The 69,008-nt window shown below is 45.1% G+C and overlaps 6 protein-coding genes across 9 annotated transcripts in view; 4 read left to right on the forward strand and 2 right to left on the reverse strand.

Moving 5' to 3' along the window:
• The first annotated feature begins 5,367 nt into the window (after positions 1 to 5,367).
• cox11 (cytochrome c oxidase assembly homolog 11 (yeast)) lies at positions 5,368 to 8,655 on the forward strand. Of its 3 annotated transcripts, none has more exons than XM_005471553.4 (5): positions 5,368 to 5,494; positions 6,533 to 6,864; positions 6,939 to 7,094; positions 7,172 to 7,297; positions 7,586 to 8,655. In XM_005471553.4, the coding sequence occupies exons 2-5, from the start codon at positions 6,562 to 6,564 to the stop codon at positions 7,772 to 7,774; spliced, it is 774 nt and encodes a 257-aa protein (XP_005471610.1). In that variant the 5' UTR covers positions 5,368 to 5,494; positions 6,533 to 6,561; the 3' UTR covers positions 7,775 to 8,655. The 3 variants fall into 3 exon arrangements, with proteins under 3 accessions (XP_005471610.1, XP_003449497.1, XP_025765695.1); XM_003449449.5 differs by having other exon boundaries at positions 5,400 to 5,559; XM_025909910.1 differs by having other exon boundaries at positions 5,412 to 5,598.
• Positions 8,656 to 14,157: 5,502 nt separating this feature from the next.
• Positions 14,158 to 16,386, forward strand: LOC100696281 (stonustoxin subunit beta-like; the record flags this gene model as incomplete). The annotated part of the gene is made up of 2 exons (XM_025909950.1): positions 14,158 to 15,649; positions 15,838 to 16,386. Coding segments are annotated over 2 exons (2,034 nt in total), but the record flags the coding sequence as incomplete, so codon positions are not given.
• An 8,793-nt stretch (positions 16,387 to 25,179) lies between these two features.
• On the forward strand, positions 25,180 to 41,104 carry rab40b (RAB40B, member RAS oncogene family). Its single transcript, XM_003449487.5, has 6 exons — positions 25,180 to 25,724; positions 36,234 to 36,294; positions 38,015 to 38,075; positions 38,782 to 38,859; positions 39,128 to 39,350; positions 39,914 to 41,104. Exons 1-6 carry the CDS (start codon positions 25,583 to 25,585, stop codon positions 40,204 to 40,206), a joined length of 858 nt encoding a protein of 285 aa, XP_003449535.3. The 5' UTR covers positions 25,180 to 25,582; the 3' UTR covers positions 40,207 to 41,104.
• Positions 41,105 to 41,700: 596 nt separating this feature from the next.
• Positions 41,701 to 50,843, forward strand: p4ha1a (prolyl 4-hydroxylase, alpha polypeptide I a). Of its 2 annotated transcripts, none has more exons than XM_005471552.4 (15): positions 41,701 to 41,935; positions 42,752 to 42,835; positions 42,919 to 43,015; positions 43,180 to 43,331; positions 43,451 to 43,588; positions 43,786 to 44,037; positions 44,200 to 44,399; positions 44,472 to 44,648; positions 45,930 to 46,000; positions 47,974 to 48,073; positions 48,157 to 48,210; positions 48,440 to 48,505; positions 48,603 to 48,671; positions 48,833 to 48,929; positions 49,381 to 50,843. In XM_005471552.4, exons 2-15 carry the CDS (start codon positions 42,754 to 42,756, stop codon positions 49,449 to 49,451), a joined length of 1,626 nt encoding a protein of 541 aa, XP_005471609.1. In that variant the 5' UTR covers positions 41,701 to 41,935; positions 42,752 to 42,753; the 3' UTR covers positions 49,452 to 50,843. The 2 variants fall into 2 exon arrangements, with proteins under 2 accessions (XP_005471609.1, XP_005471608.1); XM_005471551.4 differs by lacking the exon at positions 45,930 to 46,000 and adding an exon at positions 47,394 to 47,464 and having other exon boundaries at positions 41,703 to 41,935.
• A 114-nt stretch (positions 50,844 to 50,957) lies between these two features.
• arg1 (arginase 1) lies at positions 50,958 to 56,123 on the reverse strand. Its single transcript, XM_003449488.5, has 8 exons — positions 55,935 to 56,123; positions 55,785 to 55,857; positions 54,040 to 54,214; positions 53,789 to 53,948; positions 53,624 to 53,718; positions 53,277 to 53,381; positions 53,067 to 53,203; positions 50,958 to 51,328 (listed from the first exon to the last, which is right to left on the reverse strand). The coding sequence occupies exons 1-8, from the start codon at positions 56,061 to 56,063 to the stop codon at positions 51,165 to 51,167; spliced, it is 1,038 nt and encodes a 345-aa protein (XP_003449536.1). The 5' UTR covers positions 56,064 to 56,123; the 3' UTR covers positions 50,958 to 51,164.
• Positions 56,124 to 61,692: 5,569 nt separating this feature from the next.
• Positions 61,693 to 69,008, reverse strand: part of heatr1 (HEAT repeat containing 1) — a 15,792-nt gene continuing 8,476 nt past the window's right edge. The window contains 20 exon segments of the mRNA XM_013273967.2: positions 61,693 to 61,871; positions 62,216 to 62,324; positions 62,511 to 62,669; positions 62,778 to 62,935; positions 63,095 to 63,257; positions 63,344 to 63,448; positions 63,522 to 63,656; positions 64,070 to 64,240; positions 64,495 to 64,645; positions 64,729 to 65,024; positions 65,109 to 65,249; positions 65,387 to 65,510; positions 65,587 to 65,639; positions 65,733 to 65,908; positions 66,674 to 66,803; positions 66,898 to 67,122; positions 67,206 to 67,334; positions 67,865 to 67,986; positions 68,068 to 68,186; positions 68,603 to 68,749. Coding sequence (XP_013129421.2) covers positions 61,783 to 61,871; positions 62,216 to 62,324; positions 62,511 to 62,669; positions 62,778 to 62,935; positions 63,095 to 63,257; positions 63,344 to 63,448; positions 63,522 to 63,656; positions 64,070 to 64,240; positions 64,495 to 64,645; positions 64,729 to 65,024; positions 65,109 to 65,249; positions 65,387 to 65,510; positions 65,587 to 65,639; positions 65,733 to 65,908; positions 66,674 to 66,803; positions 66,898 to 67,122; positions 67,206 to 67,334; positions 67,865 to 67,986; positions 68,068 to 68,186; positions 68,603 to 68,749 — 2,902 coding nt within the window. The 3' untranslated portion in view covers positions 61,693 to 61,782.

A 69,008-nucleotide genomic window follows, 5' to 3' on the forward strand; every position in this document is an offset into this window, starting at 1 on the left:
TAGGAGACACACACATTTATATACACTAAATATTTATTTCATTTCTCTTTTTTTGTGTTGCCAATTTATGCACCTGCATGATTTTGTTTAAGCAGCTATTGCACACTTTCTGTAAATCCAATCAACTTCATTTTACTTCTCAAATATCACTGTGTGTGTCTCCTATATGATATATTTAACTGACATTTTTTTATTGTAACAACCAACGATTTGTACAGGAAAATACTGACTTTCAACAAGGTTGCCCAAACTTTTGCATCCCACTGTATTAGTATATTTTGTCATTAGTATAATATGAAATAAATTCATATTATAAATACATGTGTCAAGTCGGGTGCCAATATTTGCTGTGTAGTAGAACAGAGACATTAGTCATTACAAATGTTTATTGGAAAAAATATATAAATCCACTAACAAAAACATTAAACATAAATATATAAAATGTAACTATTTACAGAGAGACAGGAATAAAAAGGACCCAGCTTGGAGTGGAAGAGCCTCAGGGAGAAGGAGGAGAAAAATAACATTGTTTCTGCCCTGGAGAGCTGCTGCCTCATCAGAAAACTACTGATCATTAGGGTCCAATGTTTCCAAATTTAACACAGCTGTGCTGTTTTCAAAAACTAATTTATACATTTGAAATTTCACTAATTCTCTCGTCTGAGGCAGCATGCTCTCCAGAGCAGGAACAAGGCCGAGGAGGAAATGCTCCGTTGGAGACTGGCGTGGCCTCTTCAGGGATTCCAGGATGGCCAGCTCCACCGCCGATGGACCGTCCTGGGACCCGTCCCTCGACCGTCCCTCCTCCTCTGTGGGCCTGTAAAACACAGCACAAAACAACACAAAGAAATGAGAAGGCTGCTACTAGATTTTCATTTTCAAAATTGAAAAAAAAAAAAACAGGATATAAACAGATTGGTTGTAGGTATTTAGTCAAGGTGATCACAAGGTAATCCAAGTGAGTAAAAAGCTATCAGTGCTTGATGTACATACCTGTGGGTGCAGCAGCAGGAGTGGAGGGACTGGGGAGCCAGGAGAAGCAGCAGGGGATGCTCTGCTGCAGAATCAGTTGGCTCTATTAAGACAATATTAAATGTTAACAGGTTGAAAACAATAGTTATAGAGAAATTATATACAGTGGTCCCTCATTTATTGCAGCACATGAACAATAGTCGCAGTTCTCACAAGTTGATTCTCAAAGTGCAAACCTTTGTCGATTTTAAAACGTAAAAGTATTATTATGCCGCGCTTTTTCTCCGTCTGCGGCGCCACTTTTGTGCGCCTTTTTCCCTCCCGGTGCAGGTGTGTATTTCCGAATGAGGGTCATAGTTATGAGTGTTTTTGTGCTGTTTTTTCTATTGGACGTGATGGTTTTCAAAACCAAACATGATAAGTTTGGCAAGCGCAGGAGACACGGCACGGAGGAGATTTGTTAATCAGGCTGCAGAATGCAATGCGCATTGTTGAAAGCTGTACGGTGCAATAAAAAAAATCAGCGAAAAGGCGAGGCAGTGACGGGTGAACAGCGGGACCACTGTATACTGTTTATTAATAAACCAAATATAATCCTATATGACAACACGCATAAATTAACTGCCTACATTAATTCATTGTAAACATACCTTCTGACTGAAACTCCCCTGCTGCCTCTCCGGGCTGTCCCTGGTCCTCGGGGGGAAGTTCTCCACGGTCCGCACCGCTTGTCTCCCGCAGGGTGAGGAAGGGGTCCAGGAACCCCATGACCGCGAAGAACTTCTATCTCTTCCTCGATCCTGCTGCAGACTCCTCTTCTCCTTCTCTGTCCTCTTCTCCTTATTATACGTGTCCCTGAGGCTCTTCCACTTTCTCCTGCAGATGTCCTCTGAATAAACACATCATCTCGTTAGCGGAAAGGTATTTGTACATCAGTGGGAAAATAGCGGGACAGTAAGCGGGCTTGCTAGCTTTTGTGCGGCTTCATCGGGTCAGTCTGAAAATTCAAAAGAAGAATGAATGAACTTACCAGGTTGCCCGATCTCCTCACTTATGTGCCTCCAAGCTCGGTCCTTTTTATTCCTGTCTCGGTAGAAGTAGCAGCTAGCATCATACAGCTGTGGATGATTAGCCACGGCACTGATGAGCTTCTCCTCCATACTGAATGAAGAATGAAGGGCTTTGGCTGGATCTGCCCCTTTGACCTAGGTCAGAGCCACGTCACCAGGCTCCTGATTGGTTGTCGCGGCGCGATTTGACGCTGGAGTTCAGATTTTTCCAACTGAGCGGTTGACGCAATAGTGCGTATGCACAAAATGCAACACAAAAACTGACGCGCGTGGTTTTTTTCGCGAGTCAAACGCGCCAGACGCGGTACACTGACGCGCGTTTCACGCGTTTTGGCGACGCAAATCTGCTTCAGAATTTTCGCGGGACCCGCAATCGTGTGTCATCGCGCTTTTCCATTGACTTTACATGTAAACCTGACGCTCTGGCCGCCTCTATCGCGTTCGGTGTGAACACACCAGGCTAACCTGCCACTTTTCATATCCTCCCTGGTGAATTTGATGTGTCGGTCCACCGAGTTATCCGTGAAATGTGGTACATCCTGAGATTTGATTTTCACCCAGGTGTCATCCACATACCTGAACCAAAGACTTGGTGGTGTTCCAGGGTCTTCCTCTCCTCCATATTGATGTTGGATGCTGGAGGCTTTGCATTGCTGAGACAGGCTGAAACTTTCGTCCGTAGTTGTTCTGCTTCCATGCCTGCAATGTCTCGGCATCACAGCAAAATTCAAGCCTTTAGTAAGGATATTTTTCTCTGTTTGGGTGAGCTGTCTGTCAGACAAATTCTTCACCCATTTGTCCCCATTCTCAGTGTAGCATCCTTCTCCCTTCTGGCCGCTGAGGACACTCTCCGTATTTTGCTGTGGTTTCCGATATACAACAAGTAACTCAAACTTCATTTGTTGCTCTGGGCGCTCCAAGGGGGCTGCACTCTCAGGCGAACATCCTGTGGCGGTGGCGTCCTCAGCACCTCCAGGCTCGGGGGCGGAGCAGGAAGACCCAGCCCATTGTTCCTTCAGTGGTGCTAGTTTCAGTCATTATGCAAATGTATTGTTTATAAGATTGGAAACCTGCAGTCAGCTGAGACTGAAGAAGTCACGTTTCTCCCACTGAAAACGCTACGTCCAGATGAACAGAATCAAACTTTAGGGATTTACTTGCCTGCATGATTGTGCATGCATCAAGACGAAATCATAAAAGCTTTATGTATTTAAGTGTCACTCCGTGTATAGGAGTTATCTTTGAAAGCTGTGTATCATTTTAGTTACAACTCTGTATTTTTATGGCTGTTTTGAGAATAAACTAAACTACTAGGTAAAAACTGATGATGTGTGTTCTACACAGCAATCAGTTCTGAGCCCACCACATTCAAGTGACAAAGAGAGACGCAAGGCTAAGGGTGCAGAGGGATAGTGGATGTAGTGGACCAACCATGTTGAAGATTGAGCTGTAATGCAGAAAAAAAGAAAGGGAAGCAAAACAAATAAATAAAAGGACTAAACAAAGTGTATGGAGCCCCTCTGATGACATGGTCCAAAAAATAAATAAATTGTGGCCACAAAATACTACTTCGTGCCCTCGAAATAGTATAATGTGCCCACGAAATACTTATTTGTGGCCACGAAATACTATTTCGAGGGCACGAAATAGGTATAACGTGCGCACGAAATGCTAATTTGTGGGCACGAATTGGGTATAACGTGGTAACGAATTGCGCATTTGTGGCAACGAAATGGATAACGTGCACACATCATATTGATACAATTCCTGGACAGCTGTGTAGAGACATAAGCATAAGAGTAGGCTAAACCTATATACCATGGACAGAGACAGTATGATTGAGTTTTATTTTAGGCTGGGAATGAGCTACAAATGCATTTTGAAAAGCCTGGCACTGCAAGGAACCATTATTACGAGAGACATTTAAACAGGATATTGAGAGCCCAGTTGCTTTACAGACGTAAGTACGACCTGGACACCGGGATAGATTTTATTGTCAACCAACTGCAAGGGCCTGGGAAGGATCACGGTTATCGGTCAAGTGTTTCGTGCCCACAAATTAGCATTTCGTGCGCACGTTATACCTATTTCGTGCCCCGAAATAGTATTTCGTGGCCACAAATAAGTATTTCGTGGGCACGTTATACCCATTTCATGCCCACGAAGTAGTATTTTGTGGCCATAATTTATTTATTTTTTGGACCATGTCATCAGAGGGGCTCCGTAAAAGTGGACTAATGCAAGAATTCAAAATCTCACTTTGAGGTTCATGTTAAATGTCTTTCCATTGTGAAGGTTTTTCTGTATTGGGAGCATCTGTGTGAATAAAGTCAGCAGTTGAATAAGACACCTGTCAAGTTTGGCATAGAAACTGTTGGGCACGCTCTGTTTGAACACTTAAGGTTGGGGGAAAAGAGCAAAGCTACTTAGTTCAAAATTAATTGAACTATGATTAAGTTATGTTAGGGCTCTTCTCTAGACAGTGATATTTGTTCCTGCTAACAGCGAACAGGGATTAATACAAAGCCACTTTATGCCTGATGTTTCGTTCTTCAGTGAGCCTTCAGTCCCTCACATTTCAAAATCAAACAACTGCACACAAGTGGGCGGAGCTCCATATTTGACAAGAAATGACGTGAAGTCTTTATTAGCAAAAATAACATTTTCTGCAGCTGACAAGTATATTTTACTATTACTCCATTGTCTTTTCTGAGAATTTAAATCATTTCAGCTGTTATATCACACTAAAGACTTTTATGTTTGGAATCACAACCTTACAAGATAAATAAGTAAAATTAAATGATATTTTAAATAACAGGGACTTTAAGTGCCTGTTATTTAAGCCAGAGAGGTGATCAACAGGAAGGGAAATGTTATACTGAGACCTCAGTGTGGTCTCTGGACTGTCCTGCTGGGAAATGGAAATGAGTACAGCGCTTGTGCAGGTCTGTCAGGCTTTAAATATCAGGGGTGATTTGTGACAGAAGGAGAGCAGCAAGAGTGAAAGGGACAGTTTATAGATGGTTGGAGACGGTGGAGGCCAAGCTGAAGATGTTCAGATCTTCATTCCTAATTTGCATATTTTGGCAATTTTCCTTAAAATCACATTTTAAATGTAAAATCTGGTTTATTTCTGTCTAATTTTCTCTTTTGTTCTTTAAAAATATTTATTTATTGGTTAGCTTATTTATATTTTAGGTGCTTATAATGAAAACCAATTAACTACAAACCACTCCTCTTATTCTGGTATTTTTACAGTGAAGTTTGTGTTAAACAACATTTCTCAGTGGATAAATTCAGTCACGTGATCCGTTACCCTGCGGAACTCTGCCGGCGGAACGCTCCGCTTGTTGCTATGGGGCGGTGGGGACTACATTGTGTGCTACACCGAAGTGTTTCCGGAAAACATGTTTGGTAACTGAGCAGAGGTGAATGTCGAAGAAACTCCACAGGTAACTAAACCATGAAGCTCCCACTGAGCTTCTGTAGTTAGTCCACAGTTGGAGTTTAACAGCAGGTGAGTGAACCGCGTGACGTGTGCCGTCAGCCGCTGCAGGTGTGTGTGTGTGTGTCAGGTGTGTTTGTGTGTTTGCTGTCAGATCGCTTTATCTAAAATCAGATTTATTGAGTGCAGATCTGTGAAGCTGATGATCCCCGATAACGTTTCTGCTCTTTGTGTTTAAATCAGCTACAAACCTCTAACTAAGAGTCGTTAAATTCAGACTGGGCTCTGTTTTACGACGCGGACTCACACAGCAAAAGATCAGTGACACGTTTTCATGATTATCGGTGTCCGTGGAAATATTCGGCGAAGGATGCTTTTGAAAGGCTGAATAAAAGCAGGAAGAAAACTGTTTCCCGTGGCGATGATCGGCTGGAAGAGAAGGTCATCGATACTTTCGACTCGGTTACCTTTAAGGAGTTGATGCTTATCAAGTGTCACATTGGCCGACTTGAAGAGTGACGTTTTCTCTCGCCGGATGTGTATTTATTAAATATGTATTTATTTTTACATTTGTAAGACAAGTTTCTTAAAAGTGGACCTTTTGTAAATGTAGTTTGGGGGCTTAACGCAGTTTAGCTCAGTGTACTGCTAACACTTCCACACTAACACAGTGTGTAATGTGCGGAATTAAAGAGTGACTTTTAAGAATGTGGAAAAGCTGTTTGATAAGCTTTTAGCACTTTAAGAACTTTTGTTACCGGGCAAAGTTTCTAAATGTGCACATTTTTGAAGTAGAGTGCAGGTGAATATAAAATACAAGCTCAGTTTACAGACTGTGACGTGCCAACATAAAGTCACCAACTTTCAAATTATTCCGTGACCTCTGAATAGTCGGTGCTGTTTGGCGTGGTGACATAAAATCGTGTAGTTTTTGAATGGAGTTTGGTTCATTGTGGTTTTCACTTGCTGCTTTCACCTGAGGAGTTAACATGTAGAGAGCGTGTGTTCCTGTGTATTCCACACTAACACTCTGATTGTTGTGCAGGTGAGTCTCAGGTGTGACTGACTGCAGCCATGTTGCTGCCTCTGCTGCTGCGGCCGCCCCTCTGCCTTCCTCAGGCCTCGGCGGTATTAACGCGATGCGTCCGGATGCTTCGCTGTGGCGCTCCAAGGGGGCTGCACTCTCAGGCTAAGAACTTCCTGTGGCAGTGGCGTCCTCAGCGCCACCAGGCTCGGGGGCGGAGCAGGAAGACCCAGAGTCAGGAGGAGGAGTGGAGGAACAGGAACAAGACTGCGCTGACCTACATCGCTGCAGCCGGCGTGGGAATGATCGGCCTGGCATACGCCGCAGTGCCGCTGTATCGACTCTACTGCCAGGTGAGCGCGCACACACACACACACACACACACAGCTGCTGAGAGCTCGTGTGAACGCTCAGCTTCTGTCACCAGGCAACAGGGCTCGGCGGCACGGCGGTGGCCGGACACGACACGGAGCAGGTGGCGATGATGACGCCGGTGAAGGAGCGCGTCATCAAGGTGACGTTCAACGCCGACACGCACGCCAGCATGCAGTGGAACTTCAGACCGCAGCAGACGGAGATCTTCGTAAGACTTCACGCTCCATCTTCATCCTTCATCACTTCCTCCTCCTCCTCTTCCTCACGCAAACGCTCTGTCCTCAGGTGGTTCCCGGGGAGACAGCGCTGGCGTTCTACAGAGCCAAGAACCCCACAGACAAACCAATCATCGGCATCTCCACCTACAACGTGGTGCCCTTTGACGCCGGACAGTACTTCAACAAGATCCAGGTAATCAATAATCAGTCACATGATCAATCAATGGCACAACACACTCCACACTGGACAGGTGAGCAGGAGGTTGAGAGGCGGGGCACACCTGGACAGGTGGCCGGTGTGTCGCAGGACAAACACACACACTCTTTGATTCACACCTACATGGATGTGTTTGGACTGTGGGAGAGAGCCCTACACGGAGAAACTCCAAGTCCTCTCAGGACGTAAAGCCGCGGCGTTGGCAGGTGATCCGAGCTGGTCGCTATCACACGTAACATGTGATCTGTGCTCGTGTGTCTGCAGTGTTTCTGCTTCGAGGAGCAGCGCCTGAACCCTCACGAGGAGGTGGACATGCCCGTCTTCTTCTACATCGACCCCGAGTTCGACAACGACCCGCGGATGGCCCGAGTGGACACCATCACGCTGTCCTACACCTTCTTCGAGGCCAAAGAGGGTCAGAAGCTTCCTCTGCCCGGATACAGCTACAGCTGAGCGAAGGCTCCGCCTTTCTCCAAGGAAACGAAGAAAAAAACAGTTCGGATAATCGAGACTCTTGGCTCTGTCTGACGTCGCATTAAAAGTTTACGCTGATCATCAAACGTCCCGACGGAGGAGCTCTGTACGCCGGAGAGTCGAAGCATTTCCAGGAAGTTACAACATGAAAAAGTACAAGAAAAAAATCCACGCTTTCAAAAACAAGAATCACACATGTTGGAGAAAAATTAATTATATATGATAATAAACCAAAATTTTACAAGTGTATAAAATTTAAAAAATCTGTGAAAAATATTAAAAGTTATTAAAAAAATAGAAAAAAACTGAAGCGATCAAAGAAAATTACATTTATGGGAAAAATTAAACAAATTATGAGAAAAAACCTAAACCTGAAACAACAACATGAAACTTACCTTCATGTTTTCATTAACAGATGCACCGTTAATTATTATTATGATTATTTTAATTATTTGTTTTTTACTCTGTTTTCCTGGTTTCTGTCCCACCTCCTGTTGTTCCAAAGTTTCCTTTCAGCTCTTCATCAGTTCTCAAACATTTAGGGAACTTTTATGCCTGGAGGAAAAACACAGCGTGCACCGTGTGGATGTACATGTACACATATACAGGTACGCATTTAAGCCTGTGCCTGTAACGATATAAATATTTAATAAATGTGGTTGGAAATAAAGTCAAATTAAAGAGAGCGTTGTGGTGAACATATGTAGAGTACGTGTTTACTCAGATACTGTTCTGCGTATTCTAACATGTTGTCCTGTTTTTACTTTCATTATTTAAAGATGACTGAGAGTTTCACAGCTGAGTATTCTCGCAGGATGTTTCCTGTCAGTCGAATCAAACAAATAAAAAAATGTATTTCACAGTTTTTATTTTTTCAGAGTCGGACAGTCGTGGACAGTTTGAACACCAGGGGGCAGCAGAGGAAAAGTGACCTAAACTCAGAGGTCTTTTTACTGCTTTGTGTCGGCACAGACTGAACTTACACTTACATTTAACTGCAGAACCAACCAAAGAGTTTATTTTACTTTATGTACGTTCAAAGAAGATGCTCTGACATGTCTAAGCTTTGATATATTTTAGGACCTGATCAAAATCGTCTGGTCCTGATCGTCAGGTTGTTAAATTATGCAAATGCAATCTGAGCTCAACAACAGATGAATTATTTTATCATCTAACATTCATTTAACTAAAAGCCAAACTGCAGCAGCAGCGTGAGTTAAACGGCCTCCACCCAGCAGCTCGTAGAACCTTCAGAGCGTGAAACTGCACGAACAGACAGGTTGTTGAATTTACACTCAAGGGTTTTAAACTGATGCCTGCATGAAGTGAAGTTATTTATTCACCACAAGAACAGACAATTAACAACCTGAGAAAACTAGAACTAAATTAAAGAATTAATAAGAAAACTCTTTTTCTAGTGCAAAGCCTACGTTTGGAGAACTTTGGGAAAAATTCGTTGCTAACCGGTTAAAACTAAACAAAGAAAGAATAACTATTAATTCTATAAACTGAAAGCATTACTCATGATCCACAACAAAGAAGTCTTTTGAAGACTTTAACGAAGCTTTATGTCACAGATTAATCCATCCGATGCCGATAATGAAGAATTTCTCAACTATCTAAATCTACCAAAACTAGAGGACGGACAGGTTGCGGCTCTGGATTCACCTTTTTTTTTTCTTTTCTTTTTTGACAATTTTATTTTGGATTTTCAAAATACAAAGCAAAAACAAACCCAAAAACAAGCAGGCTCAGATGCGTTGCAGAAAAAACAATTAATTCAGACAAACACGCACATCGCAGAACAGCACAGGACAGAATACCAAAAGCTGGAATAGATGAGAGTTTACAAATCTGGGCCCAGTTTAGCCCAGTCTGGCCTTCAAAGTGTTCCAGACATTCAAAAGAGACTCTTTACAGTCTTTGCTGATCTTTTCCATTTGTATTATGGACATCATGTCTGTTACCTTCAACTGAAAGGAAGGAGGAGTGGGGTAGGTAGCCAGGAGCAGCTCTGATGTCGGAGAACATCCAAAAATTACAAGTTCAGGTTGTAGGGGCTTCATATATGCCCTGGAATACCAGTGAAATATTTTAGACCAAAAGCCTGTTGATGAAGGACAAGACCAAAAAGCATGAAACAACGCCTGTCACACATTGGGGCGATAGAGGGATGAATCTTGTGCAGTCAGATTTTAAATTGAATTAATTGGTGTCTACTGTTTATGGAGCCAGAGTGGATTTTAGACAAACACTTACTCCACATAGATTCAGACACCTTCATCCCTGGGTCATTCTCCCAGGAGCATGCGTCACGATGGAATCACCAAATAACTGTACAATTTTTGTGATGTCTGGAATCAGATGGGCTCGTGAGTCTTTCATAGATGCCACGCTCCAATGGGAGAATTGCAAAGTCTTCAGCCTTTGATTGGATGTAATGCCTGACCTGCAGATATCTATAAAAATGTATTTCCCTTTGAGTTGACCAAATGAAGAAAATTTGCTATCAGTATCCTTGTCCTTAATAGACACTAAGCCCTTTTCTCTCCACTCGTGATAACCTTTGTCTTGCCAAGGAGGAATAAAATCATGGTTGAAGCATACTGGTGTCTGTACAGATGTGTCTGGATTACTTTAAATTATGTGTCACCTCTTTTAATATGTGAACCTCACGAAGCCCTACACTAGCACCCACGTTTGTCAGTATGGTAACCGAAATTCACGAGATCACATCTCCAAACATGAACTCTGCCATCGTTAACCTTCTTCTTAAACCAGGCAAAGACCCCACACTGCCATCCAGCTAATGACAATCTCACCCATAAATTTAGAACTTAATTTGCCTTAAATTAATAGAAAGAAATCACTCCATAGTACAGCCTCATCAGACAGGTTTTATCAAGGGCAGACACTCAGCTAATAATGCACAGAGTAATTAATGTAATAGAGTAATTAATGTAATAGATTATTGCTCCATCAACAAATTAGAAACTACAGTTGCCTCCTTAGACGCAGAGAAAGCGTTTGGCTGGGTAAACTGGGAATTTTTATCAGCAGTTCTTCAAATTTGGAAGAATTGAAATTTCAATCTAAAGAGGGGCACCAGAGAGGGCTGCCCCCCCCCCTCCCTTTACTTTTTGTTATTTTTATCAACAAATCTGACCAAATGTAGATATTAAAGGAGTTCAAACTGAAAATTCAGACCATAAAATAAGCCTCTGCCACTGGGGGGAGGGAGAGGGCGTCGATGAGCACTGCTGACCAACAGCCTTGTGCTCGTGTCGCATTTCTCCCCTCAAATTTAATAGCACTCTGGTTTTCACACAGTCATACTCACTTTCCATGTCTGATTCACTCCCGTTGGCTATGGGAGGGCACCTATCCACGCTTCAGAAGGTGGATGGATGTTTCTCTGGGCGTGTGACCAGGCCTGGGTCTGGGAGTCGCTGGACCTTGACCCGTCTGGGACATTGTTACAGAGGGCGGGGCATCCCCCTCCCTGCTGCTGCCCACTGGTTGTCCTTGGGAAAGCGTTCAGAGCATAATTCTACAGCTGTTGGACAGGATAGGTTAAAAAACTGTAACTTTAAATATCCTACATGATTTTTAATTTCATTGAGTGTATCAAACACTATTTTTGCATCAGTAAGTAATGACCACAATATTTCTCATTAATGATGTGAATTTAAAGACTTGAAGCCCCGGGAGTCTGTGTGCAGCAGGCACAGTCCTTGCTATAATGTTCTAAGCCTTTCTTGGATGGATTCTGAGAACCTCAGTTGATGCAATTGAAATTTTTATTAGCTTATTTTTCACGGAGCTACAAACTTGTCTTGACTTTTAAACTGTACAAATAAGTATTTAAGAAACTTACATAAAGTGTGAAAACTATGACATAAAAACATGTTTAATGTTGCTAACCTGACATTTTGACATATTTTAATACTTTTCAAAGCAATGCAAAAGTGTTGAACCAGCTCCCGACCAATCAAGTGTGGACTTTCAAGGAGTTAAAAAACAAAACAAACCCTCTTAGAAAGCACTGCAGTCTTATCAGTATCACTGTCATTTACAATAGTTCAGTCGTGTCTGACTTCAAGGAAATTTGGCAAAACATCTGAGTCAGCAACCAAAAATATGTTTGCATCAGATAACAGGCTGTACACATAGTATGGGGAGCTAAACAACAGAGAAAAAACATTATCTGTGGGTGTACAAATGTTCTTTCTCATGTATCTGATTTGCTATCATCCTCTCACATCATCACGCCCCTAGCATCCAGGACACACCGCACAAGACGCTGCATGCAGACATACTTTGTTATTCAGACATCAGATGGTACTTTTTGGCTCAGTTTCAAGTTTTATTTGAACAAACCAACAAAGTGCTTACATCACATGTTTCCACTTATCTGATTTACGTGGAAGAGCAGCAGTTATTTTCATGAGGCTGCAGTCTGCAAGAGTGAAAGGGTCATAAACTTCAGTAAAGTGCCTCTAACTGCACTGACACCAGAATAATCATTCAAATAATAGTTTTCAAAATTAGAGCTTTTATTTCACTACTGAAAGATCTTTTTAATATGATGATTAAAATGCATAAATACAAAACTACAAAATGCTCCCACATAAATGAGAGTACAGCATTTAGTGTATGGGGTCAAAGGTCATGAACTTCTATGACGTGGCAAAAGATTTTGGTTCAGTTTAACCCAAGTCTCACAGTCCACGTGACCTTGTAGCGGTTGGTGGTTAACATGAAGGACGGAAAAAACAACCAGCACAGACTTCAGCTGTTTTCCAGAGCTCTGAATACATTTATTTTACAGACACAAAGGTTCAGCACTCTCACCAGCATCTTAACATGATTATCCCAGGCCTTCAGGAAGCTGACCTCAAAAGAGAGAGTGGTTAGTGGACCAAAACTTCCTATCAGACACTGCGAGGGGGCGTGCTTCACCTTAGTGAGGGAGATGCTTCCCAGCGCCCTCACAGACCTCTGTTATGATGCTGAGCTGGAAAGTAGCTTTTTATCTGCTTGAAAAATCAATGATTCATATATTTACTTTTATATATTAAAAATGTCTCTTCCTGGACCCGGACAGGAGTTTCTGGAACAGTACTCTAAAAGCAGTCTGATTTTTACACCAGGGGTCCCCAACCTTTTTTGCGCCACGGACCGGTTTATGTCCGACAGTATTTTCACGGACCGGCCTTAAAGGTGTCGTGGATAAATACAATAAAATAAACCCAGTACAAAAAAAAGAAGATAACACATGGGCATCTCCGAAGACATTAGAGCACTTATGCAAATATGTGATGTCTTGATAAATCGAGCAGACATTTGAAGTTTACACAGCAACATTCTGGCATGAAAATATCTTAAAAGTTTATTTTGTGACCCAGAAAGAGTAATATTTCAAACTCCGCCACTCTGTGTTCCTCCGCCACTGCCTCGTTTGAGTTTTGGACGAAATGGATTCTGGGATATTGCATTTCGTCATTTCGATCTGATTGGAGACCAAAACAGCCAATCAGATTTTTTTGCATCCAAGTCTGTGATTGGCTGGTTTTGTGGCACAAATATAACCGCGTACAGAAAGAGTTGAGCGCGCACGGGCAGAAATGTTGAGAGCGCGAGCAACACATTGCGAGCGAGCGCAAATGGAAAAAACTGAGCGAGAGGGGCTGCTATTGTGTGTGTGTATGTGTGTGTGTGTGTGTGTGTGTGTGTGGATAATAGCAAACACTGAAATACATTTTTTGCACGCAGTAATGAATTTTGTTCACTGAAATTTAGCTTTTCTTCGCTCAAAATAAATTTTTCCTCAAAATGCGACACTTGCACCTGCAAATGTTTTTTACGTGTGCTCAGAATAGTGGCACAAAAATAACGCCATAAGCCACCCCCTATTACACCAGTGAACATCCAGGGTTTGGACACTGAAACGGTGGAGGAGTATAAATACCTGGGTGTTCACCTCAATAACAAACTGGACTGGTCCACGAACACAAATGCACTTTACAAAAAGGGTCTAAGTTGTCAGAAACTGGGCACTCCAGCACTTGCGGAGGATGAGGCCCCAGGACCCGAGGCCCCTGAGAACATTACACTTAGACTTTTATGCACCCTATATTTGGTTTTGGTTAACAGTGTTCTTTGAGAGATACTAGTTAAGTCTATTAGGTTAAATGTTGTGCTGAGGCTGTCATTTTCAGGATCTGCATGTTAAAATGATCACTATAATTATTTTATCTGAATTGAAAATCGAATCAGAAAAAAAAGTAGTGGAGTTTTTTGTTCTTCTGAACAATAAAGTTTATAAAACCTTTTTTTCCACTTACACATTGTTATTTTTTATATCTTCTGCAGATTTCACACTGTGGGACAAAGAAAATATTAGAAACAACAGCACTAGGCAGAATCAGACCAGCAGTGCATATCACATTACTGCATCAGACTCCATTGAGTCCAAGTCTTCTCTGCTGGATGTTAGCGCTTCTCTCAAAGCCAGTATCCTGGGGGGGCTGATTGAAGTCGGAGGCTCTGCCAGCTATCTGAATGACAACAAGAAGTTCAAGAACCAGAGCAGAGTGACGCTTCAGTTCAAAGCTACGACTGCATATGAACGACTGACAATGACTCACCTTGAAGCAAAGAACAGGCAACTGCAAGAAATCATTAAGAAAAGCAGCTCAACACACGTAGTCACAGGCATCCTTTATGGGGCAAATGCTTTCTTTGTGTTTGACAGCGAGAAGCTGGAGAGCAGCAGTGTTCAGAACATCGGGGCCGGCATGGAAGCTGCGATTAAGAAGATTCCATCATTTGACTTTGAGGCAAAAGTTGACGTCAAGCTGAGTAAAGAAGAAAAAGCTGTGACTGATAAATTCTCCTGCAAATTCTATGGAGACTTCATTCTCGACAGCAACCCTTCAACATTTGAAGATGCAGTGAAGACCTACTCACAGCTTCCAAAGCTCCTTGGAGGAAATGGAGAGAAAGCAGTTCCTGTCAAAGTGTGGCTGACACCGCTGAAGAAACTGGACCCAACTGCTGAAGAGATGAAGGGAGAGATTTGTGTCGGGTTACTGAGGAAAGCTGAGAATGCTCTAGAAATCATCAAAGAAATGGAAATGAGATGCAATGACTCTCTGGATGAAGACGTGGTTCAGAGTTTTCCACAGATTCACAAAAAGTTTAGCCATTTCCAAAACCTCTGTGAAGATTATGCAAAAAAGCTCAGACAGGCCATGGAGGAGAAAGTTCCTGCCATCCGTGAGGGTAAAGAAGACAAGACTTCACTGGAGAAACTCTTAGACGACCAGGAGAAGTCACCATTCAGTCTGGAGAACTTAGACAAGTGGTTAGATAATACAGAGAGAGAAATCAACGTCATCAGGTCCTGTGTGGAAGCAATGAAGGGGATAAAAATCACTAAAGATGAGTCCGAGTTCGACAGAGCGGTTCTTGCTCAGGATGTAGACGATGTCCTGAGCTTTGTTTTCACCTCTGTGGAAACTGACGACCCCTACCTGGACCAGATGGAAAAGTATCTCCACAGCCATGATTCACATAATAAAAGCTTCACTCCACCAACTAAAGACCACTGGTTCTTCTCAGCTGAAGTGGTAGCCAACCTGAGACAGAAAGCTGAAGAGTTCTGCAGCATGGCCAAAGGCCTGAAGAGCAGCAGCAGGTTTAGTTTCATTGTGGCATCAGAAACAAATAAGAAATACAAAGGAGCAACCATCTACCACTACAGGAAGGGCCGTCGGGTCACTGAAGACTTTTCAAAGCCTGCTGTTCCTCATGTGGAAAACGTTAAAGACAGACAAAAGCTAATGTGGTGTAAGTCCACTTTAATCCACTTGTTTCATCTTTCAGAAATAATATAATTTTTACTCCTAATTAGCATGCTGATTAGAATTATTAAAGGCTTAATGTGCATGCTGACATTATTGTATGTGAGTCTGGTGTTCTAAAGTGGAATGGATAATAATGATTAGTAAGTATGTGACTCTCTTTCTGCCATTTCGACGCCTGTGACCTCACCTTGGACCCAAACACTGCAAACAACTACCTGATTCTGTCTGAGGACAACAAGAAGGCAACGTGTGGAACATGGCAGACATATTCTGACTGTCCTGAGAGATTTGATACGATGACTCAGGTTCTGTGCAGGGAGGGGCTGACTGGGCACCATTACTGGGAAGTGGAGTGGAGTACTGGTTCTAGTAATAACGTTGGTGTAGCTGTTACGTACCAAAGCATTGTAAGGAAGGGGAAGAGTGACGAGGCAGCGCTCGGTTCTAATACCAAATCCTGGTATTTTGGTGTATATGAGCAAGAGCTCAATGCTTGGCATAATGGTAAAGTGTGGAATGGCACTCTTCCCAGTACCGGCTGCAGCAGAGTCGGAGTGTTTCTTGATTGGCCTGCTGGCACTCTGTCTTTCTACAAAGTCTCCCATAACACACTGAATCACTTCTACACCTTCCGCACCACCTTCACAGAGGCTGTGTACCCAGGCCTCTGGATATACAACACATCCAATTATGCTGCCCTACGCCCAGTTTAATTAGAGCAGCAGAGTCAGTGACATTATTCTCAGTTGTCTAAGGAGCTTGGAAAGAAAAGCGTCTGGACTTCTTTAAGTTTCCTTGAAGACGTTTCATCCGAAAAGCTTCTGTCAGGGTTCCTGGGTCGGTGACCCAGTGTTTTCAGTTTTGTCACGTTTAGGTTATGTTGCCACATCAATGTCCTCACTTCCTGTTTTTCCCATGTCAGCTTGTGTCATTAGTCAGATTATGTTCAGCCCTGTACTCACCCGTTTCCAATCATTGTCATCATTCAACCTGTATATTTAAGCTCCTCGGTTTCACCAGTTCTTTGTCGTGTCATTGATGTTAATGTTATGTTGTCGTTTCCACCTGCATTCAGTCAGTCCTTCATTCATTCCTTCATTCAGTCAGTCGTCCAGCCAGCCAGTCCTATCCTGCTTCTGTTCTGTTTGTTCAATTCAATTCAATTCAATTCAATTCAATTTTATTTATATAGCGCCAAATCACAACAAAAGTCGCCTCAAGGCGCTTTATATTGTACAGTAGATAGCACAATAATAAATACAGAGAAAAACCCAACAATCATATGACCCCCTATGAGCAAGCACTTTGGTGACAGTGGGAAGGAAAAACTCCCTTTTAACAGGAAGAAACCTCCGGCAGAACCAGGCTCAGGGAGGGGCGGGGCCATCTGCTGTGATTGGTTGGGGTGAAGGAAGGAAGACAGGATAAAGACATGCTGTGGAAGAGAGACAGAGGTTAATAACAGATATGATTCGATGCAGAGAGGTCTATTAACACATAGTGAGTGAGAAAGGTGACTGGAAAGGAAAAACTCAATGCATCATGGGAATCCCCGGCAGCCTACGTCTATTGCAGCATAACTAAGGGAGGATTCAGGGTCACCTGGTCCAGCCCTAACTATATGCTTTAGCAAAAAGGAAAGTTTGAAGCCTAATCTTGAAAGTAGAGATAGTGTCTGTCTCCTGAATCCAAACTGGAAGCTGGTTCCACAGAAGAGGGGCCTGAAAACTGAAGGCTCTGCCTCCCATTCTACTTTTAAATACTCTAGGAACAACAAGTAGGCCTGCAGTGTGAGAGCGAAGTGCTCTAATAGGGTGATATGGTACTACAAGGTCATTAAGATAAGATGGGGCCTGATTATTTAAGACCTTGTATGTGAGGAGCAGGATTTTGAATTCAATTCTGGATTTAACAGGAAGCCAATGAAGGGAAGCCAAAACAGGAGAAATCTGCTCTCTCTTTCTAGTCCCTGTCAGGACTCTTGCTGCAGCATTTTGGATAAGCTGAAGGCTTTTCAGGGAGTTTTTAGGACATCCTGATAATAATGAATTACAGTCGTCCAGCCTGGAAGTAATGAATACATGAACTAGTTTTTCAGCATCACTCTGAGACAGGATATTTCTAACTTTAGAGATGTTGCGCAAATGGAAGAAAGCAGTCTTACATATTTGTTTAATATGTGCATTGAAGGACATGTCCTGGTCAAAAATGACTCCAAGTTTCCTCACAGCATTACTGGAGGCCAAGGTAATGCCATCCAGAGTAAGAATCTGGTTAGATACCATATTTCTAAGATTTTCAGGGCCGAGTACAATAACCTCAGTTTGATCTGAATTAAGAAGCAGAAAGTTAGCGGCCATCCAGGTCTTTATGTCTTTAAGACATTCCTGCAGTTTAACTAATTGGTGTGTGTTACCTGGCTTCATGGACAGATAGAGCTGCGTGTCATCTGCATAGCAGTGAAAATTTATGCTATGTCTTCTAATGATGCTGCCTAAGGGAAGCATGTATAATGTAAACAGAATTGGTCCTAGCACTGAACCCTGTGGAACACCATAATTGACCTCAGTGTGTGAAGAGGACTCTCCATTTACATGTACAAATTGGAGTCTATTAGATAGATATGATACAAACCACTGCAGTGCAGTACCTGTAATACCTACAGCATGTTCTAATCGCTCTAATAGGATATTATGGTCGACAGTATCAAACGCAGCACTGAGGTCTAGCAGGACAAGCACAGAGATGAGTCCACTGTCAGAGGCCATAAGAAGATCATTTGTAACCTTCACTAAAGCTGTTTCTGTGCTGTGATGAGCCCTGAAACCTGACTGAAACTCTTCAAATAAGCCATTCCTCTGCAGATGATCTGTTAGCTGTTTGACAACTACTCTTTCAAGGATGTTTGATATGAAAGGAAGGTTGGAGATTGGCCTATAATTAGCTAAGACAGCTGGGTCTAGAGATGCTTTTTAAGTAAAGGTTTAACTACAGCCAGCTTGAAGGCCTGTGTTCACTCCGCTGACAATAAACACCAACCTCCACCTACCTACCAGTGAGTCCAGCGTTTGGGTCCGCCTTCTCTCATCCACGACACCAGCCTGACAGCTTCTTTAGTTCTAAGAGCAACTGCTGGAGAGTCCTAAATTTTAAGTCCTGTGGGAGTGTCCCCCCAAGAGGATCTGTTCATCCTCTATCTAATCACATGAGCCAAGGTGTGAAAACAATGAGCCAAGGTTTTGGGTGAACCCATTGTGAAACTTAGCCCCACTCTATCATGTGATTGACTGAGATCAATTTGGGATTTTCCACCAGTTGCTCTTAGAACTGAAGAAGCTTCTCGGATGAAATGTCTTCAATAAAACTTAGCCCAGGTGCTTTTCATTCCAAGCTCCTTAGACTACGATGACCTGGATGACTGAGAACCTTCACAGACATTATTCTTACCATATTCTTACCTATAAGGTGCACCTAAAACCCTTTGATTTTCTCTAAAATCCACAGTGCATCTTATGTATGAATTCTGGTTGTGCTTACTGACCTCGAACCGATTTTATGTGGTACACAGCGCTCAAAAATCTGTCAAAAATGTTTTAGTCTTACTTTGATAAGCTACGAAGCCGCACCGCTTGATGGATTGTGGGACCATTACGGCTACCGTAGTCAGGAGCCTGGCGGAGTAATCTGGGTCCTAAACTCCGTCAGCTTCAGGTCCCAAAGTCAAATGAACACTGCAGCATCACTGAGAGTTAAAAAATGTCTAAATTCTTTCATCTTTAATAAAATGATCAGCGTTGCTGCTTTACCAGCTGTAATAATTAAGTTTAACATCCAGGCATCCATGAAAACAGGATTTATCACATTTAACAGAGTTAGAAGTTAGCAGGAAGTTAGCTCACTAGCTTCCACCTAAACATGATATAGCATGTTCTGACTGAGAGATTTCTGAAACATTCAAACGTACAGCTCTGCTATCACTTCCAACATAAATGAAGACAGAAAACTAAACAGCAGTGAAGTTTGTAGGGTTACTGAAGTTGGGCTAGCTGGTATATAATGATGTGCTACGTGATCGCTAGCGACACAGCTATGTTAGCATAGCATGAACAGTGAAGCTGGAGGATGAACGCTAACTTTTTTCCACTCGATAAAAGTTAACGTGAGGGTTCCCGATGGTTAGGGACAAATGCAATCGCATGGCAGGATGCTGTAAACGGACCAAACTTCAGTCAGGAGAACAACTGAGATAATCCATCCACAATACGAGGTTAGTCATTCATATACTGCAACAACATGGGAATAGAGCAGCTGGAGAGAATTCAGCATTAATGAATCAATGGTACAGAAGTGGAGGAAGCAAGAAGAATGAGTTGAGTAAAGTTTGACTTATCTGACTGTTTTGTTTCGCTTAATGTGCCTTATTGTCCGAAAAATACGGTACTTCTTGATCGCTTGTGAACTTTTTTCCTTTTTAAAAAAAATAAAATAAATCACAGCTACATGATGTATTTGACATGAAATCACTATTAAAGGTTTGTGTAGAGTATATAAGTATAATCTCATTCAAGTGTTATTGACAAAATAAGAGAAATCTTAAGTTTACTCTGAGGCTTCACACTTAATAATTAATAATTATCTTCCATTATTATAGCTTCTGTTAATTAGGGGGACATTGGGTATCAGTGATCTACATAACGCTAGAATCATTTTCTTTTTAAAAATATTCTTGAGGATCAGTTAATCTCTTGAAAGAACGGCTAAAAATGTAGTGATGGTTGTTGGTTGTTGTTCCAGTAAAGCATTTATCATTTTTCTCGCATGTTCCTGTCAACAGCTGTTAATGTGACAAACCTAAAATAATGTCTGTGTGAAATTTACTGTATATGAATATCAAAGTGATGCAACAAACAAATGTCACGGCAGTTTGGTGTGACACTGACACCTGCTGGATGTCATCAATAAAGCTGAATCCTGAGTTGAACACTGTTTGCTGCTTCCTGTTTGTTGGATACCGAAGTCAGGAGTTAAACTTTATTTAAAAATCATAAAGGAGAAAAGATAAATTCAAAGCTTTAAAGTCTGACCTCAAACAGTCCTGACAGGTTGAAAGGATGTTTTCATATTTACAGTAGTCACTAATTTATATCTGCTGTTGCTGTTATTTAGGGTGACCAACCGTCCTCTTTCCCCTGAACATGTCCACTTTTCACGTTCTGTCCGGGGCGTCCGGGGGGATTTTCGAGGTTGATAAAAATGTCCAGGTTTTCCTGTATTCCGACAGAGGACCCATGTGTGTGACGTCATCCCCAAACTGCTGTTTTGTGAGCGCTTGTTCTGCGCTCACAGACGGGACAGACAGCACGCAGCAACGCGCCTAATGATGTTTCATCTTTCAGACGAACTGCAAAAGAAATTTCCCTCGTACCGACCACAGCTGGACTGGCCACCGGTGGGCCGATGGTGATTTTTCGTTTTTACGGACTGATGGTTTTGTTGTTGTTGTTGCTGCTGCTGTAACGGTATAAACAACAAAAGGTGATGGATTGGCCAGATGCTGGCCAATGTGTAAAAAACAGTTGTTTGGTGGTGTCTATGGTGGAGCTTCCACAGAGGCCAGCAGGTGGATGAGGGAAAGGGGAGGCAGGAGGAGGAGAGACCCGAGGCGGCCGCCAGTCCGAGTGTCAGGCAATGTTCCCTCTAATTCACACCAATGTGTGAATGGGTGGATGACTGGATGTGTAAAGCGCTATACAAATACAGACCATTTACCGTTTAATTTTTCATGTGTCTGAGCGAACACACAAACTCCCTGAGCGTCCCTTGGACCACTGTGAGCGACATCAGACGTGTGCACTGTGGTCACGCCAGCATCTAATCCATCCAAGTTACATGGTTTATTAAAATGATCAAATCACAGCATTTACATTTATGTTAGACTACTTTTAATTAACTGCTTTATCCCACTTACAATGAAAATTAAAAAAAATCCTGTTCATGACCTGTGTAGTATGTTAACACTATTGGAAGTAAAAATAACTTGAACTCCAATTTTGAAAACACAACTTTCTTTCTTTTTTCCATAAAGCTCTGACTTGTATTATGAGTCTGTGGTCTGGGAGAGAGTCCTGTAACTCTGTCTGCAAAATACAGTATATAATGACCAATGTTGGGCAATTAATTATATAGTTACTACTTCAAAAAAGTAACTCAGTTTGGCAAACAACAAAGTTTTTTGCAGCTATTTATTTTTTTAAATGCAGCCAAGGCGTTTTTAAATAAACATTTCAAACTATTTACAGAACAATCAGCTGTTCTGCATCAAATCTGATGCCACACAAATTATTTGTGCCACTCCAAAAATTAATTTCTGTCCACTATGAGATAAAGGAGAACAACAGCCTGATACCTGCAGGCCTGACAGCAGGAGATGTATCACTGCTGTAACACCTGTAACATTCAGCAGCCGCCTCATTGTTCTGACACACCAACAAAACTATTGACTACACTACACACTAACTACACACTAACTACACAAGATTTGCACTAAACGTCTCAAATCTCTCACATCTCAGAACACCGCCGTCACTCCTAAAACTTCCCCCTGTTTCTTAACAACTAGATGCCACGTTGCCATATCATTTTTTGATTGGTCAACACGTACTTTTTTGGACGAATAGGAAAGGGTGGGGGTTTTTGGTTTTGTTTTTGCTCACAGGCTTTCGAGCGTTTTCCTTATAAAACGCCGTTTTTGCCGTTTCTTCCCGCAGTAAATATAAACAACGACAGTATTCAGGAAGAAAACCAAACATTGCAGATATTTTTATCATAACTCTGGTTTTACGTGGCCGATCAACACAATTTAAAAACTGGTATAAAGTCCACACTTTGTCCGTCAGTTGTTCCGTCTGTCCTGCTCACATCTCCAATGGTTGGACACGTTGTCATTAATGTGGCTTCACTCCACATCAGCCATGCCGCTTTGCTCGCTAAAACACCGGTGTCGGCACATATTTACTTTAATTTCAATTCAGGTTAGATTTTTTTTTTTGGTGTGCGCAACGCAGATTTTCTCTGTGCAGAGACCGTGCCAACAGTGCGCAATTGCGCACGTGCGCAGCTTAGAGGGAACATTGGTGTCAGGTGAACTGAACTTCAGGTAAGAAGTTATGACCTGCAGTCTATCTGGGTCAGATATAAACCAAGTTTAGGTGGAGTTTATTTTCGTTGTGCTGACTTTTTACAGTCAGTTACAATAACTCGTACTGCGTGCTAGCTAGCATGACGGAGTTTCTACACAGCTGGGTGGGTGCTGTGATGTTACTGATAGTGATATGATATCGGTTTGGATATGTGGTGAGAGGGAAACGTAATGGTGGATAACAGGTGTTATTCTAAAAAACGGACGGAGCAGTGGAGCAGCCAAGGGAATAGAACGATATAAAAACTGTATCACTAAAATATAATTTATTATACAAAAACAGTTAAAAATTTAAAAGCAATTAAAACAACACTGGCCACGGAGAACACACAATAAAAATCAATAAAACATAAACATTAAAGGTCCAGCGGCGTCCGCCACGGCGTAAAAGTCACTAAAAGTCAAAATCCAGCCAATCGGAGCGGGGCAAGGAAAACCCGGCGGGGTCCTCACCCGTCCTGGCAGTCTCTCTGCTCAGAGGTGCTGGAAAGAGAGGGGCAGTGACAGTCACTGTTCTTTCCAGTGGCTCGGTTTATTGCAGTACGATAAGTCGCGAGACTTATCCCGGATGGGCAGAGCTCCTAACTCTGCCCGCCGCTTTTCTGTAGCACGCCAGCACTATGGTCTCGCCGTGGGAGGTAGGGCGCTGTCCCACTGCCAACTAATCCCCCACCATAGCGTCCTCTGGCCTCCAGCTATTCCCGCAGCAGCACAGCTCCCTCTGCCTCTACGCTCACTGGCCGTCGTATGCCCTCGCCACGTACTGCACACCAACCTCCACCAACGCCGTCCTCCTGCGTCTCCGAGCACTCTCTCTAAATCACCACCGGCTGTCACCTCTCAGGTGTGTCAAATTAGTAAACAGGAAAGGGCGGAGTCTCTCCAGGACAAGTTAACAGATATAACCAAAACATGAAATACAAAAAATAAATAAAAACACTCCACATTGAAACACAGCAAAACATGCAAAGCAAAACAACTTCAAAACAAAATCTGTCCTTCTCTGGATGACAGAAACATGCAGATGAAACCAGGAGATGTCCTTACTGAATCATCAGAGTTGAACAGGTGATGGAGAAACAGGTTTACCTTTTAGGTGACATGGATGAGTTGAAGTTATGAACTGTTTCTGAGAGACAAATAACACCAGGATCCTTTTCTACGTAGCTGACAGCTGGTAACTGTGCAGGGGCGGGTCTAGCAAAGCTTTGCCAGGGGGCCAGGTAGGGCATTAACAGGGAAAGGGGGGCACAAGGAAATACTTTTCTTTCTTACTCTCATTTAAAATGTCTCGCTTTTAATAAATAATTATCTGAATCTTACAACCAAAGTTTTTATCTGATGTAAAATGTATAGAAATCATACATATACCAACAAGACTGTACATCACTGTCACAACAGGGTTCATTTTCATTCAAAGGCTTTATGGCTTTTCCTATAATACCTGGTGGGCCGGTCTCTAGTCAAAATGCCCGGGCCGAGTTTTTTGTCCCAGTCCAGCCCTCATACCGACCCAGTACTGGTAATTTTTCTTATGCAGATGAGGCATTATTTCTGTACCATTATTTAATTCCAGAGGTTTTTAAGTTTTTTGGGGGGTTTTTTGCACTTGTTGACTTGTAAAAGCCTATATGACATATTTTATTTCACAATTCATTAACCGCACAGAGAAGGCATCGTTTAAATATGTTAAATATGTTTCTTTAAACAAGTTCTTCATGACTGAGCTAAGTGTCCTCTTTTTTGGAAATCAAAATATGGTCACCCTACTGTTATTGTGCCTCGGCCTCGGGGAAACCAGAGCACAACACAAAAAAGATAACTCCCCCACTCCCTGCTCCCGGGGAAGGACCCACCCTGCCACAGAGTTTGTGGGTTTACTGCAACCAAATATGTCATTCATCTTTGTCAGGTTGGGCAGGGTCAAAACAGCCAAAACAATGTTGTTGAGGTGACTGCTGTTATGAGTTGGTGCTGTATAAATAAAATTGTCACACTTTCAGTCAGTGATTGGTAACTCGAGTATGAGCTGATGGAGGAAAACTTCTTCCTTTGACTGCATTAAGACATTTCCAACAGTCACTGCTTCACAAAACTCAGAGAGATGCAGAAGGACATCATAAAATATCTCCTGTAAATGTAACCTCAGTCTGCTCCGAGTGCTGCACTTGTTGATCTGAACATCGGCCTCATCAAACCCAGAGTGGTGTCTGTCAGAAGGCTCATCTCTAGACTGTTCCTATGTAAAGCATCTCTTCCGCCCAGCCGCTGTCATGCTTTTATTTTCTCAATCCAAACAGGAAATAGTTGCCTTTTCTATTTCTGTTCAGCTTGACGTCACTTAGTGAGCCAATCGCACAGCTTGTCCCACTCGCTGATGGACGTCTCCAACGTCCAATCCTGACTCAAGGTTGCCCTAGCAACTCGGACGATTGCCCAATCAAACCGAGATAAACACCCTCCCTCACATCTTCAGCTGGAGCAGGGAGGGGGGAGGCCAGATATCCATGAGTTGCTCCTCAGTCCGGGAGCAGACCTGGACTTCAACCTGCAGAGGATTTTTACCGTTGTGCGTAAAAGCGCGCCGATGGCACAGCTGGACGCGCTCCGAGCAGCTCCTGAACACGCTCCAGTCTGAGTGCGGGTCCTGGGGGGAGGAGAGGAGGAAGCCTGCTCTCATCTCAGGATGGGACACCACAGCCGTCACCCGTCGCCAGCATGAGCCACAGAAGCAGCCCGACGCGCGCCTACGACTTTCTGCTCAAGTTCCTGCTGGTGGGCGACAGCGACGTGGGGAAAGGCGAGATCCTGGCCAGCCTGCAGGACGGAGCCACCGAGTCCCCGTACGGCTACAACATGGGTGAGTGGGGGAGTGGGTTCACCTGTCTGGTGATATCTGTGGAGGCTGCTGGCACCGAGTCCTCCATCAGGAGTCTGACTTCATGTTCACTCAAACTTTAAGCGCCTCCATCAGAGCTCCAGTTCCCCACAGCAGCCTCTCTGACGTCAAAGCTTCGTGAAAAGATTTTATTCTGAGGTGAAAAATGAAAGTTAGTGATTAAAGTTTACAAGAAAAAGCAGTTTTTGTGAAATAAGTTCACAAGTTTATTCTTAAAACTAAATAAATGTATCTAATTTACTTTAATAAACAGCTGAGTGTATTTTATTATTGAAAGCATTTTAACTGGTTCACAAGTTTTACTCTTTCAAAATAAGAGCCATAGTTGTTAAGATATGCATTGTTCTCTGGTGAGCAGAAACCATCCAACCAACTGATGGTTTGGATCCACTGCGTATAAAAACTGGACATAATCACTGTGATGTCACTCAGCAGTAGTGATTGGCTGGTTTCAGAGCCTGCCCCCTGTGGACGTCAGAGGAACTGCAGTGAAGCTTTGTTCTGGGAAGCATTAGAAGCTCCACACACCGTTTTAGTTTGTAATACTGAAGCCGTGTTGCCATGGTCTGTGCGTGTGTGCGTGTGTGCGTGTGTGTGTGTGTGTGTTAGTAAACGCTGGCAGGCAGCTGCTCATGACTCATGCTCGGCCTGCAGGAGGGCGACAGGACGAGTTGAAGCTCTCCAGCTTGAGGCGCTGACACACGATGTAACACGCTGTGCTCACGAGTCACATGACCACACGCTCAACCTGCTGTCATAAAAACAGATTTCATATTTAAATATGTAACGTCCTGCACACGGCTGTCATCTCTCTGCAGAAAAGTCCAAACTGAGCTTTTAGGACCGTTTCATAGATGATCTGAGATCCACCGTGGTCAGACGTGACGTGCAGCAGCAGCAGGTGATGTTACTCACCTGTTTACAGCAGACTCATGTTTTCATGTTTTATACTTGGACAGAAAACGATTTACCAGCAGAGAACAGTCTGCTGGCTCAGGAGATGAGTGAGTCCTCACACACCAAAAAATCTCCCCTGCACATAAAAAGGCCTGCTGACATCACCAGCCACAGCCTGCAGTGAGGAGGTCAAAGGTCACAGATGACAGGCCAGCGCCATGCTTTGTGGATGCAGAAAAACACCCACGTGGTCTCTGAATCATCCTGGATGAAGGAAGGCTGCACTCTCGTGTCTAATTCTGAAGTGAAAGAAGTAAATTCAAAAAATAGAAAATGTATAAAAACTCTGTAGTAAGTTTGATCCAATTATCCTGTTTTTAAAATATTCTACACAGATACACCGTCAGTAATATTTGTGTCTCCTAACAGTGAAATGACATGTATCTGCTGTCCCAGTGATAATAATCAGCTCAGCCTATGTTCATTAATCACTGTGAGACCAAAGCTCAGATCTAAACACTCAGTTTATACCTGTTTTTTATGGCGTTGGCTTTGTATGATGTCATAGGGAGGATATATCCTTATACGGTCAATCTCAGGCACAGAAGCCCCGCCCACTTGCTATTTAAACCTTCTGTTATGAGAGGCAGCCCGCTGTCTCAGTATGAGATGAAGGATTATTCTGAACTGTGAGTCAAGCAAAGAATTACAATATGGAGCAAAATCGTTACTCAAAAAAGTAATCTATTACACATTACTCATTACTTTGCTTAAAAGTGATGCACTGCGTTACTTAATTATGCTGAAGAAAGTTTTTTTGTTCCATTGCTTTCTCATTACTCCGTAAATTGTCCTGAAACACAGTCCCAACGAGGACACAGGTACGGTCTTTCTTTTATTGTTCAGGTATGAAGAAAAGGCAAAGATGGAAACCAGCACAAAGACACTTTGGAGTGGTCACCATGGTGATTCTGAACAGGCAGGAACAAGCTGCAGGCTGACTGCTCATCAGTTTGTTACCTGTTGATGTTCAGGCTCTGCCTGCTGGGCCGGGGTCTGCGTACACCCAGCTTTACTATCAATCTGGGTTCTTGGCTAGCTACAGTGGCTTGCAAAAGTATTCGGCCCCCTTGAACTTTTCCACATTTTGTCACATTACAGCCACAAACATGAATCAATTTTATTGGAATTCCAGGTGAAAGACCAATACAAAGTGGTGTACACGTGAGAAGTGGAACGAAAATCATACATGATTCCAAACATTTTTTACAAATAAATAACTGCAAAGTGGGGTGTGCATAATTATTCAGCCCCCTTTGGTCTGAGTGCAGTCAGGTGCCCATAGACATTGCCTGATGAGTGCTAATGACTAAATAGAGTGCACCTGTGTGTAATCTAATGTCAGTACAAATACAGCTGCTCTGTGACGGCCTCAGAGGTTGTCTAAGAGAATATTGGGAGCAACAACACCATGAAGTCCAAAGAACACAGCAGACAGCTCAGGGATAAAGTTATTGAGAAATTTAAAGCAGGCTTAGGCTCCAAAAAGATTTCCCAAGCCTTGAACATCCCACGGAGCACTGTTCAAGCCATCATTCAGAAATGGAAGGAGTATGGCACAACTGTAAACCTACCAAGACAAGGCCGTCCACCTAAACTCACAGGCCGAACAAGGAGAGCGCTGATCAGAAATGCAGCCAAGAGGCCCATGGTGACTCTGGACGAGCTGCAGAGATCTACAGCTCAGGTGGGGGAATCTGTCCATAGGACAACTATTAGTCGTGCACTGCACAAAGTTGGCCTTTATGGAAGAGTGGCAAGAAGAAAGCCATTGTTAACAGAAAACCATAAGAAGTCCCGTTTGCAGTTTGCCACAAGCCATGTGGGGGACACAGCAAACATGTGGAAGAAGGTGCTCTGGTCAGATGAGACCAACATGGAACTTTTTGGCCTAAATGCAAAACGCTATGTGTGGCGGAAAACTACCACTGCACATCACTCTGAACACACCATCCCCACTGTCAAATATGGTGGCAGCAGCATCATGCTCTGGGGGTGCTTCTCTTCAGCAGGGACAGGGAAGCTGGTCAGAGTTGATGGGAAGATGGATGGAGCCAAATACAGGGCAATCTTGGAAGGAAACCTCTTGGAGTCTGCAAAAGACTTGAGACTGGGGCGGAGGTTCACCTTCCAGCAGGACAACGACCCTAAACATAAAGCCAGGGCAACAATGGAATGGTTTAAAACAAAACATATCCATGTGTTAGAATGGCCCAGTCAAAGTCCAGATCTGAATCCAATCCAGAATCTGTGGCAAGATCTGAAAACTGCTGTTCACAAACGCTGTCCATCTAATCTGACTGAGCTGGAGCTGTTTTGCAAAGAAGAATGGGCAAGGATTTCAGTCTGTAGATGTGCAAAGCTGGTAGAGACAGACCCTAAAAGACTGGCAGCTGGAATTGCAGCAAAAGGTGGTTCTACAAAGTATTGACTCAGGGGGCTGAATAATTACGCACACCCCACTTTGCAGTTATTTATTTGTAAAAAATGTTTGGAATCATGTATGATTTTCGTTCCACTTCTCACGTGTACACCACTTTGTATTGGTCTTTCACCTGGAATTCCAATAAAATTGATTCATGTTTGTGGCTGTAATGTGACAAAATGTGGGAAAGTTCAAGGGGGCCGAATACTTTTGCAAGCCACTGTAAGTGTTAGCATGCTACCTGTGCAGATGTTAGCACTATAATGCAGCTGTTTCTGTACTGGGCGCAGTTTGCACCATACTGTTGGGCCCTTGTCCTTTCATGCAGTAAATTGGTTTTCAACACACATCCTGGGTTCTGAGAAACTGTGGAAACTGTGGGATAAAGTGTTCATTGATACAGTGACAGGAAAACTAGAGATCTGTGGTTTTCTGGAGGAACTACGTTGGACATGTTGAGCTGAATGTTTGATAAACCTCAGCTGTGACACTGCTGATGAACAGAAATCAGTTTTTGTTTGGTAGTTTTTTGTCTTTGGTCTCACAGACGTGACGACCGTTGGTGGATTAATCAGTAGCAGCGACATCAGCAGAGGCCTCGAGTCGAGCTGTTTCTGGGATTTCCTTAGTGCGAGGACGGTTTCAAGCTGATGGAAAACCGCTGGTTTCTGCTGTTTCTGGGTCATCTCCTCCAACAGGAGGCATGACGGCACACAGACATAGCTGTGGTGAAACTGTGGGACGATTTCTGGCTCTCAGGTCCAGGAGGGGGCTTTGCTCTCCCGCCGAGTCCAGAGAAGAGCTGGCTGCAGTGCAAAGCTGAGCCAAACCACATGGGGAAGCCTTGATTAGTACCGACGCGAGCTCGGAAAAATGAACACAAACAGCCTGCTAGTTTATTCTCTGTGCTTTTATGAGCTGTTGATAATTACTCACAAATGAGACACGCGAAGACGGGCCAAGCGATTGTTTACGGTCTCAACGCCACGATCGGCTCTTTTATAACATCCTTCTGAGTGTTGTGTAACTCCACAAAAACACTCCGCTCTCCCATCTTCTCCAAATGTGCAGTGTGTGAGTGTTTGTGTGGTTGCGGCGCTGCTGCGAGCTGCTCGGTGGGGGTATAATGATGATGCTGCTGGTGCTGCCAGGAGAGGCTGACTCATTCCTCTGGTGTGAACCGGCTCTTACAGATAGGCTGACCTTCACTATACATGAAGAATACTGTTAGAGGTGATGTGTTTGTTTGGGTTTGAACTGATTGTGTGGACTTCTTCACAGAGGACACACAAAGATGTAAGTGGTCACATTTCAGTTTGAAACAAAACGCAGCAGCACGACAGAACCTCTGACATCATTAACCATTTGTGAGTCCAAATCTCCCCTCTGTTCCCAAACAGAGTTACTAACACTCTGATAAAATGATCCGTGTGGCTGCTCGCCCAGATGTTACAATAAAACTTAAAGAGGGGTGTTGGTACCATAATACTGCCTGTTTTATTATTCAGACTCAATTATAACATAGAGCTAACACAAGAAGGGCCACTCTAACATCAGGCTGTGAAGCTAACACAACGCTAATCAGAATCAGAATCAGAATTAGAATCTGAAAGGGTTTTATTGCCAAATGTTGAGCAGGTTTACAACATTAGGAAATTGCTGCGGTACTTAGTGCAAACATACTGTCAGACAACGCTTAAATAAACATAAAAATAAGAATTAAAAGTGCTAAGTAGATAGATATATATATGATCAGTGCAAAAATGGAACAGATGCAGAGAACACAGTGTAGGGTCACGTGTTAGTGGTGGGAACAGTCATGTGGTTATTGTTCATGAGTCCAACAGCAGAGGGGAAGAAACTGTTCTTATGGCGAGAGGTTCTGGTGCGAATGGACCGGAGCCTCCTGCCTGAGGGGAGCAGGTCAAACAGACTGTGTCCAGGGTGAGAAGGGTCAGCTGTGATCCGAGCTGCACGCCCCAGTGTCCTGGAGGTGTACAGGTCCTGCAGAGATGGGAGTCTGTCAACTTCTCAGCAGAGCGCACAACACGCTGCAGTCTCTGTTTGTCCCTGATGGTGGCTCCAGCGTACCACACGGTGATGGAGGAGGTGAGAATGGACTCGATGATTGCAGTGTAGAATTGCATCATCGTCCGTGTTGGCAGGTTCAATTTCTTCAGCTGCCTCAGGAAGTACATCCTCTGCTGGGCTTTCTTTATGACGGAGGTGATGGTGGGCTCCCACTTCAGGTCCTGGGTGATGGTGGTACCCAGGAAGTGGTGATGAGGGTGTCAGTCAGGATGATGGGGGGGAGTAGGGCTGTGTGCTTCCTGAAGTCCACAATAATCTCCACTGTCTTCTGGGCATTCAGCACCAGGTAGTTGTGGCTGCACCAGGACACCAGACGTTCACCCTCCCTCCTGTAGGCAGACTCGTCCCCGTCCGAGATGAGTCCAATAATGGTAGATGGTAAATGGCCTGTATTTGTATAGCGCTTTACTAGTCCCTAAGGACCCCAAAGTGCTTTACACATTCAGTCATCCACACATTCACACACTGGTGATGGCAAGCTACATTGTAGCCACAGCCACCCTGGGGCGCACTGACAGAGGCGAGGCTGCCGGACGCTGGCGCCACCGGGCCCTCTGACCACCACCAGTAGGCAACGGGTAAAGTGTCTTGCCCAAGGACACAACAACCGAGACAGTCCAAGCCGGGGCTCAAACCGGCAACCTTCCGATTACAAGGCGAACTCCCAACTCTTGAGCCAGTCTTGAGCAGTTAGTGTACAGGGAGAAGAGCAGAGGAGAAAGAACACAGCCCTGAGGGGAGCCGGTGCTGATGGTCCGGGAGTCCGAGACATTCTTTCCCAGCCTCACATGCTGCTTCCTGTCCGTCAGGAAGTCAGTGATCCACCAGCAGGTGGGATCAGGCACATTCATCTGGGAAAGCTTGCCTTGGAGATGGTCTGGAAGGATGGTGTTGAAAGCAGAGCTGAAGTCCACAAACAGGATCCTGGCGTAGGTTCCTGGGGAGTCCAGATGCTGCAGGATGAAGTGTAGAGCCATGTTGATAGCATCGTCTACAGACCTGTTGGCTCTGTATGCAAACTGCAGGGGGTCCAGGAGGGGGGCCGTGAGGGTCTTGAGGTAGGAGAGAACCAGGTGCTCAAATGACTTCATGACCACAGATGTCAGAGCCACAGGTCTGTAGTCATTTAGTCCAGTGATCCTTGGTTTCTTGGGGACAGGGATTATGGTGGAGGACTTGAAGCAGGCAGGCACATGACATGCCTGCAGTGAGGAGTTGAAAATGCCAGAAAACACTGGGGCCAGCTCGTTTGCACAGTGTCTGAGGGTGGCAGGAGACACACCGTCTGGGCCAGGAGCTTTCCGAGCATTCACACTCTTAAACTGCTTCCTTACATCTGCTTCATGAATATGAAGGGTTGTGGTGGGAGAAGGTGGTGTGAAATCCTCCATGGTGTGGGGTGAGGAGGGGGGTGTTGCAGGTGAAGTGTTTGATGGTGGTGATGGCTCTATAGAGATTGACAGACCACGTGACTTTCGTGCATTGCATGCCGGGTACTCATGGCAAAACAATCAAAGCAATGCATCAAACGCAAGCATTTGCAGCACCGCAAAACGTTCATTCTCCGGTTCCAATAGCTTCTTGCTTTTTATTTGCCCCAAAAACATTTATGTACAAAACGAGGGAGAACACGGCAGGTCCGTACAAAGACAGACTTGATGAAAAGGCAAAAAAAAAGTACGAGGAAAAAATCAAAGGAGTGAAAGGGTCAGACCCATACGAGCACACAGAGCGGAGTAAGGACGTCAGCGTGCTGCCCAACTTTCATCACACACATATTTATTATTATATGGTCCTAAGTGTGAGTGCAGACACTCACATGATGTTTATTAACTTCAGATCCCTGCAACAAGCCCAGGTCCAGTTTACTTTGGTGATATTTATTCTTATTGTGTTCTTATTTTTGCTTTAGAACTTTTGCACTGTCCACTTCCTGCTGTGACAAAACAAATTTCCCACGTGTGGGACTAATAAAGGTTATCTGATCTTATTTTATCTTATCCATTTCACAGCTGTTGTTACATTTTATCTCCTGTACAGGCAAACGCATCTATTTGTGGTTTCAGGTTGTAGTATTACACATTTTCAGATCTAATAGAAATAAAATGAGTGTTTCATAATTCATTCAGTTTATTGTCTTTATTTATAACTGGCATTATTGTTTCATTCTATTATAGAATCTTACAAGAAAGAGGCAACATTGTAAAAATCCATCATGCTTTATTAGCTGCTTCGGTGAAAAACAACAATGCAAAACAACATACTGGAAAACAGTTATTCATCACTTGACTGCTTCAATACAACCCTTGGGCACATATATGCGGGACGTTTCGTGGCTGTTTTGATGTCGCTCTCTCTCTTAACCGATCAAATCTGGCTGTGGTAGCAGCTTTAAACTCGGTCTGACCCAGGCTGATAGAGGCGCCCAGTCTGGATCGCATTCCTGCATTTTGTAGGCTGGTTTTCCTACAAAACACAACAAACATTAGCCCGCAAAGCCACAGTGAACAAAGCAGCATAGCGCAACGAATTCAATTCAAATCAATATAAGACTTATTTGTTATGATGTTATGATAAATTACGTAATAACTACAACAGAAGACGTCCCTTTGTGGAAATGCTTGGAGCAGACTAACATGTGAGCTGGAGTGTTCTGGAACGTTATATTTGGTCTTCGAATGGCTGCAATCCAGGCCATCCGTCGGCTCTTTGTTACTTCGGAAACATGGCTTGAACAATTTCTCTTCCACGACGTAATCCGATAAAAAACGATCTCTTTACCCGTCGGCTTCCCGTGGCTGTCATGCGACCGGCTATTGCAGTTAATAATACAACAGCTTCTTGACATTTTTTTGTGTTTCTTTTTATCGCTGTGTGACTGTTTTCATGTGAAAGCCTGCGTGCGCTAGTATGGCTTGCCACACATTCCCAGAATCCTTTGCGGTTTTACCCCAGAATGACGTCACATTTTCAATCTCTATGGTGGGGGGAGAGGTGGGGGAATGAGTGTCCAAAGTGTCTCTATTGTTGGGGCTGTTGGAGGTGTGAAGGCTGCTTGATGGCTCGTCAAAACCGCGGTAAAAGTCGTTAAGGGTGTTGCCAAGAGCAAGTCATCAGTGGAGTGGGGGGTTTTAGGCTTGTAGTTGGTGATATTCCTAAAACTTTTCCACACAGAGGCCGAGTCATTCTCTGAGATCTGCTGCTGCATCTTGTCCACTTCTTTAGTGAACCTGCACTTGGCCTCTCTGTAGCAGGCCCTGTCTCCGCTTCTGAACACTTTTCTCTTTTCCAGCAACAGCTTTTTGAGTTTAGGAGTAATGTGGCTAAGTTATCAATTCTTAGTTAATGGGACACAAAGCTATCAGATAGCGTGCTAATGTGACATTAGTTTAGCTAAGGTAAACCTTAAATAGGCTGAGAGCAGTAAATGAAACTAAAGAAACATAAAAAGATGATTTTCTCGACTAACGTCAGCTAACGTATCGCGGTGTTAGCGTGGCTAATATCTGAGAGCAGAACATGAAGCTAACGTAAGATAAGAATTATTTTTGTGCACTACAAGGCTGTTTTAACTGTAATGTGTAATTCAGTTTTTATACAATAAAAACACAGAACTTTGTGAAAGCAGTTGACTCACACTCTTGTAGACATGAAAGGTGTCAGTAACGCCTCCTGTACTGTGCAGCTCTGTGTTTTTGTGTCGCACTGAAAGAACAAAGATGAATACATTTGTGCAGATTTGAATAAAGGAATCTTGTTTCGTGTACTCAGGCCTGCTGGTGTTTAACCTGAATCATGGAGCTCTTGTCACCCTGCAGCAGCTACCTTTCCACCGCTTTGCTGTTCAGACGTCTGTCAGCAGACCTTTCTGTTATAGCCTCTTATGTAACTCCACTTTCCCTTCATGCATCATGCATGCCAGAGTGTGTGCGTGCAATAACTCGGACACACAGTGTGTGTGTCGGCTGGGCTTATGTCTCCCAGAATAACTCCTACGTTACATCACGTCTTGTTCTTTCAGGATATTCTCCCGCAGATATTTTCATATACGTGTTTGATACGAGGAGCTGGCTTTCACTGTTTGTTCTTTGCACATTATTAATTTATAGTCAATTATCAGGGAGCCTTTCTGTTGGTTGAGCAGTTGAATTCTTATAATTATTAAGTCATCTTTGGACATTTCTGTGCAACGATTGGCTGGGATTCAATGCGGGGATTCAGCATGGACACAGGAATCAGTTTTCATAATTTAGTATTGTGTGTTTTTGCTTTTATGCTTTTTTTTTCTCAAGGGGAGGTGAGAGAGAGAGCAGCAGCCTGTGCATCATCACAAACGCACACTACAGTTTAAAGTGACATGCTGAGATGGAGTGTAGTCCAGCACCCAGCCGAGGGTCGAAATAAAAAGTCAAAACTAGTAACTCAATAAATAAATGACTTAAGATTCAAATCTTAACAAGTACACGTGAAATGTAAAGCTCATTTTGTTTTAGAGCAGTTTCGTTTCAGTGCTGGTGGACGCCGTGCAGTCAGCCTCTGCTGAAGCTGCTGCCTGAGCTCGCTCCACATGTTTGTGTGTGTCGCTGTCACTGCGAGGAAACAGTTATGGTCTACATGTGGCTGCAAGGTGAAGCTGCTGCCCCACAAAAAGGCAAAAATGGTCAAAGTTAATCCTGTTGTCAGTGTTGGGTCAGAGAGGCGGAGTCATATCACACCAGTCGTTTGTGTCATTAATAGTTAAGCACATATAAACTGTGTCAAAGTGACACTGGAACGATCTTAGGTCATTGATGAAGGACCACAGAAGGCCGTCCCACTAGCATCAGCACTCTATCACAGCACTACTGGACTTAGGGCAGCATCATCTCCCAGAATCCCCGTACTTCCTGTGAGCACCTGACAGCTTTACCGTGACGGTGCCGCCTGTGTCGACGACGTTGGATCTAAAACTGCTGCTCGTCTGTTTGATGTGAATCTTTCCTTCTGCTGTTTTTCAGGAATCGACTACAAGACGACCACCATCCTCCTGGACGGGAGAAGAGTGAAGCTGCAGCTGTGGTACGAACACGCCGTCGTTCACACGGCTGCCCTCATGTCATGTGATCAGTCTGTGTAGAAAGAAAGCAGAGGATGACCAAACTAAACAGGAGGCATGTGAGGCCCATTTGACTCCATAAAAAGCTTTTTCAGGTAGCTGCTGAGCTTCATCCAGCTTCAGCCTGACAGGTGTTAAAGGCTCGCTTCACTCAGTGAAAATATTCCTTCAGTTTTAGTTTGAAGTTTCAGTTTTATGTCCAAAAAAGCTGAGAGGAATGCAGCTGACAGCACAGCCTGAGCGGTCTGAGGTGGATGAAAGTGGAAAGAAAATAACTTATGATGATGAATGTGACACTGACAGCAGGTCGGATTAAAAACCTCCTTTGATGCTGCAGCTGACAGGATGTCGTCATCAGAAGCCGAACACCTTAAAAGCTTAACCACACAAGACATGTGTGACCCGTCCTGCTGGACACGTCACACAAACTAACCTGGAAGTGACCAGGACTTTTATTTTGAAGGACCAGTCCAGAAGTCCAGGATGATGATGTCATTGTCAGAGAGTCTGCAGCACTGATGCTTTTACTTTGGCATAAAAGAATGATGTCATTGGATGAAATCAGCGGAGCTGTACTCGAGTAAATCTACTCAGTTTGTTTCTGTGATGACGGTTTGCTGCTCTGCACAAACTCACTCGTGTTTTTAGAAACATGTTTCAGCCGAGGCGCCGTCACGTTCGATCTGCAGCTTTGATGTTTAAGCGGACGAGACGCTGTGTGTGTGTGTGTGTGTGTGTGTGTGTGTGTGTGTGTGCGTGATGATCCTGTCTGGATCTGCCGCTCTGACTTTGATAACTGGCGGCCATCTTTTCCCCGCCCGCGTGCTCATGAGCCAAGCAAAACCCTGCTGTGGTTTTCAGACACACTCGTGTTTCTTACTGTGGACAGCAACAACAAACCCACAGAGCGTGCTACGTTTGCAGGAAGAGGCGGAGACAAGCGTCTGTGCACATGTTCATCACCACAGTCAGGACGCTGCTGTGCAAAAGTCTTGAGCCACCTTTCATTTCCTAAATCTTGTAGGAAAATGTGAAGCAGCTGCACAATTAAAATGGCCTCAGCTGAAACCAGCAGTAAATACGACTGTGTGCTTTATAAAAGCAGGTTTTTAACAGGAGTTTGAGACACTGGGCAGCTCTGAGTCTCTGAATCCAGTCAAACACAACAAGAGAAAGAAACCACGACTCAGCAACCTGAACTGAAGGAAGCATTGACCTTTCACAATAAGAGTGAGGGGAGAACCCAGCCAACCATGTCTGTGCACACTTCCTCCAGAGCCTCAGCTCTGAACACTTCAATCCTAATCTGTCCACAACTAAATGACAGAACCCTTAAAACCAGGACGCACACTGTCCACCGGTCTGAGAGGGTCCAGACCAAAGTCCACACCACTGGACTCTACTCTGTGCTCGGCTTCCTGTGTTTGGACCTTTTTCCATAATTAGAACAAGCTTTCACGTTCAGGCAGCTGAAGTCGGCACCGTCAGACGGCTCTCCAAAGTAAAGCTGGGAGTTTGTTTTTTCTCAAAGGATTCTTTCCCATTAAGGCTGGACAACGGGAGAGCACATCCCAGACTGACCTTCAGCTTCACAGTCATTAGTTAGACTCTGAGCAATGTTTGTTTGGAGGCGTGAGCGTCACCACGGTGACCTTTAACCTCTCCTGGTCTGTGTTGTTTCAGGGACACGTCGGGGCAGGGCCGGTTCTGCACCATATTCCGATCCTATTCCAGAGGAGCACAGGTGAGCACCAAGTGCACTGCTGCAGACAAACACAGGGGGGCGCTCACTGAACCTGGGGGTGAGTTCTCCATTCTCCTAATGACCTTTGACCTTTACTGAATGTAAACAAACCCCTCGGCTGCTGTAAAGCAGTAACGGTTCTATCATTTAATCAGAATGATCAACATGAATTCATTTTACTTTCTCAATAACCTTTTTAGTTTTAAACTGGTTTTTAGTTTCAAACGTGCTCTGAAGCACCGTGTTAGACACGTTTTGGGGGTTTCGAGGCTGAAGATGCTGATGCTGACGAGCTGTGAGTGCTGCTCTCTCATTGGACATGAAGCCATGTGACTCTGGCAGCAGGCGGTGGCAGGAAGTGTGAGAAAACTCATTCCACACCTCCGAAACGCGCCGTTTGTTTCCCTGAATGAAGCTGTTCGTTGTAGTCGCTCATCAGGGCTATTAGAGGAGATGTAACCATGGAAACATTGTCACTGTTGCCACGGCGAGGCTAAAAGTTGATCTTGAATCTGTAGTTTCAGTCACAGCGAGCAGGTAACGGCCCGCTGGCCCGAGAGCAGGGCGCTCACACCTGTCAGTCAAATAGGCCACACCCCCCCAGCGATGCAGCCTTTAAGCTTTAATTTAAACAGGTGATGTAATGAAGGTGAGATTATCTGTAGAGGCTTTAAACACCTTGATGAGAGTGTGAGTTTGTTTTCAGGGGGTCATCCTGGTGTATGACATCACCAACCGCTGGTCGTTTGACGGCATCGACAGGTGGATCAAAGAGATCGACGAGGTGAGCCATCGATCGTGTGTCGCTGTGTGTGCAGTCAGCTCTGTCTCCATCGCTCTCCTGTTATCTAACAGCTGACCGGTGATGTCATAAGCTCTCTGACTGAGTCAAAACGGCGCCCATGCTCGCTGAGGCAGCGCCCCTTTAGGTCGCCATACTTCAAACGTTTCCCTTTACTTTAAGCTGCCTTCCTCCCACCTGACACACCTGTAACACTGAGTGTGCTTAAAGACCCACATCCCCCTTTCCTTTCTGTTCCACGTTTACCCAGCATGCCCCAGGGGTTCCTAAGATCCTCGTTGGCAACCGTCTGCACCTGGCCTACAAGCGTCAGGTGACCACGGAGCAGGCGCAGATGTACGCCGAGAAACTGGGCGTCACCTTCTTCGAGGTCAGCCCGCTGTGCAACTTCAACATCACCGAGTCGTTCACGGAGCTCGCCCGAATCGTGCTGATGAGGCACGGCATGGAGCGCCTGTGGAGGCCCAGCAAAGGTGTGCCATTAGCTCCGCCCCCTGCAGGTCTGTGATGCAGCTTTAAAGCGGGACGTTCAGCTCTGCGCTGCCCCCTGCTGGAGGCTCCGCCTCACTGAGGATAAAGTCAGACGTCATTCACAAAAATACGTTTCTCCTGTTTTTCACTCATTCCAACATCGTTCTGCTTTTACTCTTTCCTACAAAACACTTTTTATTCCTGAAATATTCCAACTTTTTTCTAATCTGTTACTTTATTAATACAATATTTTCACTTTGTTGCTGAAATGTGTTTTTCATAATCTTATTCATTTATTGCTAAATTAATGTTCTTGGAATATTTTACAACTTTATTCCTAAATTTTTATGACTTTAGTCCTAAAATATTAGGAAATGTATCAAAAAATATGTTATTATACAAATACATGATTCCATATTCAATATTTCAATTTGTTTCCTAAAATTTTATAACTTTATTGATAAAGTGTTATTTGATGAAAAACAATAAATTTATAATAATTCCCTGTTTTGATTGGTCCTCCTCTGTGATCGCTGTAATCTGATTGGTTCTCTGTGTGTGTCAGTGCTCAGTCTGCAGGACCTCTGCTGTCGCTCCATCGTTTCCTGCACGCCGGTCCACCTGGTCGACAAGTTGCCCCTCCCACTGGCTCTGAAGTCTCACCTGAAGTCCTTCTCTGTGGCCAACGGCCTCAACGCTCGCATGATGCACGGACGCTCCTACTCCGTCACCGCCAGCGCCCAGTACGCCGCCACCAAGAGGACTGGGGGGGCGCTGCTGAAAAAGCCCAAACTGATCCGGGCCCCGCCCCTCAGCCCGTCGGCTCAGAGCTGCAGAAACAGCTGTAAAATCTCCTAACGACAGTGAAGGCACCGTCTGCTCGAGCATTTGAAGATGGCGAAGTGAAGAATTCCTCATCAGAAACTGAACCGCGCTTCAAACTTCCTGTTTGGTGACGTTTGCGTTGCCACCTGTGAGCTGCTGGCGTCCAGTCATAGGTGAGGTGACATCACATCGTTGGAAAACGACAGTGTCAGGAAAAACCCTCGGAGCACGTCAGCCCGAAGTCTGAAAGTGTAACGTAAAGCTGCTCGATGCTCAGAAAACTGAGCGCGCGTTCTCAGCAGCCAATCAGAGCTGCAGACGCTGATTTATTCTTCCTGCTTTCTTCTGGTTTTTGTTACTTTGGTATTTTTTAAATCTTTTTTTTATTTTTGAAACAGACTTTTGTTGTTTGTTTGTTTTTAATTTACAGATTTTATAATTTAAAAAAAACCTTCCAGTCATATTTTTAAAATTCAGATTTCCTCCTTGAATTGTTCAAATGTGGTTTTTAGTTCCGACTTTTCTTCGTGATGTGATTTGATCTGCAGGTGGGAAAGTTTTTATTCTTGGAATTCTTCAGAGCCTCTGATTTCAGACTTCATGTTTGTAAGATGAACTGAAACCATGACCTTTGACACTTCCTGCGCCACATTTCCACTTCGGCGCTGAGGTTAAATATGTTTCCTCACCTGGACTCACCTGGACATAGAAGCACTTTGAAGCTGTACTTTTGCACATCAGTTTTTCTTCAGACACACAAAGTTTTTGTGTGCGATATTTGTACGTGTTGTAAATACACCTGTTTGATATGAAGCTGATGATGATGATGATGATGATGATGATGATGATGAAGCTGACCCCCACAGCACGTGCTCAGGAGGTGACTGTTAAACGTCAGTGTTTCAATAAAGTTTGTCCACGTCACAGCGTGCACTTCCTGCTTCACGTGTTTGTTTTTGTTGTGACATTAAAACGATGTTGAATTTCCTGAACTGTGAAATTTGTCGCTCTGAGTTTGGAAGCTGTGTGTTTGTGTTGTTGCACACGCTTCTGTGTGGTTTTGTCTCGTTGTAATCATTGTTTTCATCCAGGTTTGGTACTTTGTGCCATGTTGTTGCCTCACAGTTTATCATATAGTGATTTTGTGCGTTTCTGATTGTGTTTTTTTGTCACCTTGTGTAAATGTTGTGCTCACTCTTCATCTCTCACTGATCATATTTTATTTTATCTGCTCATCTTTGTGTCTTCCTGTCGGTGTTTGCTGGTTGTGCTGCTGTGTTCAGTTTGTGTCTTTATGATGTTGTTCTTGGTTGATTTTCTGTGATTATAATCACGTGCATGTCTGACGTCACAGAGGAATAATTAGTATTAGTAAGCGCAGATGAACGCAGTGGTGGCTCTGACGTCATCACGCAGTAATTCCAGCTTGCAGATGAATGTCAGACACGTTGATGAAAATCAGACGCAGGGCGCCTCCAGTCCAGCAGGGGGCGGAGCAGAGCCGTGGTGACGTCGTCAGAGGAGGAGGAAGAGGAGGAGGTTTGTGTTGCCACCCTGGCTGTGAGGATCGCTGAGAGGAGTCTGCGCTGCGGCTGAAGCTGAAGCTGTTCTCGGACACAAACTCGGTGAGAGCAGAAACCCTCCGCCCGGTCCTCACCGGAAGCTGACAGAGGTGACGGTTCCGGTTATCCAGAAACTTCTACGGCTCTTTACTCTGAGCTGAACAGATACAGTCTGTCTGCCAGCGAGACTCTGCGCACAGGTGAGTCACAGTAAAGGGGGCTTTGGTGGGTTTGTGGTCATAAAAGTGACGTGACCGGCCTCACTTCCGGTCACGTACTGTCTCAGAGCTGCTCCAAACACTCAGTTTATCACAGCCTTCTCCACTCTGGGACCTGTGTGATGTCAGAAAGCTGCACCTCTGCAGGTGTCTCAGGTGTTCAGTGAGCTCAGAGTCAGTCAAAGAAGGCTGACTGTGAGTCTGAATCATGCAAAGCTGCTTCTGCCTCATTCAGGGTCTCGCCCTCACCTTCCAGAGACTTTCTGGTGACCTTTGACCCCCAGCTGCAGTGCCCTCCAGGTGAACTTTGACCTGTTGAGACGTGCAGAATGGCAGTTCGAGCTCTTTGAGCAGAAGCGTCCAGTCACAGGATGTGGCGTCTGGTTTCTTGGCTGTCTGCTGGTTTGGGACTTCCTGTCACTGGGCCAGAGTGTGTGTGTGTGTGTGTGTGTGTGTGTGTGTGTGTGTGTGTGTGTGTGTGTGGTCACAGCTCTGGTGTGTTTCATGCTCTTCAGCACGAGACCAGGAGTCTTCTTTGTCCTCTCCTGGCTCCGCTCGATGGCTTCCCCCTCAGCAGCACCGACGCCACGTTTCAGCTTCAGACACGTCACTGCTTCAACCTGTGACAGGAGACAGAGCGTGCGTGTGGGCGTGTCTTGATGTTTTCATGTGCTTGTGGTTGTTGTGAGTGTCCTGTGTGCTGAGCGCTCTGACTTCAGTATCAGTACCTGCAACACTTCAACATCTGGCGTTGGTGTGATGTCAGCACTGACGCCTGGTTTCTGCCCGTGTGTGCAGGTATGATGGCGCTCTGTGGGTGGTGGTTAATCCACTTCCTTGTCTTCACTTCCTGCTCGGCTCACGACTTCTTCACCTCCATCGGTGAGTTTACCCGCTCTGTATCGTAGCGTGGAGATCCTGCTGAGCGTGCGCTCTGTGAGCGGTAATTTCTGGTTTTTTCACAGGTCACATGACGGACCTGCTGTTCACGGAGAAGGACCTGGTCACCTCCCTGAAGGACTACATCCGAGCGGAGGAGAGCAAACTGGAGCAGATCAAAAAGTGAGTGTCACTGCTCGCCTTTAAACACTTTAAGCTCCGCCTCCTGTGGGGGGGGGGGGGTGTTCAGCTAACTGGGTTTACTTTGCTGTAATGATCTGCGGCACACTCTTACCTGTGCAGGTGTTTAAGTATGATGCGGTGTGTGTGTGTGTGTGTGTGTTCAGGTGGGCAGACAAACTGGACGTCCTGTCGGCGGCTGCCACTCAGGACCCCGAAGGCTTCCTGGGTCACCCGGTGAACGCCTTCAAGCTGATGAAGAGGCTGAACACGGAGTGGGGGGAGCTGGAGAGCCTGGTGCTCACCGACGTGTCTGATGGTGCGACGCAGAAATCTGAAGATTCAAAACCGACTTTGTTTGCATTCAGCTGTTGGACGTTAGGACACAGAATCTTTTTTTGTTTTCATTGTCCTCCTTCTTCTTCTGTGGTGTTTCAGTGTTCATCTCCAACCTCACCATCCAGAGGCAGTACTTCCCCAACGACGACGACCAGACCGGCGCTGCCAAAGCTCTGATGAGACTGCAGGACACCTACCAGCTGGACACCAACGCCATCTCCACCGGAGAGCTCCCAGGTCTGTGAACCAGGACCTGCTCTGCTTTACAGAACAGAGTTTAGAGAAGACGGCGCTCAGGAGGAAAAGGAACCACAAATGTTTCTGTGCTTTCGGTCGTGTGTCTGAAAGTCGTTTTCGTGATTCAACCTTCCAGCTCACGCTTTAATAACAGGAACATGAGTTGTAAATGCTCCTGCTCTCTCTCGCCTCCTCAGGCTCGTCCTCCACCTCCGCCTGGAGCACTCTGACGGTGGATGACTGCTACGACCTCGGGAAGGTGGCGTACTCAGAGGCCGATTACTACCACACCGAGCTGTGGATGGCTCAGGCCCTGAGGCAGCTGGACCAGGGCGAGCCATCCCGCGCCGTGGACGCCGTCACTGTCCTCGACTATCTGAGCTACTCCGTGTACCAGCAGGGGGAGCTGGAGAGAGCGCTGGAGTTCACCAAGAGGCTGCTGGACCTGGGTTAGTACCTGCAGACGGGCGCTTTAGTTCAGTCAGCAAACGTGCTGTTGTTGTTTTAAAGAGGAGAAGGCTCCTTCTCACATCTTCAGTGCAAGATCACTGAAGAGCTGGTGTGCAGATTTGTTTATCTCCCTCACCTGAAGTTGTTTTTCTGCCCGTTAGATCCGACACACCAGCGAGCCAACGGGAACCTGAAATACTTTGAGTACCAGCTGGCCAAACAGAAGAAGGTGGAGAAGGTGGAGAAGGTGGAGGAGAAGGAGGAGGAAACCAAGGTGAGGCAGAGGAGGGAGAGCAAAGACGACTACCTGACTGAGAGGAAGAAGTACGAGCAGCTGTGTCGCGGCCAAGGCATCAAGCTGGTGAGGCGAGCGAAACAAGCGCACCTCTGAGAGTCGTTTATCGGCGTTACTTCAACCTCTGCTTCCTGTCAGACTCCCCGCAGGCAGAGCCGCCTCTTCTGCCGCTACTATGACAACAACCGGCACCCGCGGTATGTGATTGGCCCGGTGAAGCAGGAAGACGAGTGGGACAGCCCGCACATCGTGCGCTACCACAACATCGTGTCGGAGAAAGACATGGAGAAGGTGAAAGAGCTGGCCAAGCCCAGGGTGAGTCTGAGCATCTTTAACTCACGCACTGCTGCAGAGTTTATCCGAGGTCGGACGCCATTAGTGCTTTCCAACGCAAGGGGCGGGGCTAAATATCAGTATTCAGTAATATTGCTCCCCGTTAAGTCGCCGTATATTAAAATTTTTATGAAAAATGTTTATGATTACTTCCCCCGCCAACCTGACCCAACAGAGTCCAGTAGGCGGAGCTTATCAAAGGATTCAGAGGAAATGACCTTGAAGAAGAAACTCGCAGGGTGAAAAATGTCGGAAAACTAATCGAGAGCAGTCGGGATGTTAAAAACTGGACAAGAGTCACAATGAAAACATGACTCCTGCCTGATGTGTCGCTGCGACTGTAAACTGTCAGTTTTAGTCTTTGTGGCTCGAATATCGGATCGCGGTTACGTCTGTTTGCTGCTCGACTGATGATCGGTCGTGTTCTTGTTCTGTTCACCGTTTACAGTAAAGAAGAGCAGCGCTTTCACCTACAACATCCAGACACTCCGCTTCATGTCTCACTGTAGCCCTGGATCAGGTCAATGTTTCTATCGGGTGGATGCTCACTAAGGTGGGAAAACATTTACCTCAGCAACAGTGAATGCTGTTATCTGATTGGCTCCTAGGTCGTTAAGCCGCGATGAGCTCTGTAGTGAAATCTAATATATTATATTGAAATTAGAATGAATCCCCGTTCACACCTCAGTGCAGCATCATCACAAACTGCTTCCTGTTGGCCGCTGCCGGCGGCGTCCCGTCAACGAGCAGCGGCCGTCTTTGACCAAAATGCTCATTTTTAACTTGTAACCCCGTGACACGGGCGCTGTCAATCATTAGTCTATGCCCCGCCCCTCCCCTTGATACACGCCCACAAAATCAGGATCAAAAGTCTAAAACTGAAAAAATTAATTTAAAGCCAGAAAAAAATATTTGCATGAAAACAAAAAAATGTTTTAAATTTAATTTGTTTTTCAAACACTTCACACATTTTTTCAGATGAACAAAACTAGAGTGAAATTAAGAGGCAGTTACTATGTAGTTACTTAGTTACCGTGTAGTTAGTTACTGTGTAGTTACTTAGTTACGGTGTAGTTTGAGCCTCATCAGTGAGCGATGAAGAAACGTGACAGGTGATGGGTGGGCGGTGGGCGGAGAGGATCACGAGGTCGTCCGTTGTGCGGGTCAGTGGTGCGGCTCCTCCGTCGGTGTCGATAGGTGTTAGTCGGTGCTTCGGGCGTCGCTCTGTGTCTGCCTGTAACTGTCGGCCGATTGGCTCCACAGCTCCGTCGAGCCACCATCTCTAACCCCGTAACCGGCGTGCTGGAGACGGCCCACTACCGCATCAGTAAGAGGTAAGAGCTGCCGGGGCAGGAGGCGGCGTCCGCGGGGTGGACCTCACCTCTCTGCCCCCAACACCACCCTGTCCTCCGCCCTCTGTGATGGCGGCCGTCCCGGCGAGAGCAGAAAAGGCAACAAGTCGCTTCAAATAAACAAATAAATAAAATGTTCCTTCCTCCAAAGTGGAATTCTCATTTAAACGTCACAGAAGGAAGAATCGGCATTATTGACATTATTACAGACTTACAGCCTCCAATTCTCGCAGCTCAGAGTCTGACGCTCCGCAACAATTATAATTAATCATAATTAATTATGTTTATTTATATAACATAAAAGACTTTAGTTTTATCAAATCCAGTAAAACATTTTCACACATTCAGCTTTAAAGAAACGTTTAAATGTAAAGTAAACTCTGAAACATCTACATAAACTTTCAGTTTCACATTGTTGTTGCTGAGAAATTGTTAATAATAATAATAATAAAGCAGTTTCATGAGCAGCTGGTTTTACCTCTGTCCTCCCACCAGGGGGCGCTGCAGCACAGAGAGACAGACTCAGCTGTAACATCAGCTCAATCAGTCCCACCTGGGCAGGTGTAAAAGGCCACATCAGAGTAGATATCAGAAGGTCCTGTAACGCTGAAGGAAGGAACAGAAGTGTCTTCCTTTCAGGCTCTGCTCTCGCTGGTTCGAGCCTCTGCTTGTTTTCTTTGCTCATTCGGGGACAGGAAGTCAAACATTTAAGACTCTCGATGTCGCTTTAACGTGTTCGTGGAGGCAGCAGGAGGATTCGTGTCTCATACCTGTGCTTCTCACTGTTACCTGCACATTGTTATGTAAAATAACAAGCATCTGCAAACGTTTGAAAATAAAGTTCAGACAGTATGTTAACCTGTCAGTGCGTCAGCTTCACCGAAATACTTTTCAAAGTAGTTGCTGTAAAGCTACTGCAGGTACTGCAGTATTACTGTGTGTTTTGTGTATGATGCTGGTGTAGTTACTTCATAAGTAAAACATCAACTTGAGGCTGAGATTATTTTCAGTTTAAATTATGGCAGAATATCGATCCCATAACCTTGTGTTTGTGAGGGGCAGCCAATCCGAGGAAAGTTGAATGAAGGTGGGAGGAGCTAAAGCCGCTTGTTTCCAGAGGATGAACTGTCAAACATCCTGAAGGCTGACCACATGCACATCATGTCCACTTCATTAGGTACACCTTGTTGGCTCTGGGTAGGACACGGCGCTCTTTAACTCTCCACGGCAGATCAGGGCTTCACGTGTACCTAATGAAGTGGCTTTATGTGGCGTTTGAAGCTCGTGCTGCCTCCCTGACTGCAGTGTGTGGATAGTGACCGCCCTCTCTCTGTCCTCTCTCTGTCTCTCTGCATTAACCTATAATTGGGAGTAGCTCAGACGTGCCACGGTGCATGACCCTCAGACAGGCAAACTGACCACGGCCCATTACCGAGTCTCCAAGAGGTAAGAGCTGGACGCCACTCGCTACAGGCCCGGGCGGAGCACAGGCTGTTTGTAACGATGGACGCTGCGCCCACAGCACTCTGGACGGCTTCGTCACAAGCGACCAATCACAAGCCGACTTGTAAAGCCGCGTTTGAACTCCTGGATCTGTTCAGTGAGCGTGCGAGTTTTTTTCCTCCGCAGTAAATTTGTGACTTTCACATCAACTTTTACTGAAGTCATGATATAAATGTTTTTATGGCGTCCATCTTTATTTACGGCCTGTGGTCACCACCGTCTCGGGGGCGGAGTCTCCTCCTTCATGCTTTTCTAACGTTCAGCTGGCTGTAATGACACAAACGTCAGCGGTGAAACTGTAAATGTCGTTTTTCTAGTTTTTTCATAGAGGAGCTGCTTTAGAAACTGTCTGTTGTTTCCCTGCCCTCCTCGTTTCCGTCTCCTCGCCGTGCGCCGGTTTGTGCCGTTTTCGTGACCTCGGTGGTGACTCTGTGTCCTCTCTGTCCTCTCAGCGCCTGGCTCGGAGCGTACGAGCATCCCGTGGTGGACAAGATCAACCAGCTGATCGAGGACGTCACGGGGCTGAACGTGAAGACGGCCGAGGACCTGCAGGTAACGCCTCACCTGGGTTCAAACACCGCTAACCGTCCGGCGCCTTTGAACCTGTGATGTTTTAACCGCTGTGTTTGGTGCAGGTGGCTAACTACGGCCTCGGGGGACAGTACGAGCCGCACTTTGACTTCGGACGGGTAAATAAAACCACATACATGAGAATCTGTTTCTGTCAGCATTTATTTCTACTGAAAGACCGAAAACGATCAATTAATAACAGATATGGATCCTAAAGAAAGAGATCCGATGTATTTTTTTGTAATGTAGATTTATTTATTTATTTTGTAACTTTTAAACAAGCTCAGTTTTTTTTAAATTAATGAATTTATTTGTATTACTCTGACCGCCGTGCACTTCCTGTTTCAGAAAGACGAGCCGGACGCGTTCGAGGAGCTGGGCACGGGGAACCGGATCGCCACATGGCTGCTTTACGTCAGTGCTGCTCTGTGTGTGTGTGTGTGTGTGTGTGTGTGTGTGTGTGTGCGTGTGTGTGTTGCTGCCACTCACGCTCTTCTTCTTCCTGCTGCAGATGACCGACGTGCAGGCAGGGGGCGCCACCGTCTTCACCGACATCGGAGCCGCTGTAAAGCCCAAAAAGGTTAAACTACTCACTTTCTTCATCATCGTCACAGAAACACGTCTGTGTTTAATAAACCAAACTGAGAAACAGGCGGGGAGACGAGGGCGCTGCTTCTCAGTAATCTGATGCACTGTCATGTGACACCTCATGTGACACGTCGTATGACCGTGTTTCTCCAGGGGACGGCGGTGTTCTGGTACAACCTGTATCCGAGCGGAGAAGGAGACTATCGGACCCGACACGCCGCCTGCCCCGTGCTGCTCGGAAACAAGTGGGGTGAGGTCATCGCACCATATTCACAAAAAAATAAATAAACACAAAATCATCAATAAAGTAAAAATACTTTCCGATTTTCACGCCTGGTGATGGTCGACATAAAAAAATATTTTGTAAATAATAAAAATAAAAGAACAAGTAGGCAGTTTTGAAGAAATCCAAACTTCCTGTCAGTTAAATAAAAACATTTTGGGTCATTAAAAACTTCGTTATTATGTTCGAGTTGATTTATTTTTAAATGTTTGTGTATGATTGATGAATATTTGATGTTTTCTGGGTGTGTTTGAGGCGGTTCACGTTCCCGCTGACCGAGCTGAAGGTATTTTTGGTGTTTGATGGTTTCAGATGAAACAAACTTGACTGAGCTTCATGAAAAGCTTCAGAAACCTTCACGCTGCTCACACTCGTGGCGTTTGCCGAGGCTCTGATGAAACTCTGTTTCTTCCTGCAGTATCGAACAAATGGATCCATGAGCGAGGGCAGGAGTTCAGGCGGCGCTGCGGCCTCAACGAGACCGACTGACGACCGACCTTCCTCCTCCATCTCAACCGTCTTCCTCCTCTGCTTCCTGCCTGCAGGCGCAGAGTGTGACTGAACATGTGATCCAACACGCTTATTTTTCTCTACAGCGTGCGTGCGTGTGTGTGTGTGTGTGTGTGTGTGTGTGTGTGTTTGGCTCGTTTCTCCTTTAACGAGAATGACACGCTGACGTTCAGACGTCCGTACCTGTCCAGGTGTTCAGCCTGAGAGCTAAAACTTCTCGAGAACAAAGAACGCTGAACGAGAGGTTCGTTTAAAGACGAGTAAAGTTTTTTGGTTTTTTTGGATCCAGGATGTTTGAAATCTCATGAGCTTTGACTTAAAAGCAGAAAATCTGACTGATTTAATCTGGTTCCATCGACGGTTCTGCCGATTAAACCAGCGAGTGGAACGAAGGAGCGCTAAATGTGACAAATTTTGAATGGAGTTTGGCCCGAGGTCGCTAACAGGAGCTCAGCAGCTAAAACTCTAAACCGACGTCCGTCCGTTTCAGTGTTCTTTGTTCTTCAGATGAGTCAGACACTACAGACCGAGAAACACTCCGTCACCGTGGCACTCCCGGACCTTCACGACTGTTACAAAGACGGCGAGAAATCAGATTACTCTCGTCATCACGGGAATCAACCAGAAGCAAGAACCGATCGAATCTGAACCGACGATCGATTGTGTGGTTCTGTGAGACAATCTTAGCTGAAACTGAGCTGCGTATTTATTGATTTCTGACAGTATTCGTGTGAACGCCTCTTCACTGTTTTTCATCTGCATTTTAAAAATTTCTCTTTTAAAAGTTTTAAAGCGTTTGCGAATTTTTTTCTGTTTCCTGTTTCTTTTTGAAGTCTGAAACGTGTCGCCGAGCTCCTGCTCCTGTCTGACTCATGTCGCCTCAGCCGTGACAAAGTGGGTTTTATTTTGGAAACTGTTCCACGCTTCAGCTGCCATGCTCTTATTCTGAAAAGCAGAAAAAACGAAATGAGTCCAAAGTCCATGAAAAGAAAAACCATCTGAGGCTGTTTGATTTACAAATTCAGTCCAAGTGGATTTTCCTGAGCGACACGGTGGCAGCGCTGTCCACCCGTCGTCATGGTTACACCCCTCGTTTCCACCAATAGCGTGATGGTTTGAGGTTTAACCGTGAGGTCGTTCAGATGCTGCAGGTCAAACTCCAGATAAACAAAGCACGCCGCCTCCTCTTTAACCCTGTTAGCTTAGATCTGAGTGCAGTTACTAATTTCTGCTCAACCCCGTTTCCATGACAACCCTCACTCCTGTTTGTGTGTCTGTTGTGTGTTGGATGATGTCCTGTGCAGTGACCTGATGTAAGACATGTTTCTTATCAGAATAAAATGCTGCTGCAACCCAGGAGAAGTAAGAAAATGGCGTCTGTCGTTATTCTCTGGCGGCAGCGTTGCCTCAGCAGCGTGCTGCTGCGTTTTAAAGATGGCGGCCATTTATCGTGTTTAAAAAGAAAAAAAAAAGACACAAACACCCTTCAAATGTATAAATTTAATAATCAAAAACAAAACAATCGATCAGCTGATCAGCGATGGACTACCCTACCCACAGGAAGACAACGTCTTTGGTTTGAGGCAGAAAAGTGACATCGTACAGCAGGAACTGTGGGATTGTAGTTTTGCAGGGAGAACTCTGATTGGCCCTTTGTGCCGGTGTCGTGCGGCACCGTCAGAGAGGCCTGCATTAAGGATCGGGGAGGCGGTAATCTGGCAGGTGATTTCCCTCGCGGACGCGTCCGAAGCAGCCGAGCAGCAGATCAACAGCGGTGCTGACGGTGGAGCGGACGTCCTCCTCAGTCTGGCCCCTCAGAGGGTTCACCTCCACCAGGTCCACCGCCGACAGCAGACCTGCAGAGAGACAAAGAGCAGATTTGTGGTAAATTCCTGGTTATTTGTGGGCGAGTGTGGCACGTGGGGGTAATGAGCCGGTGTTCATATTGTGGATTTTGGAGTTGATTCAGTTTGAAAACGAGGCAGCGTCACTGACAGGAAGCTTCAGCATCATGTGACCACACAGTTCCTCTGATCATTTTATAGGTGCATAAAGACTTTAACGTGAGCGAGGATTTTACAAATTCTTTGGCTGGTCGGGTGCTGCAGTCGCTCACCAAAGGCTGCGTCTGTAGACCATCCAGGTCTTTATGTCTTTAAGACATTCCTGCAGTTTAACTCATTGGTGTGTGTTACCTGGCTTCATGGACAGATAGAGCTGCGTGTCATCTGCATAGCAGTGAAAATTTATGCTATGTCTTCTAATGATGCTGCCTAAGGGAAGCATGTATAATGTAAACAGAATTGGTCCTAGCACTGAACCCTGTGGAACACCATAATTGACCTTAGTGTGTGAAGAGGACTCTCCATTTACATGTACAAACTGGAATCTATTAGATAGATATGATACAAACCACTGCAGTGCAGTACCTGTAATACCTACAGCATGTTCTAATCGCTCTAATAGGATATTATGGTCAACAGTATCGAACGCTGCACTGAGGTCTAGCAGGACAAGCACAGAGATGAGTCCACTGTCAGAGGCCATAAGAAGATCATTTGTAACCTTCACTAAAGCTGTTTCTGTGCTGTGATGAGCTCTGAAACCTGACTGAAACTCTTCAAATAAGCCATTCCTCTGCAGATGATCTGTTAGCTGTTTGACAACTACTCTTTCAAGGATGTTTGATATGAAAGGAAGGTTGGAGATTGGCCTATAATTAGCTAAGACAGCTGGGTTGGTTTTTTAAGTAACAGTTTAACTACAGCCAGTCTGAAGGCCTGTGAGTCATTTTTTCTCCCATGGTTAAAATTTTATTTGTGAAGTTCATGAAGTCATTACTAGTTAACGTTAAAGGGATGGTTGGCTCAACAGAGCTCTGACTTTTTGTCAGCCTGGCTACAGTGCTGAAGAGAAACCTGAGGTTGTTCTTATTTTCTTCAATCACTGAATTACTGAAGTTGGGCTAGCTGCTATATAATGATGTGCTACATGATCCTAGCGACACAGCTATGTTAGCATAGCATAAACACAGTAAAGCTGGAGGATGAACGCTAACTTTTTTCCACTCGATAAAAGTTAACGTGAGGGTTCCCGATGGTTAGGGACAAATGCAATCGCATGGCAGGATGCTGTAAACGGACCAAACTTCAGTCAGGAGAACAACTGAGATAATCCATCCACAATACGAGGTTAGTCATTAATATACTGCAGCATGGGCTGGGCTGTAGTTACATCGTAAGGTTTAAAAACTGAGCTTTAAAATGTGCTGCTGATGAAAGGTGGTAATAAAAACTGAGAAAGGCCGACAGTGATCGCTGACTTTTTAGGGGCTTGTTCAGATTAAATAGAACAAGATACAAACTATTAAAACATGTGAAACACCCAACAGCCTTATTAAACACAGAGTAGTCTGGACCCAGAAGCACGGTTCACACATCATCACTTAACTGCGTTGGAACAGGAAGTGATACTCTACCGCAGCGAGAGCCAACACCAAGTGTTTACTGTAAGCAGCTACATCAGCTGCTTACAGTAAACGCGTTTCTACTGTGAAGAGCAGGGTTTGTTTTTCCCTGAGTTTCTGACTCGTACCTGTCTGACACAGGTGTTCGGTGATGTAGACGCCCTCTCTGTAGGTGAGTCCTCCGACTACAGGCGTCCCGGTTGCTGGGGCAACAGAGGGGTCGATGGCATCGATGTCATAGCTGAGGTGAATCGGTTTCTTCCCTCTGTTCAAGGACACAAAGCATCTTTAACATTCGCTCAGACTATCACACCTTGATGGCTTCATGCGGGCGGCACCTGGCGGACAGGTAATCACACGTTTCCTCCATGACGCGGGCCACGCCGAGCTGATCCACCTCACTCATGGAGAACGTCTTCACACCCAGCATCTTCAGGATGTAGCTGAGGAGGAGAAACACTGAGGATTAGAGCCTGCCGGCAGGTACACTCAGGTTCACGCAGGTAATAAACTTCTGGTGACCCTCAGACCAGAGCGAGGTCGCTGGTCTTTCAGAGCTTTATGCTTCTTGAAATTTTTTATTGAGATTTCATTTCGATCATCTCCAAAATGCTTTGGGACGAGCTGATTGGTCAGAGAGGCGTCAGAAATAGGTGAGTCTCTGCACGGACTCAGGTGCACTCACTGCTCTGCTGGATCCACGTCTCTCAGCCCGATGAAGACCACATCGGCGGCGGACACGCACGGCTTCAGCCAGGAGAAGTTCGGTAAGACGGGAACCTGGCGAGGAAGGGGAGGGGTTAGTGATCCTGTGTGACGGCGTGCTGCTGATCTCTGTCGCCGAGCTCACCTTTGAGCGCAGTTCATGGAGCAGGTAGGACACCGGCTGCCCGTGGATGTTCCCCGTGTACGTGGTCAGCGGCGTGTTGATGTCAGCGTGAGCATCCACCCACACGACGCTCAGCTCCCCGACCGCCGCAGAGTGCCCGTGGATGGAACCGATCGCCAGGCTAAGGACGAAAAACACAAACAGGAAGTGAGTCGACCGAGAGCCGACACCTGGAACCTACGTCCTGACTTCCTGTTCCTGCGTGGACCGACCTGTGGTCTCCGCCCAGCATCACCGCCGTGTGCCCATCCTCCTTCACCGCTCGCACCGCCTCTGACAGCTTCTGGTTGGCGGCGCCCACCGCCCTCACGCTCTTCAGCAAGCCCATGGGCTCGTCCGGGGACATGTCCTCAAACGTCAGGTTCCCATAATCCTTCACTGCACAGCCTACACACACACACACACACACACACACACACACACACACACACGGTGTCAATCATTGCAGGTTTCCTCGTACTGACTGTCCAACATTACCAGCTGAGGCGTTTCCCAGCATGCTCTCTGTGTGAACATTAACAGTGAGACGTTCAGGGAGGAAGACGGCGGTGTAATGAGGCGTTCACTGACCCGTGTGGACCTGTAAACACTTACTGTTTGCTGTTCCAGTAATGAAACTGAGCGTGTGCACAGTGACCTCTGAGGACGCGACAGTAATTCCTCTCACTGTATCAGTTAAACTGTTACCTGCGTACGCACAAATCACCAAACTCTGATTTTTATGGAGTTTTTTAAACGCAGCTTTACGTGAATCAGACTTTAAACACTTTATTTAAAGTCTGAATTTTAAGGCCCCGAAGGTCAGCTCTGAGCACCTTTTCTGGATTCAAACTGTGCTGAAGGTTAATGTTTTACCGACGTTACAGATTCATTCAAATGAACTGTTGAAAGCGGAAACGCCGGCGTGCTCCGCCTCCAGTTTGTTTGATGATTCGATGGTTTCTGAATATTAAAAATCAGGCACTGTCGCTGTTACTGAGCTGCACAGCTGTTTAAATCAAACTGTAAACTTTATAGTTGATTAAACTCGTTATAAAGACGAGATACGAGATTTATTTTCTACTTTTATTCTATTATATTTCGACTTCGACTATCTCAGCTCCTTTATTTTATTTTTATCGTCTCTGTTTGTTCGGGATCTTGTGTCATTTTGAGTTTTTGAGCTGTTGTACTTTATTTAAACTCTTTTTATGGACTGTGTTTAATTTTTTGTCCACAGGAGGATGACCTGATCCTCTGTGTAGGAGGAAATCAGTGACTGCTCTCAATAATCAGCAGAAACAAGCTTCATTTTGTCTCTTTGATGGACGGGGTTAAAATATCGGGCTGCACAGCTGGCGGCGTCTCATCTTTGTGACTAAACGAGTGGCTTTGTCGGGTTTTTCCGTCCCTGGTGCAGACCGCGGTCCGCTCAGGCTGATGTATTAATCAAACGTTTGTGCCCAGACGAGTCTCCTGGATTTCCTCCTCACTGATTACTCGGCTCTGGATGAACATTAACTGATGAGACGGGGAAGCTCTGGAAGTTTCTGAGTTGTAAATTTAACAAAAACATTGTTTCCTGAACTGGGAATGACGACCAACACGGATAACTCTGGGCCGGCTGCGCTCCACTTAATGTCAGCCTTTCTTATCCCAGGACAGCAAAAACATCTGTCCAGATGCTGCAGAGGCAAACTGCCTGAGTGGGAGCTGACCTGTCCCCACTCACAGCATGTCTGTGGACGTGCTCCACGGCGGAGTCGAACTCGGGCCCTTCTTGCTGTGAGGCACACTGGGTAACCATGGTGACACTCACAGTGAGGCTCATCATTCAAATGTTAACTTCCGGTCAGTTTTACCTGCTGTCATTACATTTGCTGCTGCATGAAGGTGATTCTGTATGAAAGCACAAAAATAAACGTCATCAAATGTTGGAGTCTCCCGGTGACGTCACCGGACCCGCTGCCGTGCTCACCCAGCTGCTGCAGCCGCCTCTGCAGGCCCGCGGCTCGGATCCGCTCCGGTCCGTCCTCCACGCCTCCTCGGGACTGCAGCGGACAGAGAAGAAGAAGCTGGAGGATTACACGCGCACAAGTGCACGCGGAGCCTGTCCTCGCGCTCTCACCTGTCCCTTGCAGAAAGGAGCTCCGACGATCCCCGCGGAGCGCGCAGGAGGAGGAGGATGCTGGTGATGAAGGCTCCGCTGCACCGTCACGGCCACCTGGACCTGCCGCAGCGTCCTCGCGCTCCTCATGCTGACCCGCGCGCACACCGTCACTGAGCCACCGACCGGCGCGAGTCTCCTAAAGACTCCACGTGACGTCAGGGGGAGGCACCGCGGGGTGCCGTGACGTCACGAAGCTCGTTTAAACACTTTGAGGAATGAAGGTCAGACAGTGGGCTGATGTACGGAGGCTCGTTCATGCCAACAACAAAAGAACAAAGTCGCTGAAATTTATGATTTTTTTATTTTATTTGGAAATTTTATTTTCCAGTTTTATCGTTTTTAATTTTTGAAAAGGTTTTATTCTTTTTAGTTTCACTTATTGTTTGAGTGCAGTGGGTGATATTAGTGAGTGATGTGTGGCAGCGATATTAAGTTTACAGTTACAGTTTTTCAGCCCAGTTTTAGGTTAACTATAATAACTATAATAAAGCCATAATATCCAGATAGCACGCTCCGGCGCCTCAACTTCAGCGTTTCAGAGGAATGTAGCCAGTAAATCGTGCTTCATCCAGCAGGGTGCAACGACATGTCACTCAAATATATGTGCTGTGTGGGTGGTGATAGCACCAACTAGGGCTGGGTATCGTCACTGATTTCTAGAATCGATTCGTTTCCAATTCACAAGGTCCCGAATCGATTCGATCTACGATTCGATTCAATTCAATTAAATTCAATTCAATTTGAATCTGGGAAATTTTGACAGTCAGAAATATTATAATTCAGATCAGTACATTTACATATTTTTGTATCTATAAAAAGGAAGCTGACACACGCAAGACTTTATCAAAGGTGTGAGCGTCACAGCAGAGGCCTTTGTGTCAAAGTAGCTGAAGATAAAACACAGAAAAACATGAAGATGGTTTTCCTGGCCTGGATTTTATAAAAATATTCTGCAGTACATCAAAAACGAAAGAAAACCATTAATCAACATATGAACGTTACCTCTGACGTTACAGCGGTTTTATTAGAGACACTAAGCGTTTTGCATTTTGCATAATTTTAAAAAGTTTAAATTTGTTCAGTATTGAACGGCAGAAATTAGGTTTTCTTAAAAACGTAAAAAAACGAAAAAAAAAAAAAACAGCGGCGGACAGCGCTGTAAACAACGGTAGACTTGTGCGTAACAAGCAAGCGAATAATGCAGAAAACAGATTTTTAGACGGGAAACTGTTCTTGAAGTACAGAGAGAGAGAGAGAGAGAGAGAGCTGTGCATGAAGTGTGATTTTTATCGTGGTGGAAGCAAAACAGTAAAAGTCAGAGTGATTTCATGACGATGTTTATGTGAAGCGTAGTTGGATCTTCTTTTGCTGCTGGTTCGGTCAATATTGTTTGGAGAGAGATCAAACTAACAGCTTTAGAATCAGCGCAAAAAGGACGTGAACACAAAGCGCGGACCGCCGACAGATCAGAATCAGCGAGCTGTCGGCTTTCAGCCCCGACTGTGTCCGTGCAGTTGTTGTGCCAGAAAGTGATTGCCGTCCGCGGGAGCGCGCACAGCCGCTTAAAGCTGCAGCGCCCGTCGGGTGAGAAAGGCGACATCTCACTGATTCTGATCCGCGGGTCCGCGCTGTGTGTTTACGTCCTTGTGCAGAATCCGTGTTCCTGCTCTCATTTACTGTCTTAGCTGTTTGGTGGTTGTTGAAATTTTGTGAGGTTTCACCTGAGATTCTGGCGTTTCAGGCAAAATAAATTTATATTAAAAAATCGATTCAGGATTTTAATGAATCGATTTCACGTTATCCAAGCCAGAATCGATTTTAATCGATGAATCGATTATTAAAACCCACCCCTAGTGCCAACGTAGTGGAGCTGTGTTTGCTCATTGGTAAGAAGTCATTTCTACGCAGTGTGAGATTATTATATTATCTTATGCCATGTTATATCCCTGATTAATGATTGTGAAATTATTATGTAGTTTTAGTTTGCTTTATTCTCCTGAAGAGGTGATAACTATTAGATTTATTAAACTGATTTGTATTAGACTGCTGATTTATTGTGAATGAATGATATTGTTTTATGATGCATTATACTGCTGAGTTATAAGAAATACCGTTTTCAGAGAGTCATGGCCTTATTTGTCTGATTAGAAGAGAACAGAACATACCAGAGAGGTTTTCTGCCCCATCTCATCAGGAGATAAAACAAGGAGCCGAGGTCATAACTTAGGCGCCGTGTGAGAGAAAGAATGTGAATGTTTAGATTTTTACGACTAGGTGGGGGCCACTAGAGGCTATAAGAGGCTGAGTAACCCGTCACCAGTTTGAGACTTGCTGTGACCCTCTGCAGGCAGGTCTCCCCATCATGATGGTTCTTATGCTCTTAAGTGTTGAATTGTATGGGAATAAAATATTGTTGATTGAGCATTTATACACCGAGTATTGTCCTTCCTTCAGCCCAAAGATTAAAAGAACTGGGAGATTTTAACAGCAGCTTAGCTTTGATTTTGTTCCAACTCTGTCTGCACGACCTGCTCAGAGGGGGATTTGCTGGCGTTAATGTAGCTTACTCACTCGGCAAGATGTCGGGGCAACGTCGCTAACCTCCGCTTCACTGAAGCTTTCTCTCTTTGTGCGACTCTACCTGGGTAGCATAAACGCAGCGAATCCTCCTCTGAGTGGATTTATGAGGAAGGTGAAAGGTAGTCAGAACTGTGACAGCGAAACAACATCTTACTGATGAGTAACCACATGTCTCCGCTACATAGTGCCTCGCACTACAGCAGATATACATCAGCAATATGTCAGTGAGCTGCATGGTCACAATCAGTGTTGGTCAAGTTACTTGAAAAAAGTAATCAGTAACTAATTACTGATTACTTCCCCCAAAAAGTAATCCCGTTACTTTACTGATTACTTATTTTCAAGAGTAATTAATTACTTAGTTACTTAGTTACTTTTTAAAAACATGATTTACAACCTGAATAGGTGATAAAGCGATAGATCTTTCAGCCCAATTCTACTTTTTCTGCATAATCCATCATACAAAATGTAATCAAATGGAAAAGTCTCTTTTTAAAACTTGTTTTATTAGTTTTAATCTTTTAACTTTATGCATCAAGCAAAAATTAAATTATATGCAACATTCTCTGACTGGAAGAAATTTGTTTAACATTTAAACCTATTTTCTGCACATGCCAGCACATAAAATAAAATATATTTTTGTGTTTACACTCACTCTTTCAAATAAATGCAAGTAAAACACAGAAAATAAATAAAATCAAAGACTAGCGGTCCTGTTGCTCTATTTTCACCTGTATAGCAGGAGTGGGGTAGGCGGAGGTTTGCCCTGGTGCAGGTGTGCCGCAGCGGTCAGTGGAAGAATCCGCGAGTTTCTCTGTGAATTTCCCGTGGCAGCGCACTCGGTGTTTGCTCGGAAGTTTAGGGGTTTTTTCGCTGTAAAAAGAAGTTTTCTTCCCACGCACAGCGGACATTAATGTTTTTGTCACTTTTTACGGAATCAAACTCAAAATAAGGTCAGTACTTCCACGCTTTAAACGCTGCACGCTCATACTCTCTCCGCACTCGATATATTATCCATTGTTGATCTGCACACAGCTGTTGCCACGAACGTCGCACTCGCTTACGTCACTGCCATGAGACACTCTCGCAAAAAAAATCACGGTTTTAGTAACGCAGTAACGCAGCGTGCTTACGGGGAAGTAACGGTAATCTAATTACCTTTTTTGGAATAGTAATCCCTTACTTTACTCGTTACTTGAAAAAAGTAATCTGATTACAGTAACGCGCTACTGCCAATCTCTCGTCACAATGCCAATCAAATCAGTGGTAATAAGTTTATAACAGGCACTTAAATGAAATTTAGTCTTTGTGTTAACTAGAATATTTGTTCAGCCCACTTTCAGTTCACTTTACTACAATAACGCTCTGTAATACCCAGAAAGTATTAAAGATGTACAAATACTTCAGTGGTTGGTTTTACTGTTAGCATATCCACTCAGTGTTACATTAGCAAACTTGCTAGTTAGCTAACTTACAGCCAACTGGCTATGATGGTTAATTCATAACTGTACTTTCCTGTGGCCTCACAAAGAGAAAGCTCACAGCTCATTCTGCAGATCCTTTTCACCAGTCTAACATTAATGACGGAGTCCATTAAACAGAAATCAAGTTTATCTGAAAATCTGTCCCAAACTGAGTTAAAGACTTAAAACAAGTCAGTTAAAGTCACGACTGAGTTCTCATTAAAGTGTGAAAACTTTTAGTAACACACACCGAAAACATTAGGATTCAAAAATAGTTTTTTAAAATTCTGATTTACAAATTCTGAGTTTTCAGATGCAGTCAGAAGCTAAAAACGTAAAAAACAAAACAGAACAACATAAAAGTCAAACTGACATCTGAAGTGTCATACAGACGTTTCCAGCATGCCGACCATCTGTAAACGCAGCGCTGGATGCAGGTGAACTCACCTGAAAACACACTGTGTTTTGAAGACATGCAAACTGTGTCTTTGTTCTCTAAGAACTTAACGTCGTTGGTGTGAGTCAGGATTCTCCGAAGTACAAAACTATTTCCGGCATTCGTCCTACAGTTCCAGGAAGAAACTTTGTAGAACTGCGTTAACGGCAGACGTTAAAGTCACGGAGAGGAATCTGATCTGATGTTATGAACTCGACCACACTGTTATAGGTGTTTGTTTTCTTTTACCAACTGGTTATCTGTTTTTCTCGCACCTTCAGGTGCTTTATACTGACATGACAATAATACAGCGAACACCTCAACAATCAGACGACCCCACCGAGCAAGCATTTGGTGACCAAGGACAAAGTCCCTTTGAACAGGAAGAAGCCTCCAGTAGAAGCAGGGAGGGGCGGGCACTGGTTGGGTTTAAATTAAAAATGAAAAGGTCCTGGTCATTTAACCCTTTCACCATAGTGGTCCCTACAGTGGACGGCTATTCCAAGGCTGTTTTCTTGTATTTGTGTCAGTGTTGATGGTACACCTGCACATAAACCACTATATTGGACACTGATGGGTCACTCCATACTCTGACACCTGCTGGACATTTAATGTTACTACAGATGTATGACGTGTTTCATTGTAATTACGGTTATTTAACCCTTTAAGTATTTTTATTTATCTTTTCCTGCCTAAAGATGAATAAAAATACGATACGAAAAGAATCCTGATTGAGGTTGTCATAATTCATGCATGACAGGGTTAAATGGTCAGACTGTCAGAGCCACAGCGTTCACAGGAAAACTCTTCTTTCCAGTGCAGTCTCCCCAAAACCAGCAGATCCAACCTTTATGATCCAGAAGCATCTGAGACAGACGAGTGTCCTCAAACCGCCCTTTAACTTTGACCCAGGAGTTTTGGAGCAGAAATGCTGCGTTTCTTTTTACCTCGCTTCACCGACACATCTGTAACACCTGGAAAAGTGAAACCACAGCGCTGTGGACAAACAGCTGGGACACTGGTGATTTTTAAAGCAGGTGGACACCTGTTGAAACATCATCACCATGGTAACCTTAAAGTGGTGTTATGAAACCGTTAGCGGCTGTCAGCTGTTAATGGTTTCACTCAGTTGGCATCAGCAGGCTTCCGTAGAGGCCGCTGCCCAGCAGGAATGATTTGCGATCAGTGTCCACGAGTCATGTGACCTTCTTCAAACAGGTTCAGAGTAAATAAAAAGCAGATTTGACACAAATGTTTATTATTTCTTACATGAAAAACAGAATCAGAATATTTATGTTTCTGCTGAAGCTTCACACCAGCGTGCGTGTCAGAAGTAGCTCTGCAGCGGCTCTCCCAGGATGTTCTCCATCTCCTGGATCACCTTCTGGACCTGCAGCTCCACCTCTTCACACTCGTCTGCAAAACAAACAGCAGGTTTGAGGCTACAGCGTTACCTGGCCTCACAGGTGGAACAAAGCTCCACTGAAACATGAACGTAATATTTTACTGCAGGTCTCACTCATTCTGTTTGCATTTTATCGTCTCTGATGTCCTATTTGATTTGAGCCTTTACTGACATTTCTCCATGATGGTGAAAATGCGTTTCATCTGTCATGCTTTTATTCTGAAACATCTGGATCTAGATGTTTTCTCTTGTCAGAGATGTGCTGCCCTCTTGTGGCCGACAGCTACATTACATCTTAGAGGCAACAGTTAATACGAGAGGTGTGCATGAACAGCTGTCTGTGTGTGCGCCTCACCCTCCATGAGTTCAGCCAGGAAGGGGATGGTCTCCGGCAGCAGCACCATGTAGTTCTCCTTCAGTTTGGACGCCACCTCCATGAGCATCAGCAGAGAGGAGAAACGCACCTGTGGAGGAGGAGGAAGCTGCTGAGTCAATAACTAACACCAACTCAGAGTCTAATTTAAAACTCCTTGCATTACCATCAAGAATCGATTAACTCTGCCTGGCTGAGATCAGACAGCGTCACAGAGTGAAGCTTGACCGACTTCTCGGGGCTCAGGGGAGCCCGTCAGGTGTGCAGGTGAGCTTACCTTGGCGTCAGAGTGCCTGGCCTTCAGGAGGATCTGATAGTTGAGGGTCTTCCACTGCGAGTCGTCGGCCATCGCCACAGCAAACTGCCCGACGCAGGGCACCAGGTGCTGGGTGACGCGCTGCTGGTATCGCTGCTCGCCACCGATTCGGTTCTCCAGCTGGACACAAACACAGAAACCGTTAAAGTTCGATGTCACTGATGAAACCACGCCCAGCGGGTGGAATCATGCAGGTTAGGACAAACATTACACCCTCTGAAGTGTCACCTGGTCTACGAGCGGGCTCAGCAGGGCGTCGGCTCGCTCGCGGCTCAGGAAGCGCTGCGAGTCGTACAGGAAGATCTTGTGGAGGCAGTCGAGGACGTACTGCAGCAGCAGGCAGCTCTTCTCCTCGCCATCGTCATCGGAGTCGAAGAGCAGCGACTCTGCAAGAAAGAAGCAAATCCACCGTCAAAGTTGGACAGCTGGGAAACGGCTGCTTTACCAACAAACAGCTGTTTAAATATTAACGTTTACATAAACATAAATGTAACAATTTACAGTTAAAAATCAATTAAGAGAAAAAGTTGTGGATGAGGTCAGACCTGTGCTGGAGCTGTTGGTTTGTCTCAGCAGGTCTGCGAATGGTTTCACCAGGTTTCCTGCGAACAGCACGAAGAGTCCTTTGAGGCGGTCGGCGATGTGGTCGGACAGCCGGTAGAAAGTCAGCAGACGATCTTTACGCTCTGATTTGCTCCAGTCGAAGAGCTGCGGGACAGACGCACAGACACACAGTTATTGCTGCACGGGGGGAAACTGGGGCGGCGGTTGAATCCCAGGCACGGCGGCGTTACCTTGAAGAAGAGCGGCCTGAATGTGACCTCTGACAGCTTCATCACCATGGCGATCAGGCAGTCGATCACGCAGCCCTCAACCTGCGCCGTCTTCTCCAGATCGCCCTGAAGACAAAAGAGACGAGTGAGAAAAGTAAAGTAATCTAAGTACATTTACTCAATCACCAGCTGAGCGGACCTGGCAATGCTCGGAGCGGAAGTCGAGTGCGGTGAGGAAGAAGGTGGTGAGCTCTGATTGGTGGAAGCTGAGTTGGTCTTTCTCCATGTGAGCGATGTGCTCCTTGAGGATGCTCAGCAGCGCCCCCAGCTGACTCTGCGGGGAAATGACAACGAGACGTTAACAGCTGAAAACCATCGGGAATCTCACAGAGCGGGACTCGACTGGACGCCGATGACGCTTGACCGATTATCACTGATTTCTACTTTTAACGTTTTTTTCTGGCTTGAAGCACAAAAACGTTAAATTACAGGATATTACTGCTGCTGTTTGATTTTAGACATTTAACAAAGTTCAGCGTGAGAATTTGGAATTTTAAGTCCCTGATTCCACTTTTCGGTGGATGTTTGATTTCTTTTTGTGGAGCCATTTTAAACAACTGAATCCAAAATTAAGCATATCTGTCTTTGGATCATTCTGGAAAACTTTAAGCCAAGGCGCACACACAAACTTTGAACTTTAGCGGCTTCAGTAGAAAACAGTAAACACTCCTGAAGCTCGACTCTCACCTTCTTATCGACCACCATAGTGTTGTAGCACCTGCTGATGGTGGGCAGTAGGACCCTGGGGGGCAGTTTGGTGGCAAGGGTGCTCCTCAGGGAGGCGAGACGGATGGAGAGCTGGGCAAAGGAGGAGGAGGAGGAAGAGGAAGTCTCCATCAGCCGGGTCAGCCGACACACCTGCAAGAACGAATAGGAATAATGAATAATAGTTAGAGTCTCTGTGATGCTCGCGTCGCACCCCAGGTGACCTGGGACCAATCAGCACGTCCCATCAAAGCAGCAGCGACATCGAGCCGTACCATTTCAGATAAAAACTGAGGCGCTAGGAAGAGCGCACAGCACGATCCAATCAAAGCACAGCTCCACTACAATCCTTTATAGCCTTTGTTTTGTTTTTCTGACGCACTCCGGTGTTCGCGTGGCGGCGTTACCTGTAAGGTGGCGTCGTGCAGGTATGGGCTGATGAAGTGTGGCAGCGTCTCTGCGACCCGCTGCAGGGCAGTGACAGCGCTCAGCAGGTAGATCTCGTTGATCAGAAGCTCCTTCCTGTTTGTGAGCGCGTGCAGTACGGCTGGCATCAACCTGTGGAAATAAACACGAGTCAGCTGACTGGCGGGCGGCTTCCCCACATGGTCGTGTGAAGGTGAAGGATGGGCGTGACAGACCTGGGTAACTGCGGGATGGCGAGGGCCTTCAGTGTGCTGACCACCTCGGCGATGCAGAGCAGAGCGCTGCCCGTCACGTTCTTCTCCTCCTCTGCCGCCGCGACGAGCTCCACGGTTTGCAGCAGCACGGGCACGAACGTCTCCTGGTGGTCAGAGCCGAAAGTGCGACAGAGCAGCTTGAGGCTGAAGAGCGCTGTCTGGCGGTTGATGGCCTGCTCCGCTCCGTCCGCAACCTTCCTGTGATCTTTACCCACAATGTTCAGCAGGTCGCCGATCAGCTGGAGGAGCACGGTAACCTGAGGGCAGACAGGAAAAGTTGATGTCATCGTTTCATACTGAAAACATGCTCGGCAGAGAACGCTGACATCACTTCCGGTTACCTGCTGTGCATCCCACTGTGTTCTGTGCTGCAGTTTGTTGTTGAGCAGGTCCATGGCCTTCCTCCTGACCGATGCCAGCTCGTTTCCCATCAGGCCCCTCATCACCGTGATGAAGGTGTCCGTGGGCAGCAGCGCGTTCACCTGGACAAAGGTGAGCAGGTTAGAGCGCCTCTGCAGGGCGGCTTTCACTCCAGCAGCAGAAGAAGAAACTGAGTTTAACGGTGGATGACCTGCTGTTAATGTTAACGAGAGGAGTTTAAATATAACTGGATTCAAACCTTGTCCAGGACGTCGTAGGCTTTATTCAGCAGAACTCGCCAGAACTTGGCGGTGGGTTTGTCGGCGTTCTCCTCCACACAGCGAGCGACGCTGTGGATGTAGCGCAGGATCTCCTCCAAGAGCCTGAAACACAAACATGACATCACCTTCAACGCCACCAAACGCTCACATAACAACATGACATCACCGCATCACTCACCTCTGCTGTAGTGGCTGCAGAGATGCGTCCATGTCATCGTCGCTGTCCGCGACCTGAAACAACAACAACAAAAAAAAAAAAAATCAAACGTTTACTGTTGTCACAGTCTGAGCGCACTCCTTACCACCTGACCGTCAGTCGCCCACCTTTGCGATGAAGCTCGCCGAGCCGAGCAGCTGAGCCGCGAATGACACGGACAGGAACTTGAAGTGTCGCAGCTCTTTGCCGCTGTGAGCGTCCACGCTGAAGATCAGCTCCTCCACCTTTTCCTCCTCCTCCGTCTTTTTTGCTCCTCGCCGGGCGGCAGGCCGTTTCACTGGAGCTACACAAGACAAACACCCAGAATTCCATCAGACTACGGAGGACCAAATACGCCAAAACTCTTTATACAGAATTAATGACTGATGGGTTCAAATATTTATTTCAATTTGGAGTAACTTGTGTACTTTCTACAAATTAGTTTGTTTCAATTTAAATACTACATTTTAAATGAAAGACAAATTTAAACTGTTACAAAAATTAACCATATTTACTTTTATGTACATGTTTTCATTGTCATTGTCCTTTGTGGTAACATTTCTGTTTCCTTTCTTAATAATTTACCTGTTTTTTTCAAGTATTTTCAAGTACAATATTTTACTTTATTATTTATTTATTTGTTTGTTTATCGATATCGTCCTGCCTTCTTAAATTTAAAATAAATGTCCAAAATTTGAGTCAGAAATAAAAGCAGCAAATAATTTAATTTACCTTGATGTTCATTATTTTAAACATTGTATTTTTAATGTATTACTTTAATGAAAGATGATTGGCTCCTGGGTCTTTCATCTGTAACAGTAAAAATCTGCCAAATGAAACACTCGGAGCGTCGTGATAATATGTGATTCTCATTAATATTAATTAAAATTTAAATTAAGTAAACTGATGGAAGAATCATAACAAAAGAAATAAATCTTAAATCAGTCTGTTTTACATTTCAAAAATACGATTGTTATCACTTTTTTTCTTTAGATTTGGCACTTACAGTCCTCCATACCAAAAAACATGATTATATTATTGATGATTTAAAACTTTTGTTTCGTTTTACTGTCGTCTTTGTCGTCTGGCAGCTGCAGCAGGAAGTTCAAGATGTTGATGAGCGAGGTCAGCTGATCGCTGATGTCAAACTGACAGCACAGAGAAATCCAGAAGTCCACGTCTCGCTCCAGCGCCGCGTCCTGCTCACGAAAACACAAAATAAACTACGTTAAACACGCAGAGACGCGAAACAAGGTGGTAAGCTCTGCAGAAACAGAAGCAGGCGATTGTTACCTTCTCACTGGTGGAGCCGGCGCTCTGCGTGGCGTGCAGTTTGAACAGGAGGAGCATTAGGACCCAGAGGAAGCGGGCGGGACCCAGCGTGGTCACCAGCTGACACAGGATTGGCAGCCGCCGGTGCTCGGGCACGTGAGGCAGTGCGTCGCCAAACACGTGCATGATCTTCGTCACTACGGCCACCACGTGAGAGGCGGAGCTTCCATCAGAAAGCTGCTGGGCCTGTTGGGAGGAGGAGCAACGAGGGTTATCGCCACGCCACTCGTGTAAAACGGGCACGTTTGTCGGCTCCGACGCCGCCTCACCTGGATCAGGGGAGGTATGACCATCTGCACCGTCTTGTCGATGACTCTGAAGCTGTAGGCGTCGTCCAGCCGCATGATGCTGGCGCCCATGAAGGTGAAGATGGGCATGATGTTGTGGAGGACCTTCTCCTGCAGGAGGAACACGAACGCGTTTGTTTTCTGGTTATTAAATAAATCTTTAATTCCCGTATTTATGTATTATTGATTAATTTCTTTCCTTTAATTCTTCTCTTCTAAAACAAATCTGATATTAAACGTATAAAATATTAAATTACTACTTTATTTCATTTATTTGTATCAGTTGCTGTAACTACATCACCAACTGCTTCTCGTGTTTCCTTCTTTGGGTTCATTAAACTACAATTAAAAGTAAAAATAAACAAAATCAAAACAATCGTCTAATATTTGTTTAAAATGTCGGCTGCATTGATCCTCCGTATCCATCAGGACATCGATATTTTTACGTTTGTTTAAACAAACACTTCTGCCGCCATGATGTCATCACAGATGCACAGAGGGGCTTCAGTCTCAGGGGGCGGGGCTTAGACCGCTCTTTGTATCAGTGACAAAACTCTCAGCTGCAGACAGACAGAGGAGGAAGAGGAGGAGGAAGAGCAAAGGTGGTGATGGACAGACGGAAGAGGAGGCGGAGCTCTCACGGGGAAGATGGCGGCGGCGGTGCCCAGCAGCAGCAGGGCGTGGTGGTGAGTCTGCGGCATGTCGGACGTTCGGATGCACTGAACCACGAGCTCCACGCTGAACTTGTCTTCATCCAGGACGTCTGCACAGAGCGAGGAGAGCACAGTGAAGCAACACACACAAACACACACCTTCATCATCATCCTCCTCCTCCGACACCCACCTGCAGCCACAGCTCCTCCACCTGGAGCCAGTTTGTGGCAGATGTTGAGCAGACAGCTGAGCAGCAGCTGCTTGGTGTACTCCATGTTGGCGTTATCATCGGAGCACGGCTCCATACTCCTGACGACAGACGGAGTTATTAGTACTCAAATGTTTTTGTTTTTCTTTTGTTATTTCAGTTACATTTCCATGTTTGAAATAAAATTCTATCAATCGATTTTTCATCTTTTTGTTACTTCTGTCTTAAACAAACAGAAGAAGAAATAATTTCATGCAGCAGAAGCTCCACTTTTAGACTGGACCTCTCTGCAGCCCGGAGTCACAAAATCCTGCTTCTACTTCCACACGAGTCCAAACACGGATCAAATCCATGATGATGATGATGATGATGATGATGATGATGATGATGATGAAATCCACACGAGGTCTTAATGAGGACTTTTACTACAGCCTTCATTCTTCTTTCAGTTTAAACAAAATCACAAAACATCAGAAACTTGACGCGCTGTAAAACGTGGCGTTTCCTGTCATGTTACCTGGCGAGCAGAGAGAACAGAACCGGCACCAACACCTGGGCTCTCTTCAGTTTCTTCTTGTGCTGCAGCAGCTCCAGGATCAGCGCGACTCTCTGCCACGACACAGCGCCCCCCGCTGGAGCCGCATCGCTGCTCTCCTGAGGTTTCCTGAACACACAGCAGCGGTTCACACCGATCACTCATCGTGGACACTCCACACTTTCAGACTCTGAGGCTGCTTCTGGAAAATTGTGGCTCATTTTTTAATTTTTTGCAACTAAAAGCTGAAATGTTCTGTTCTGAAACTATCAGAAGGAAATCAGATCTGTTACAGTGTGAAAGTGCTGATCAGGGCCTGCAGGCTGCACGGACGTTAAACAGGTGACGTCAACCTGTTTAACCGATTTCTATCAACTTCTGTTCAATA

This window comes from Oreochromis niloticus, linkage group LG8, assembly GCF_001858045.2.
Source record: "Oreochromis niloticus isolate F11D_XX linkage group LG8, O_niloticus_UMD_NMBU, whole genome shotgun sequence".
NCBI classification, from domain to species: Eukaryota; Metazoa; Chordata; class Actinopteri; order Cichliformes; family Cichlidae; genus Oreochromis; species Oreochromis niloticus.

Bases quoted from the DNA above. Each gene is read 5' to 3' on its own strand.
- cox11 (XM_005471553.4), top strand. From the start codon at position 6,562: ATGTTGCTGCCTCTGCTGCTGCGGCCGCCCCTCTGCCTTCCTCAGGCC. The intron at 6,865-6,938 runs GTGAGCGCGCAC...TTCTGTCACCAG, and splicing joins TGTATCGACTCTACTGCCAG to GCAACAGGGCTCGGCGGCAC. The intron at 7,095-7,171 runs GTAAGACTTCAC...CTCTGTCCTCAG, and splicing joins CGCAGCAGACGGAGATCTTC to GTGGTTCCCGGGGAGACAGC.
- rab40b (XM_003449487.5), top strand. From the start codon at position 25,583: ATGAGCCACAGAAGCAGCCCGACGCGCGCCTACGACTTTCTGCTCAAG. The intron at 25,725-36,233 runs GTGAGTGGGGGA...GCTGTTTTTCAG, and splicing joins CCCGTACGGCTACAACATGG to GAATCGACTACAAGACGACC. The intron at 39,351-39,913 runs GTGTGCCATTAG...TGTGTGTGTCAG, and splicing joins CCTGTGGAGGCCCAGCAAAG to TGCTCAGTCTGCAGGACCTC.
- p4ha1a (XM_005471552.4), top strand. From the start codon at position 42,754: ATGATGGCGCTCTGTGGGTGGTGGTTAATCCACTTCCTTGTCTTCACT. The intron at 46,001-47,973 runs GTAAGAGCTGCC...CTGTCCTCTCAG, and splicing joins CACTACCGCATCAGTAAGAG to CGCCTGGCTCGGAGCGTACG. The intron at 48,074-48,156 runs GTAACGCCTCAC...TGTTTGGTGCAG, and splicing joins AGACGGCCGAGGACCTGCAG to GTGGCTAACTACGGCCTCGG.
- arg1 (XM_003449488.5), bottom strand. From the start codon at position 56,063: ATGAGGAGCGCGAGGACGCTGCGGCAGGTCCAGGTGGCCGTGACGGTG. The intron at 53,204-53,276 runs GTGCCGCCCGCA...GTCCTTGAACAG, and splicing joins TGTGATTACCTGTCCGCCAG to AGGGAAGAAACCGATTCACC. The intron at 51,329-53,066 runs GTACGAGTCAGA...GTCTCTCTGCAG, and splicing joins CGAACACCTGTGTCAGACAG to GTCTGCTGTCGGCGGTGGAC.